Source organism: Silurus aristotelis, assembly GCF_946808225.1.
Source record: "Silurus aristotelis genome assembly, chromosome: 17".
Classification (NCBI taxonomy): Eukaryota; Metazoa; Chordata; class Actinopteri; order Siluriformes; family Siluridae; genus Silurus; species Silurus aristotelis.
In genome coordinates, this window is record NC_139590.1 from 8,652,306 (window position 1) to 8,724,394 (window position 72,089).

The 72,089-nt window shown below is 36.9% G+C and overlaps 1 protein-coding gene across 1 annotated transcript; it reads left to right on the forward strand.

The window, feature by feature from the left end:
- The first annotated feature begins 28,606 nt into the window (after positions 1 to 28,606).
- Positions 28,607 to 56,470, forward strand: LOC310740560 (neurexophilin-1). The gene is made up of 2 exons (XM_083567429.1): positions 28,607 to 29,210; positions 55,374 to 56,470. Exons 1-2 carry the CDS (start codon positions 29,157 to 29,159, stop codon positions 56,166 to 56,168), a joined length of 849 nt encoding a protein of 282 aa, XP_083423555.1. The 5' UTR covers positions 28,607 to 29,156; the 3' UTR covers positions 56,169 to 56,470.
- Positions 56,471 to 72,089: the final 15,619 nt, after the last annotated feature.

Here is a 72,089-nt window from a genome sequence, read left to right on the forward strand (position 1 = left end):
AGGAGGGTTGTAGAAAAGAGAAGGAGAATGGACACAGGGGAATATTGGAGTAATTAAGAGCTATGCAGAGCTAAAGTCATGAGCTAAAGTCATGGGCTAAATGGCTAAATTTTTGGGGCCCTTTTGTATACAGTAGAGAAACTCTAACTTTAAATTCTAATGATTTCCTCTACAAATACCATTGCGAACCATCAGCTTTAAACAATTACCAAATGCATTCCATTACATATTGTGTTTCTGTGTATTATTGCATTGTCAAACCAATGAAACCACTGGAATCTGGATGTGTAATGGTGTCCTAATGGTCCAAAATATCAACAAGTTGCCAATGGTGTTCTAATGGTCCTTAGTGGTGTCCACTAGGCATAATAGAATAGAATCAGAATAATCTTTATTGGCAAATATCATGGGTTGCATGTACAAGGAATTTGTCAATGGTGTGCTGGTGCTATAAAAATATGAAAAACTATGTAAAACTAGGAAAATAAAATGATATATTAATAAATAAAGATAAAGACATTTTCTATATGTTTTGCAGGTATGTAAAGTGAGACAGTGCAAATAATAATCTACAGTAAGTGAGGTAGTGCAATGATAATTTCCTCCCAAATAATTCCAAGGAGCAAGGTTGCAATATAGTAGTCCTTGTTGAATTGTGTTAACGTAACACATATGTTTAATAGAGACCCTGTAGAGATCCACTGGGACTATTAGAGTTTCCATTAAAACCAATACAATTCCTATTACAACCATTAAAACCAATACAAATTCTATTTAGTGTTTTTTTTTTCTTTAGAAGAGGTACCAGGATGAATAAGAAGCCTGTAGCATACATTTTAGTGTAATGTAGACATGCAGCTTGTATTTCATTTCTTAATCATGATAAAGTTATTCTGTTAGTTATCTATGCTGAGTAATGTATTAGACTAAAATCTAGGTTAGACTAAAATCTAGACTAAAATAAGGATCATTACTTATACTTTTTTTTTTTATTAATTAATGCAATTTTACTTCCAGACTTAATAGCATATTTTTAAAGATAAATTATATCATTACATGCAATATATCACAGATAGTGAATTTTTTTTTTAATGACTATAGGATTGCAATACGAGCAGCACCACAGCTCACTTACCACATACGGGGTCAAATGTGATTTATGCACGTCTCGTAGTGGGAGTTTAAAGGCTGTGGTCCACTGACTGTTTGGCATTCTCTAATAGTCATTTTAAATTCTCTTCATTACGTCTTTTTGCCTAATGTTGAAAGCACGACCGCAATTTTTATTTAAGACACGTGCATTAAGGCTCGTTACTATAACGCTTTTGAATGGTCGAATCAGAAGGATTCTGGGGGCATTTTTTTTTCACAAAAGCAGCGCTGACAATAGCGGTTATATATCTGAGATATTATTGATGTTACTATATTAACAAATATGATTGCACGGCTGAATAATAATAATAATGTTATCCGATTCGTAGTAGGATTACAAATGTGTTATTTGTAAAAGAATTTCAAAGATTTGGTCCAGATGTCTGTTGAGCAGCATTTAAGAAAGGAGGATGATGAGGGAATGACTGTTTATAGCTACTATACCATACGTGATTACCTGTTCCATGAGATCATATGTAAGTACGAATGTTTTGGTTGTTTATTAATTTATAACAAATTGACATATTGCTGTAGTTTAAGCAGAATCAAATCTGTTTAGAGTCAAGTCAAGTCAAGTCAAGTTTATTTGTATAGCGCTTTTCACAACAGACATTGTCTCAAAGCAGCTTTACACAAATCAACAGTTAAGGTGAATGGTGTGAATTTGTCCCTGATGAGCAAGCTGTGGCAAGGAAAAACTCCCTTAGATGTTATGAGGAAGAAACCTTGAGAGGAACCAGACTCAAAAGGGGAACCCATCCTTATTTGGGTGACATCAAGAGTTTGATCATAAATCTTTCAACAATACAGAACACTGGAGAGTGAGAACTAACATGAGCACTGGAGTATAAGATTATAAGTGATGTTCTTTCTGCAGTCTTATACAGTCTATATGGTTAGTAGCTCCTAGTTTTATAAGCTCAGCATTTGTGATCATCACAGATCCAGCATCAGCTTCTCCATGCCAGAGCCTTTAAACACTCCAGGAGGTCCAATGTCAAACTCCACACATGTAGCGGTATCCAAATGGCACTGGTAAGTCTCTAGATGGTTCGGGATGTTTGCGAGTTCGGCATCTACTTCTTCAAAGGTCCGTAATCATCACGAGGTGGGAGGTGACTGGAGCTGGCCAAACCTCAGGGTGTCTCGGGATGGGGAGAGAAAGAGAAGCAGTGGAGAGGAATTAGCGTAGCTGCTGTTCATGATATTAACAGCACAAGTTGATAATGTGCATGTGATCAGATGTTATGGAGCACAAGGTTATGATATGTGACGTGTGTTATGTGTAGGCTTTGCTAAAAAGATATGTTTTTAATCTACACTTAAACTGGGTGAGTGTGTCTGAGCCCCGGACACTGTCAGGAAAACTATTCCAGAGTTTAGGAGCTAAATGTGAAAATGCTCCTCCACCTTTAGTGGACTTTGCTATTCTAGGAACTACTAGAAGCCCAGAGTTTTGAGATCTCAGGGAGCGTGGCGGATTGTAGCGTGTTAAAAGACTGGATAGATACATGGGAGCCAAACCATTTAGTGCTTTATAAGTGAGAAGTAATAGTTTGTTAGACCATGCTGTTATTCATGATTTTATCAATGCACTTGCTTTGCTTATGGCTGTGCCACACCTCTCTGACAGGACATATTTTCTAAGCATGGTCTATTATGTTTTAATCCCTACTTAATGTTGGATTTCCAAACTGTGATCTAAACATATTTCTCAGTGTTATGGGATATACTGAAGGTCTACATCAAGAACGCAAAAATTGCCACAATGCAATGTGCACATATACCACACACCTCTGAGCTCTGAGAGATATTGAGATCAGGGCTACATCTGTGCTACATAATCAAACAGGATGCCACCCACATCTTTTAAGTCCTGTGTTTAGAAAATGCTTAAACTTTGTTGGTACAACTGCCTTTAGGTTAATTGATTAAAGCTCTTTGGAGTTGTTAACTTGAATACAGATTTAATGTCTTCACATAAATATAAGGTGACGCATTAGATTAGATGAACAGTTCTACCATCTGGAAGCACGTGATGATGTAATCTGATAGCACAACTCCACAGCATTTGCCAGTGTTAAGGTTGGCTGGAAATCAAATCTCCTGGAGTTTAAATCTTTAAATCTAGCAGGCTTCTCCAATTGGTCAGCTGGTAATGTCTCCAACACTTACTGTGTACAGGTAAAAGTGAAGGCATTACTTGCTTTCCTTTTGGCTTTGATAAAAAGAGAAAAAAAAATGCAGAACAGAAAGCTGGCCTAACTGTACACACCATTAGTAAAACAAGACCAAGAACTAACACATAAGTATAAATAAACTGATGGGTAGAATAAAGATGCGACAAAAGTGGTGCGAAAGGACAGCATAAATGTAGAACTTCAAACAGCTAGAAAATCTGTTATCTTTAACGTGTGAAACCCTAAATCATTTCCTTGACAAGAGAAAAAAAGAGAGAGAAAAGAAAGAAAGCAGTGGGATATATGCCATGAACATATTCCAGTCATTTCTTCAACAAGTCACACTGTAATTAATTCTGATGTTTCTTCAATGTTCCTCTTGGCGAAACCTGACACTGAGTTTTCATTTGTCGCCCTCCACACCACCCACATGCAGGTCAGGCCAATTTCATTCAGCTCATTATTTAAGTCAAATGTTGAAGACGTCCCAAAAGTTCACTCTGGAATTGACCCAAGAGTGAATCTTGGCACAGCCTTTGTTGGAGTCCAGCCTAGGAGTTTAAAAACAAGGAGCAATCAAGAAAATTAGCATAAAATAAGTTTCAAATTAATAATATGCAAGCACATAAAACTTTTAATTTTCTATTTGTATTGACTACAGCTAAGTGTTGTATGTTGTATGTTGCTAGCTTAGTAAAACTAAAAGCAAGTTTGAGTTTTATTAGTGGTGCAAAAACATTTCTTTACACATACGCGTCAAGTTTTCTCCACCTCCTAATAGTGGCACTTTTTAGTTATTTAGTTAGTTAGAACAGGTGTAATTCAATGATCATATGCCCTGTGATGCATTAAGGCATGAAATTAGAGTTTGCTATCACGTTTGTAAAAGCTGCTCCACATTAAAATAGGTTCCATCTAGCATCCTAAAGAGTCAGAAACAAACCCTTGCAAGTTCTATGTTTGTCAATTCTGAGATTCTGAGCAGAACCTATTTAGAAAGCTGGAACCACTTTCCCTCCAAACCGTGCTTGTCTGGTATGTTCTCTTGTTAAACATGGTCGAGAACTTTCATCTTAAAAAATAAAAAAAAAGGATTTTCCTCACAGGTCAGCAAGCATGGAAGATGATGATATTTACTGATTTTAATTTCGAAAGAAACTCTAACAACTTTTAAAGAAAATTGTGTCACTCTTATATATAGTTACTCTTGTGACTATATCTGTATCTGAAAATGTGAAAAACATCAGGCCATATCAGTACATGATTCAAATATCACACGAGATATTGAGACTTGATTTATTGTAATGCAACTAGGTACCATTTGGTACGATTATTTTTATCCCAAAATGTAAACTTCCAATTCTGAACAATTGTGGCAATACCTGCAAAACATTAGCTAGCTTCATATAGCAAGAAGTGTAGCATGTACTGTAATTTACCCATGACCATAACTGGTTTTTCAACACTTGGGGAGAACAGAGGTCATCCATTAAGGGAAAGTAAACCCTGGAGGTGTATATCTAGCCCCTCTGACAAAAAATAATCAAAACAATGAAAACCCTTATTCACATTCACTGTAATCCATTATCCAAAGCAAATCTCTCAAACATTCTAAACCATGCGTTACCATGCGCACACCTGAGACAAATGAAAACTTGATGAACCAAACCGACCTCACAATCCTGCCTGTGAACATGAGCCTGATTTAACCAAGTAGATCTAAAACAAATATGTTATCACCTTATACTCTTAACACATGAGGGTATGACCTCAGGCTCTTCATACAGGGTGACGAAGTTCAGGGCTATTCTTTATGTTCTTGATTAGCCGTGTCTAGCTGGACTGCCGGACGGAGGTTGTGACTGGCAAGCTATGATCCTGGAGACACTAACCAGAGCCAGGCTTTAACTGAAACAGAGCGCCGTAATAACATTTCCCCACATCAGGATGAGATTAACTCATCTAAGCCTGGCTCCTCCATGGAGAATCTCTTACCCTCCTACTCCTAATCAGGCGGTGATATACGATCATTTGCTGACAAGCTGATTTTTAACACTTCGCTAGAATGACTAGGGTTCGCGGGGTTGGGTATGGGTTTTTGTGTATGTGTATATACATTTTGCACTGTTTTTGTGTGGATCTTAATCTTATAACGTATGTATAAAATGTGCATGATGTGTGAGAATTTACAAATCTGAGTGTGAACATGAAAATTTGTTATCACTTGGTCCTAATTTAGTATTAGGTTATTTTTTCCTTATAGGCTGTTGTAAACAGGTTGGAAGATGATCTATAGTTTTTAGTTGAAGAAAACCACATCTATATAACATCACAGGCAGCAAGAAAAAACTGCAGCACCAGGGCCAGGATAATGGAATAAACTATCCAAATTAGCTGCTAGCACTTGAACAACAAAATAAACCTCTCTCTCTCTCTCTCTCTCTCTCTCTCTCTCTCTCTCTCTCTCTCTCTCTCTCTCTCTCTCTCTCTCTCTCTCTCTTTCTCTTGCTCAGTCTCATTCAAACAAATGTCTACCACTTGCTGTCTTCTTCCTCTAAAGCCTTACAGGCCACCCAGCATTTGTAACATCATATCCATCTTCCTCAGCCATGTTTCTCTTTTTCATTTGCTGTAGACTGGTACCCATTTCCAAGTCCAAGACTTTTATTCACTTAATTTCAAGTGCTAAAGAAATAAACAGGCTTCAAGACGGTCGGCGTTGTAAAAAGGCGGGTAAATATACAAACGTTTGGCTGCTGGCTCAAACGTTGGGTGGTTTAAGTTCCGTTCCTGAAGAGGGCTGCATATTTTTAGCTTTGACAAGGAAATCTTGGGTCTTAGATAAGCAAGGCCTAAAGACACACATTTGAATACGTGTGTATGTGGAAAGTGGTTGAATTCATGTTATATCACTTTGCAGTCGTGGTATAATGATGGAATAACTGTGGAAATGATTTTTCTAATTTTTTACATTGGGATTTTAAACATGGATCCTTGGGGCCCCTAATGTGTAGTTACTTACAGAAGAGATGGCACAAAAAATGCCAACCTTTGCCACAAGTTAATGCATTTTAAAATACAATTCAATCACCTGATTTAATTCAATTTTTTTACTCAAAACCTAGGCCTAGGCATTATGCCCATTAGGTTGTTTCAACAATGTAGTTATGCAATTTAAGATCCCTAAATCAAAAATGATCATTTAAATAAAACCAAGTTGTTTCTTTAGTGGTCCTTAAAACAATTGCTGGTCAAAATGTTGGCACAGATTGTGTGTCCAAACAGCAGCTTAAGTATTGTTGCCGACTTTCTCCTTTACTAACATATTTTACAAAGCAGGTGGCAACAAGAAAATAAATAAAGGAAAGCAAATACTGAGTAAAAATAAATGTTGAGAAACATTTAAAAATGAAATAAAACCTAAATAACGATATAGATGTAACAACTGGCTGCCTGTCGGCTTAATAAAATCAGTTTTATTTACAAAATGCTATCTATGTGGTAGCTTAAATTATACAGTAGGCAAGCACATAAAGCCTTTCAGAATGGGTTGGAAAGTAGTGCAAGGGGAAAGTCTTTACTATAATGTGCCTGGAAATAGACATACAATTGTAACAACATAAATATTTTCAGAATTCTTAGAATTTATTTGTCTCAGATTGTCAACCAATGCAAAGCTACTAGTAACATGCAAAGTTCAAATCAATACATTTTTATATGTATAGCACTTTTAACAATAGACATTGTCCCAAAGTAGCTTAAGAGAGATAAAAAGGTTAGAAAGCTGTATATAATAATGTATAAGTTTAGTGCCTATGAGTTTGTCCCTTATAATTGTAAGTTTATATCTAATCGAGCCAGTGGCGACTGTGGAAAGAAAAAACTTTCTGAGATGGTATGAGGAAGAGACCTTGAGATGAACTAGGTGGCACTAAATTGCATTTATTATAGTTCCACCATCACCAAAGTGTTTGTGTTTCACCAAAATGTTTTACTTTTAATATAATAAAGTGCTACTGACACCTCTTAATCGGAATGAAAGTTACATTTGCTATAGCCTTAAAATCTTCACAAGACTCTTGAGAGCAATTCTTCAATGAAGTGTCGCTGCTCCTATTGGAATGATTAACTGGTGAGTGAAATCTACAAAGTCTTTATTTACATGATTTTGTCAAGCATTCACCAGCCAGTCCATAAAACATTCCTATTCAGCTAGTTATTTGAATACAAATGCAAGTGTGTTAGTGTTAGCGGTGCTAATCAAGCAGGCCTGTTATTTGTTTAGTTATATTATTTCAGAAAGTCTGTGGCCTGTGATTGCATATATTTTTTTCCTCCCCTGGCCCCCAACAAGAAATGTTTGGATATTTGTAATATTCTGCATTAATAAATGTTAACTGTAATATTGAGGATGTTGGGAAGAAAATAATCCCAATGTCAATGTCAGCAAAAGGACTGAAAAAGCTGGTCAAAATGGCTGGACCTCCTCAACCACAAAGACAGCGATTGGGTTCACAGTCCAGGTGGATGAACTTAAAGTCAAACCAGAAGATGAGAATCACTCAGTAAGATCGTCCAGCAGTGCTCTATCAGGAACATGAGAAGTGGTGGCCTAATTGTGTAAATAGCATTCTGGTGTTTGAATGATCTCCAGCACATTCACTAATTAGAGACTAATAATGTCATCACACTCAGATTGAGCTGCTAAACATAGTGAGGAATGACACTGTCAGCACCCTGGTGTATCAGTAAGTTTAATCGAGACACCATAAATAATGTGTCGTTAGTTGCTAGTTAGTTGTTCACTTTTGTAATTTATGTTGCTAAAAGTACAAAAATATGTTAATTGAAATAATTGCTGAGGCATGGGTCTATAACAACTGTAATGAATACAGTGAGGTGACACACTTGTTTATCGCTTTAAAATGAATGAGGATTTCTGAAATTGAGCTGAGCAGCCCAGGCCTCTGCTTCCCCTACAGCTGTCACCAATCTGTCACCACAGCGATCAGGCAATCAGCAGAATTTTACAGGGTTTCCTTTAGCTGACCCATGCCACTCATTTCTAGTCAGTCATGAAAGCCTGCTTACTATCAACTAATACAAGTTTGCCGTATTTTAATTATTTTTCCTTTTGTACTATATGCCACACAGTCAGGAATGACAGAGGAATGAGAAAACATCGGCTTTTCTGACATTCTAGAAGAAAATAATAAATATGTGAATAGTTAACAATGTAACTGAAGAACCCAAAGTAGCCCGTAAGGGAAAAATACCAGCGCTTTATAGAGGCAAAACAATGTGTAATCACTGTACATGGTGAAATGGAGAACGTTTGTGCCACATTAACCCTAAAACAAAGAAAGATCAAAAGTAAGCATGAAAACCTTTTGACTCAGCAGTATTTCACTACAAGTATTTCAGCAGACTGAACTAATATTAAAAAAAATTAAAGATCGAACAAAATTCTGGTCATAGTTCAACATATAAAATTTTTCTTAAGCACAAACCATCTAACAGATTCTCTGTTGCATTGCATCAGTAACATCTGTTGAATTTATGCAAATCATTTACCTAAGGACAGCTCATTAGACTCGCACAAGCTACTAAATTACAGACATTAAATCAGAAAGGAGAGATTTAACACACTTTTATAGATTTTTTCATTTCAATTTAATCAATCTGGCCTGTTAGGAGAATTGAAAACATGGCAAGCATGTTTTTTATAAGTTAGGGGACAAAAAACTGAATGTTTAAACAGATGTACATATGTGTTTATTCTCTCTGTATCAAACTCAAAACAGACACGTTTTTACACGCTAATTCAAAAGACATAACATGGCACTACGAGACAAAATACAAAATATATAGGTTTACTCTTCCTATTTATTAATCATTAAATAGTCATTTAGGTTTATGCATTATATTTTGGTCAGTTTATTTTTGTAAGGGCCTTCTGTAAGCAATGTTCTTTACAAAATTTTCTTTACAAAATTTAAAAACGTTTTCTTTTATTTGACGATTCTTTCGTAAAGCTCAAAGGTGAGAAATTGGGAGACAGTGCTTAATCACACTTCAGAATGGCCTTTTACAAAAATCTAACAGAACAAAACAAAGAAAGGTTGTTTAAAACAGAGGATTTTATGCATAATTCCACTGCGATCAAAGTGAATAATGTCGAAACTCAGCCAACAGCCAACTTAGTAAACAGCCAAAACAACATTAGGAATTTAAGACTGTTTTGACAAATCAGTGGAAGAAAATCCAAGATTGTTGTATGAGTGATAGGGATGAACTTTCACACTTTCCTGTTGATTGATGCTGACTTCACATCACCATGTAAAAAGTTTACAATTTTACAAAGTTTACAAATGTCATTTGTTACAAAGATAACCACATAAATGATCAAGTGCAGAATGCATGTAATGTACAGCATGCCTATTTAAGCAAATAACATACATCTTATATAAACCTAAAACCTTTTTTTTGTAATAATTCAGCATATAACCACTTGTGTGATATTTATTATTAATGCATTAATATGCATACAGTTTCACTTGGCTCTATCAAAGGTTTCAATAGTTTGTATCATGGATTCTGTGTGTGCATCTTGTCATATCTACTTCCGTTAATGCTACACTTCAAATATATATAAATAAAAAAACATCTTTATTGTATAAACTTCAAGATATAAACATATTATTTATGTTATATATTGAGACATTAAAGAAATTCTGAAAGAGAGAAAAAAATGAAAGAAAGATGGACAGTCACAGTCAGCACTGCTGTATTCAATTAAGCTGGTTTCGAGTTGTAAGTGTTACTTAAGGGCAAATATTTGTGTTTAAATACTCCGAAGGACATTGAAGGTTAATACCCTGCCCAAAGAGAGGAAAGGAGAGAAGTACACTACCTAAGAGAAAGCATCCATATGTGTAAAAGATGTGTTAAAATGAAAGACAGATTGGCCATTTGCAAAATTAAAAAGGCAGAAGAAAGCAAATAACAGCATACACACACACACACACACACACACACACACACACACACACACACACACACACACACACACACACACACACACACACATAAAGGTAAAGAATATAAAGATTTTACATTATATAGTGTTTGGGATCACCTGTTCTGACTTAGACTCAGGGCATGATTAAGTATACATTGAGATACCTTTGTTTTTGGTGGCAGAACCATCTCTTGTTTTAAATATAGCCTGTAATAGTTCTTTGAAAGGACAAGCCTCTGATTTTACCAAATTATTTCAAACCCCAGTAGTATTTAGAAGCTTTTTAATAATATTTTAACAATTGTGTATTTGACACAAAGTCAAATTATATATATATTTGTTTACTTTGTTAGTGTTAAGCTTCAAATCTGAAACCTTCTGGATCCTCACTGATGAAAAATAATAATAAAAAAAAGGTTTTGTAAGGTTGTAAATTGATCCTTTATGGTTCCCCCAAGGCACAAGATGAAAAAGTTGTTATTTCACTTAAATGCTAATATGCTCCAAAGAGTAACCATTTACAACAATATTTGACATTCATGCTTCCATCTTAGACATCATTTTTCAGTGGTGCTTTGTATAATAACACATTCTTTATATTATATTCATTTTTGTAGTGTTCTACATGGGTTTCCACCTAAGGGCAAGAGCAGTTTCAAAGAAGAAACTGCCCAATTATTTTCCGAAGGACAACCCTACATGCCCTTTTATGTGCTATTTAATGGCAAACAGTATTTAGAACCCTCACTGACATGCAAACCATCTTTTGTCAGATTTTATGGTTTCACCCAAAAACCCTTCTCTTAAGGGTAACGGCTTGGTGGTTATTTTGAAATCTTATGTATCTTAAATTTTTTTAAAGGGGTTCTACTTGGAACTCCATTTGTAGGATTTGACACGGGAACATTTCCTCTTTGAATAGTTTCCCCAGAGAGAGAAATAATTGATAATAGAAAATTGCCCGAAAACCTTTATTTTTAACCAGAACCTTTTTTGTAAAGTAGTTCCACATTAATTTCTTGGTATTTTCAGATTTACATATTTACATGCACACAAATCATAAAATGTTGTATATCATTACAATGTAATGCAAAAAATCTTTCCAGCTGAGGCTTTTCACTTAATGGTTATATTTGAGTGAACCCCACATGCATGGTTTAATATTGGTGTGCAACCTTTCTAAACACAGCATGCTGGGAGAAAGGATGATCAGTTACAGAGAAAAGACAGTGGGTTCTCACACACATCTCCTTTAATCAACTTCAATCTGCCTTTCCCTCATTTCTTTCAACAGCCTATTTAGTCAGACACAGTAAACTGGCTTTTTTCTTTTTTCATTTTTATGAAAACATTTTACGTTACATAACTGCACTCTTTCATGCCTGTCAATGCAGCTGTCTCTCTTTAATGTACACCTGTCTTTCATTCATTTTCTCTCACACACTTCTGTTTGCTTGGCCTCGATACTAGATCAAATAAATTCCCCTCAGGTGCTTGGTCAAGCAATTTTTGTTGCCATAGTCATCAAAACTCAATGTCATCCAGATCAAGTGTGTCAGAGTTGTGTGTGTGTGTGTGTGTGTGTGTGTGTGTGTGTGTGTGTGTGTGTGTGTGTGTGTGTGTGTGTGTGTGTGTGTGTGTGTGTATGTATATATATATATATATATATATATATATATATATATATATATATATATATATATATATATATATATATATATATATATATGTATATATATATATATATATATATATATATATATATATATATATGTATATATATGTATATATATATATATATGTATGTATATATATATATATATATATATATATATATATATATATATATATATATATATATATATGTATATATATATATATATATATATATATATATATATATATATATATATGTATATATATATATATATATATATATATATATATATATATATATATATATATATATAGAAACCGATGATTGAGAACAGAATTTAATGATTGCACTCATCTTCCCTTTTGATGAACAAATGAAAATCCAGTCAAGACCCCCTGCTCTTGAACACCCCTAAATAGTTCCTGGGGTGAAGGAGGTGAAGGAGCAAAGCTGGTTTTGTTTTTCACTCTCTAGCTTTTCCTTGACACCTTGCAATCCAGGCTGGAGTTTAACCTCTGTGAAACATGAATCATGGCTCATTTGGAGCTTTATAAAGATCTTGCTGGTGGTAGATGTCCCAGAGGAATCCCAAATCTCAACCCAAACACCTTCATTCATAGTTAGTCCTATCCCTCCTGAAAAGTTGTAACACATTCTCTTTTATAGCAAATTAAATTCAAACTTTAATTCAGTTTAATTCAGTTTAATCTACTAAGCACTTTTAACAGCCGGCATTGTTACAGCTTTACAGAAATATAAATCTTGATTGGGATTCTAATTGAACAAGCCAGAGACCAAAATGTTAAGGAAAGTGAGAGTTTTAATAGCAAAAAGACCTGTGTTATCATACTTCATACTGAAAAAAATCATTTTACACATTCACAACTGACTATAGCTTATTTATTCACTAGCACAGAAAAAAAATAATAAAAACAATACAATAATTTCATTTTGTTGGATTGAAGTAATGTATACTCCACATAATTAATTAAAAAAATATATAGAAAAAAGCTTTAAAACAAAAATGTTGGTATTTTTAAATGTTGATACACTTATCTAGTGGAACAGCTTACCAGAAGGGTAAATGTTATTACATAACAACAAATGGGGACTAAATTTGGAGTATGATGTTCAAAAAGATGATGATCTCTTAGTCAAGTGTCCACAAACTTTTATGTCTGCATAATGTATGCAACTAAAATAAAATAAACATCATTGAGGTTTAGGCAAATCTTACATTAAATTCAAATACATATATGAATGGATGTTGAGATATTCTGATGTAGCAGCTATAAGAACTTGTCTCCATACTGCACACAGTCCCTCTATAAATGTTGTAATATGCTTTCACTGGTAGAAATTTGAGTTTGGACTTCAAACATCTAAAAATCAGATAACGTGAGGTGTGGACGTACAAAAATGTGGCTTTGATAGAGCAGTTTACACAAAGAAAAGTAAAACTCACATTGATTAAATTAGTATTCAGGCTGGTGTGTTCTTGAAACTCTAACTTGATGCAGATGGATTAAGGCTAACACTCATTGAGACATTTGAGTCATTTTTTTTTTGGTTAATGTAATCCTGATGCCTTAATCTGCTGTTATCTTTTTCCTGTCACTTTATAGGACCACATAATAAAGCATTAATGGCTGGACAGGTAGAAACCCAAACTCAAACCATTACATAGCAGCATGAGACTGTCAGTTACATGTAAGTATGTATATAAAATAGATTCTATAAAAAGTTTATTACTAGATCAGGTAAACATTGTGAGTATATTCCTTTACATATTTTTTTCACCTCGACAAACTTCCTGGCTACACATATGTATAGGTCTGGTTGTATGAATATGTGTTTGTTCATGGTTTTATTTGTAGGTTAGTATTTTTATGAATATACATGAAAAACCTTTTAACCTGTCGTAGCATTTGGCTGGGCCTTGGGGAAGGTAAACTGTTTTTTACACAAACTGCAGTTTATTAATAAAATAAATACAAAAATATTTCCTTGTGGTTACTGAATTTTCCGTTAGGGTTCAGGTGTAGGTATAGCATTAGCTACCAATGTATAGTCCCTTCAAGGATACTTAGACAAATGTGTGTGTGTGTGTGTGTGTGTGTGTGTGTGTGTGTGTGTGTGTGTGTGTGTGTGTGTGTGTGTGTGTGTGTGTGTGTGTATGCTGTTATTTGCTTTCTTCTGCCTTTTTAATTTTGCAAGCACTAAAAGCTTTTTAAATTATGAATTCCATTAGTCTCTCTCTCTCTCTCTCTCTCTCTCTCTCTCTCTCTCTCTCTCTCTCTCTATATATATATATATATATATATATATATATATATATATATATATATATATATTTATATATATATATATATATATATATATATATATATATATATATATATATATCTTACTCTTTCTCTCTTACTCTCTCTCACACACACACACACACACACATGCACGCACGCACGCACACACACACTAGTAACAAGCTGAAACACACAGAGCTAATGTCAGGTGGAGTATAAAGCAATTCTTGGTAATATTATCACATTTACAATGACCAATATGCTCATTCATGGCTGATGTTCAACCAGGTCTTTTGGAATAAATGTTTATAACATGTCTATATTCGATTGGCTCAGTCATGTTTGTGTGTATGTATATATATATATATATATATATATATATATATATATATATATATATATATATATATATATATATATATATATATATATATATACACACACACACACACACAAACATGCCTGAGCCAATAGAGTACAGAGATGTATTAAATATAGATATATAAATATATACTACATTAAAATATAATGGTGAATTTGTTGTATACCTTCAATACATTACTGTTTAATTTGCAACCACGAGGGATATGCATTAGGTTTACATGCTAATCAAGTCCATGTAAAGTTCAGATCAATAGTCAGATGGAGTTCCTGTGATTCTAAACACATCATCCATTATCTTGTATATGAAGTTGGCCAAGGACTTAAATGACCGTCTCTATCTCTCGCTGTCTCCCACACATACACACACACACACACACACACACACACACACACACACAAACTGAGAGCTTCACTCAGTGATTAAACCACAGGAGCCTCCGCAGCCCCCAGAGGATGAGTCACATACAGCAGAAGTGAGTGCGCTGCCTTTCATCACAATGGTTTATTGCCATATTTGACAAAGGCTTCATTAATGAACAAAAAGGCCTCTCTAAACCGCACACCAGTGCGCTGCATTAGCTGGATTTATAGTCCATGCTGTCAGGTGCTTCCTTTCTGACCAAAATCAGCAAAGTGTGCTTGTGTGTTAGAGAAGCTGAGGTCTCTTCTAATAAGGCCAGTCTTTGTTGTCTATAACCTTTCAAGAGAGAGAAAGAAACAGAGAGAGAGAAAGAGGGATGACTTAAAAATTTGTAGTAAAAGCCAGTCGATTTTTAGCTATTTCTATTTGATCACTCAACATTGTCTCTGTTAAACTGACTAATAGAGCACATGGCCAACCACAGACCAAACAGATTTTTTTTTGTCACAAATACAAATTGCACATTGTAAAATAATTCTTGTCTTGTGACAGTCTTAGAAAACATAATGCAACATTCTCAACTTTCACCCATTAAGTGCCACCGCAACCAAAGACAGTTAATGACAATATTCTGTCAGGGTCAGAATGTATTTTATTAAATTAATTTCTCATTTTTATGCAAGGGAGCAATGGCAAAGGATGAATAGAAATAAACCACATAATGGGAAAACACAGTGGCTGTCAGAAGTTTGAAATCACCTTCTATACAAAGCCATGAACTCTTCCTCTTGTTTTAAAATGTTTCCACTAGAAATTACTTTGCTATTACTAATAATAATTTTCCTGTATAATGTAAGCATAGTAATAGTTGTAGTTCAATTATAGTACAATCTGTTGTAGAATGTAACCAGGAGGTTATTGGGAACATCCCAAAAAAAAAAGTACGAGAACTCATCATTTTACATGGCGCTTTTTATAAAAGTGATTTCCTCAGACAGTAAATGTCCAGCTTTGATCAACTGTCTGCGATAACAAATGCCACAATCTGAAGAGTATTTTTAAATACACGTTCTACCTTTTAAATTGCAATGCTACAAATTAGGTCTTTCGAGTGGTGCAACATTGCAAGAAGATTCCAAGATTAAATCCTAAAGACCCCCCTTGTGTCAGGAGTCAAAAATACAGTCAATCAAGGCAACACTAGCAAATCACAGATGTCAGCTCATTTATGCCGACAAGGGTAGATAGCATCGAGAAGTGCAAAACACATTAACAAATCCAAAAACAAATTAACAAATTCAAAAACAAAATAACAAATCCGAAAACAAATTAACAAATTTAAAAACAAATTAACATATCCAAATCAAATTAACAAATCCGAAAACACATTAACAAATCCGAAAACACATTAACAAATCCGAAAACACAACAAGTCACACCAACCGGAAAAGGTAGGTATAGTTTGTGAACGTAAACTTACCGATCATTAGACGAGACACCTGTCAGTCAAGATATACAGGTGAATGACAGGTGTCTCGTCCAATGATCGGTAAGTTTACATTCACAAACTATACCTACCTTTTCCGGTTGGTGTGACTTGTCGTTGTGTTTTCGGATTTGTTGTTTTGTTTTTGGATTTGTTGTTTTGTTTTTGTTATTTTGTTTTCGGATTTGTTAATGTGTTTTGGCCTTTCACCCATCTTATGCTTTATTTTTATAGGCAGTGATTTGATCTCTGCAACTTGCCAGTCTCTGTGCTATGTAGGTATTCCTGTTACTGGCTGTCATAGTGAATTTAATCAGTGAATAATGTAACTAACATTCCACTTTTCACAACAAATCAGAAATTGAATCATCTTTGCACTACTATTTTCACTGATTAGTAGCCACTTATTTGTTCAACTGCATCAATGGACACCCACACACCTATTTAGCCACACTAGTTAAAAATGAATGATTTCTGGTCACCATATGTGTGAACATAGCTTTATATGAAGCACATTTTCAGCCTTTCAGATTCTTGGTTGGTTACTGTTGTGAGAATGGGAAAGAGCTGGCTGCTGGGTGGGAATTGTTAGATGACCAAATTGATAAGCAAGCTAATAGACTTTTTTTAACTTTTAAGACGCATGCAAAAAATAAACATATTCTTTCGTTCAGCATTGCCAGTAGCTTTTGGAAAAATACCGTATGTAGTGGAAAATTTCTCCCATTTGAAAACCTTTTTCAGGCAGCATTGTGACATTAGTAATGACAGTATTCGATCGTTAGCATGATGCGTTGTCTTAAAATTTATTTGTATTTATTTCTGAGGCCAAAAATTTGTGTGTGAGGGCACACTTTTGGTGTTAACTCATTTCCGCAGCACACTCAAGAAGGCACTAATCTAATTATCACCTATTTCAGTAGGGTATCGTTTCAGTTTGACCCTTGTCTCCAAAGGTCATGGTTGCTCCTGTGAGTAAAGAGGGATCTCCCTTTCAGTCTGGCTGTGGGTAAGTGTTAATATCCTATTGTAGTTGTCTGTCATACAACCACAATACCAGGGTATCTTACACTCTTACACTTATACTCATTTTCTGAAAGGCATGACCACATTGTTCTTTGGCCTTTAAAAGAAATAAGCAAAGATATACAGAGAGAGAAAGTGAGTGAGAGAGAGAGAGAGAGAGAGAGAGAGAGAGAGAGAGAGAGAGAGAGAGAGAGAGAGAGAGAGAGAGAGAGAGATTGCAAGGCTATGGCTATTACATTGTCTGCAATAATGCATTAATCCTTAATGTTCTTTTGCAGAAACACTGGAAATGAATGGTATACTTAGGAACCAGCAATGTCTCATTAAATAGGACGTTTGTCTCATTAAGTTGTCCTGTGCAATAAAACTATTGTTGTTTTAAAAATGAAAACGCTTTTAATTATTAATGAGCTCTTAACCGCTCTAAAAGGTCATTCAATTTGACAACATTTAACAGTGAGAGCCTTGATCCCGCGCTCATTTTGAAGCCGCGACGACAAAAGCAGAGCAAATCAGCAGATGAAAGAGGCACCAGCTCTCTTAGCACGGCTGTCAAGAGTTGATGGATAAAAGACATCATTAGAGAAGAGCTCTGACAGATCTGCTTTGTGAAAAGAATATAATGTCTAGAATACCAACAATCTCTTTCTTTTTCTGTCTCATTCTCTGTCCTTTATATACACATACATGCTTATTTTGTGACATTTCAGCACATGTACTATATTACATGCAGCATATGTACAGTATGGTAGAGTCTAAATTTCACCCTGAAAATCAGATGATTTTTTTTTATTGAATTTTGAAAACAAGTACAAGGCGGTGTAATCCTAAAATCTATAAATAAATATATTTCTATGTTTCTATTTAAATGTAATATTGATGTCAATGGATTTAGCATCAGCTGCATTTCTTCAAACACAGCACTGCAAATATACATGGCTATAACACTATGTAGTACAACTCAGCCATCAAATTGATCTGACTACTAATTGCATTTACCTTGACTTAATCATTCTCACAGTATTTAAGCACCTTCACTGTACATCTAGTGTTCCTTTCATAAAGTTGTTACCAAGCCTTGATATTCAGGGCGCTAGCCGGAAAAACCTGGGATTTTTTCCTCCATTTAATATTAAAAACAAACCAAGGCTTTAGAATCCTAAACTCTGAAAAAAGGAAGTAAATTGTCTGGAACTATTTCTATGTTGCTATTTATTGTATATTGTTCTAGGTGTGTTGATCATTTGAACATTGCCTGCACCTGCACTTCTTGTTTCTGGGTTATCAGCACTAAGTCCATAACCACCAACCCGACAAAAAGTTAAATTGCTTTGCATAAGAGGTTTGATTTTCCCTATGCCTAATCTCTTCTATTTAAATGTGTGTTTAGATGGCACTAATATTTTAAGTCTGAAATGGATTATAAGGATTTACCAAATTTGTGGAGTAAATGCTAGTTCGAGTGCACCATGGCATTAAAGCAAAAAATTTGACTTACCAACCACCAATTTAATAATGTATAATGCAAAGGAGAATTGCTTCTTAAAATTAGAAAAGAAAGTAAAATACAATAATTTTTCTTATAATTATTGTATTGTTTAACTACCCATATGTATTTTTTCCCCACACATTTTTTAATCTTTTTTTTACAAAATTTACCTTGTCAAGACATTTTGCCACATCTTTTAAGATGGATTCCAAGATAGATTACTCGTATTTTCTTACAGATTCAGGGCATTTGGCTTTTAATAGTTCACTCATATACCCCCCACACAGTTGGAGTATAAACAAGCAGGTGACGTTGTTGAGCTCTATAAGCTATAATTGACCTGAATTAGCCATCAAATCCAATCAACCATGCTAATTAGTCTAATCTTACTGATTGTGCATTTTGGAGAGAGAGACAGAAAGAGAGGCTGGCTTAATTTCAGCTGGTAAAATGCTGTATATTATTAAATCCTACTACAAAGCACAATGTAAAAATGTGCTCTCCAAACATACAGAAAGATGTAGTATTGTGTGCAAATTGTCATCTATGTGCAATTCTTGTGTGTGCTGCATCCCAAAATGCAACACAGTTAAATCTTTTTTTATATAAAATAAATGTAACAGGAGAAAAAGACAAAAAGGCAACACATATAGCTTTAAAGTAGAGTGGCCACATTGCAAAAAAAAAAAAAACCAAACAAACAAAAAATGTAATTATTTACAGGTCATTATGAATGATAGTAGTGGCACAGTAAATTTGTGTGGCATTATAATAATTAATGTTACTTGTGTTACAATGTAAGTTTTAAAAATTGTATTACCTGGAGCATATTATCTAAGCTTTATAAGACATTATAATAAAATAATGCATTCTTTTTTTTTTTTCTTTTTTTTTTTTGAAAAGTTATCACGACTCATCAAGATTTATAAGTAGAGAATTACTGCTTTATATAAAGTAAACATTTGGTTATTGTGTGCTTCATTTAGTTTATATTTTTAACAAATGTTTCCTGCACATGGTGCATGCAGTAGACAGAGTATCCTCTAGGAATTAGATCTTTTAAATAAAGTTGAATTGCCTGCACAAATGTAACAACAGTTTATTTTCTAAACCAGGGATTAAAAATGTATACAGGAAATGGAAAACAAAAGCAAAAATGTTAATATGTTAGTTTTCTATTTCAAATCAAAACATTCAAATCTAAATGTAATTGTTGTCCGTAATCCAGCACTTTTTGCAAACCTGGCTGCAGGAAGATAGAGTTACAGTTACAGTTGGATATCTGCTAAAGCCTTAGCGAATGGAAAATATGTGTGTGTGTGTGGGGGGGGGGGGTGTTTGAAGGGGGGTGGTGGTTGAGACCACCATAAATCTCATAAATAAATGCTTAAAACAAGTAAGACAATCAAGCTTTTATCAAGCCTGAAATGACTATAAATGGCTTCAGGTTTAATAAGATCATAATAAATAAAATATAAGCTCTAAACCTGAAGCCATTTATAGTAATTGTCTTACTTGTTTTAAAAACGTCCCAACATTTCCAGAATACGGATTGTATATCCAAGTTTTATTTCTATAGTATTGTCCCTGAGAAGATATACTAAACATTTTCCATTCAGTTTCTTTGTACAGTGCTTTTACCAATGGACATTGTAACGAAGAAGCCTTTCAGAGATAAAAAAAATATTTTTTAGAGTATTGAATAATTATTATTTTTTATTTTTTATTAATATATACTCTGAAAATGATTTGAAAATGAAGCACTGTACAAAAAAACTGAATGGAAAATGTTGAAAATAAGTATATATCTCACAAAAGTGAGTACACCCCTCACATTTTAGCAAAAATGTTAATATGTCTTCTCAGGGACAATACTATAGAAATAAAACTTGGATATACAAAGTTATATCAAGGTTTTATTCCTATAGTATTATCCCTTTAGAAGATATACTAAAATAGTTGTGAGGGGTGTACTCACTTTGTGAAAGACTATGTTTCAGCATTTGCAGCATTTGGTTCTTTTATTACCCTTCAACTTTGAGGTAGCTAGCATATGTTAAAGATTTTCTTTTAGGAATCCTAAAGGCTTTATACTGTATTAAGTTTAAATAATCAAGTCTATGTAAAGCTCAGATCAATGGAGTCAGATGGGTCTGAACACATTATCCATTATCCTGCTATTTTTAAAGTAGGATAGCGAAGTAGGGAGCACTTAAAAGAATAAATATTTCCAGCTAATGGCACATTCCCGTATTGATTATGTTGTATTGTGCTCCCTAAATCAATAAATGCCACCAATGAAGCAGACAGCGATACAAGTGTGTAGTGACCTACATCGGGTAGGGCGTGGAGACAGAAGAGGGGAGGGGGGCAGGGGGAAGAGCTGTTGGAGGAAAGAGGGGGGACGAGTGAGCTGGAGGGGGTCATGTTTAATGAAACGAAGAAAATGTGTGTGTAGCAGACAGCATCAATGTCTGGAAGCAATTGGTTTTAGAAAAGGGCAGGAGGAACGAGCGGGGAAGACCTAAAATCCCCCAATCAGCATGAGGTTTAACCTTTGTGTTCCCCTTTTACGGTTGCTCACACTGGGTTTGAAATATTACAATTAAAGTTAACAAGAAAAAAGCACAATAAAAGATCAAAGTTTGTTACAGCATGACTTGTGAAGAAAATGAAGAAAAAATTTGAGGACCAGGAAGTGGAAGCCAAGGAAATTGGGTGAATTCATAAAGAGTGACCCTAAGAGAACTGTAAACTAGAGAGCCATTACAAACAATCCCCAATCCAACTCTTAGTTCATTCATAATTTCCTCTTTCAGTCAAGTAATGATATGTCTTTATTTTTAACAATTTTTGAACTAATTTATTATTAAGGTTTTTCACAGTGAATCAGTGCATTATTGTTGTTCTTCTTGTTACTAGATAAAGTTCTATTTGTCACATGCAGTGTGTTATCCAGTGTATAATTCTTGAAGACACACATTCATTCATTCATTTTCTCCCGCTTATCCGTAATCCGGGTCGCGGGGGCAGCAGTCTAAGCAGGCCCCCGCCTCCGACTGCTGCCCAATCCTCATAGCACCGTCCCTTACGGTCCCTCCTGCAGGTGGTGAGCCCACGGGAAGTGAAGACACACAGAACACACACAATTTATAGTACACTACAGTGCAGGACAATATAGTGTAGGGGAAAGAATACTTCTTACAGAATGTACATTGCATTATGCATGTGCATCTGATATTCTGTATGCTGTGGACATTATTTTTTGTGATATGTATTTTATTGTATAGGAGATTTTTATGACTTTGATTATAATGACGTTTGACTGACTGCAAGTACCGTGCCATAAATGATTTGCTACTACTCTATTGTTAGGTTTATCTCTGAACTAGCTGTGACTCCAAAAGTCTCATCCCACTCGTTCTGGGAATATTAGTCACACAGACACTAGGATATGTATAAAAGATGTCCAAAGTTTAATAACAGAGAGAACGCATGTATAGACCTCTGTGACGATTATAAGACCATTGAGTTACATATCAGTACATGTTAAACAAAAACATTGTTGAAGATCATACTGTTCTTGGTACAAGCGAAAGCATCATATAAAGATATAACAGTCGAACACAATAAAGAATGAATACAAACTAGGTGAATTACGTCTTGTTGAATAAGTGATTTGGAATATTACGTTTCATTCTGAAAGAATAACTTAGAATACCATCAGCCTGAAACTCTGTTGAGAGAAATCATAGCATACTTTATTTTTAACGAAAAGACATCAAAACAGGGATAATAAGTGCAAGGTAAAGTTTTTAGGGAAGAGATACTGAAGGTCATCAACTGTCGTTTGAAGAAGGCAGTGACTGTTCAGCCATCTAGGGGAAGTTCATTCCACCAGTCTTAATGTATACCTATCTCTTACACTGATAGATAGTGGGACCAGTCAAACTGCATTGTCAGTGAGAATACAGTGAGAAAACCACAGGAATAATTTCTATACTACATTAAACTGTACTACACTACAGTATACTTTACTAGGGAGGTTGTATTCCAATAGTTAATGCACTGGAGTCCAAATCTCAGCACTTTGTGGAAGTTGCTCTGGATAAGGGCATCTGCCAAATTCCATAACTGTAAATGAAAATGTACACTATACTACTGGTCAGGAGCAAATAATTAGAGACATAAATTAGTTATTTTCTCCCACTGATGACACAATAGTCTGGTTGGCTTCTCTATACTACTGTGTTCTTACAATTTATCAGTGGCATAATAATGTGTGTGTGTTATGAGGGAAGAAATCATGACAACCGTTCCACTGAGGAAAGGTTCAGCTGTCATCTGTCACTTTAGGTTTGACAAAGGACACTGCATTCATAGAAAAACACATCCTCCATACACACAAAAGCTCCAGTGGGAATCATTCTAGTGATGGTCAGCAGCAAGAAAACCTGTGTTTTCTCCCACATAATTGCAGGACAGATTTTTGAGGAAATAAATACCATCAGAATTATTTACTGAAGCCACAATAGCTGTCTGAAATTCAAAACATATTGTGGAAGGGAAATTAATAGCAATATAAAACACGTTTGTGGTGTTGAGATCAATTCAAACTAGTCAAGCGACCTCACTAGGTTTAAGTGATCTACAGTAGATCGATAGAATCACAGATTATACAAGTCTCTAGAACTCTCTAGTATTAATGAACACCATTCTTTCAAAACATGCTCTTAGTTATTGTTCTGGAGAATGATGGAGTGCTCAGTTGGATTGAGTTCTGGTAATTGTAATTACCATAACGTGATTTTTATCAAATTCATCCACCTTATATGATTTAGAGTCTTTGCAACCTGTGGATAAGGGAGGAGTTACCCTGGAAGTGGTGTGATAGTGTGAGTCTAGCTTTTTTTTTTTTTAAGTGTGACATTAGTTCCCCCTAGTGGTCATATCACGTTTTCACTTCGTGTGCAGTGCATGCTATTTTAAGTAGAGGATTTGCCTGCCTTGGCTACAGTTTCATATTTCACTGTAACTCACCTGAAAATAAAGTTTTTTTTTTTTTATTAGATGATTGACTGAGGGGAAAAAAACTGTCTAGTATACCTTACTGGATCTTTGATTTGTACCTCTGTAGGAATCATTGAACGTTTAGTAGAAATCAACATGGAAAAGTTTGCTATTTGGGAAAAAATAAATCAATCAATCAATAACATTTCTGAAAAATCAAACTATTGGCCCATGAGGACGATTTATTTTTACATCGAATTACTGCAAATGTAACTAAAATAACACCGAACTACCAGTATATATTAATGGAATTTGGCAGACACCCTTATCCAATTACAGTTTGGGGGTTAATTGAGGTTTAAGAGCCTTGATCAAGGGCCCAGAAGTAGCAGGTTGTTGCTGCTGGGATTTGAAATCATGACCTTTAATCAGAAATCCAACATCTTATCTACTGCAGTTCCACTTCCTCAGTAGACATAACATAGGTTGAGCTTTTTAGACCAGCATGGCCAGATGCAACACAGAAAATGACTCTAATATGATCACTATTTTGAAATTGTATTAATTAATTTAGTAATAAAGGAAACTGAAATTTAAATGACCAGTTGCAAAAATGTTCTACCAATTTGACCTGTTTGATTTAGTATTTTGGCAACTGGTCGCCAGTCAAAACCAGTATATACAGTGCAGTCCAAAGGTCTGAGACTACACTACAAACCTGGATTTTTTAATTGAAAATAGGAATTTCTAAATAGAATATTTAAAACAACAGGAAATAACATGCTCACCATCCTGTATATGTACTATTTAAGATTCTGCACTATTTCATGTCACTATTCTAATGTTATGTTTGACCATGTTAACTGCTTTGTACTAAAGCTCATCTTGTCCTTCTACTAAAGTGGATGGTGAGACAACACTTGGGTGGATTTGATCTGAAATGAATCATAGGGTTTTGCCCAAACCTGTAGAGTCCATGCCAGCTGAAGTGCACACTGTCATTGAAGCAAAAACAGGACATACCACATACTCAGAGAGCAACTCAAAATAATTATATCACTATGGTATTTTATTTTTAACTCATGTTGTTGTTTCAATAATATAGTTTGTAATGAAATTAGAAAAATAGTGTAAATGATGAGGGGAGGGTACATTAGAGAGAAATCCTTTCTTCATGTTTTCCAGCAATGTAAGAAAGCTGGTGTCAGAGTCAGCCATGATAAATCGCCCCTGGAGCACGGAGGGTTAATGCTTGCTCAAGGGCCCATGACTGGCATCTTGGCAATACTGGGGCTTGAACCCTTAATGTTCCAATCAGTAATCCAGAGCCTTAACCAATGAACTACTACTTCCCAACCTTAATGTTTTCAGAGGTGTTTTCAGATTTTTAGCCCCTTCATGTATGTACGCTGTTAATGTATTTCCTCTTAGAACAAAGAGTGATACTATTCTATACGTTTTTTTTATTTTGTTATTTTTTTATTTTTTTTTTATGAAATATGTCACTTTCAGAATTTGCATCCCAAATACCCCATGTATGCACTAGATGGCGCCAGAGCATTATGACTCGGTCTCATTCTTGTAAATTGTTCCTTAAATAAACCTCACAAATGAAGATACAAGAAGAATTGCTGTTTATGTCTAGATTTTTTTTTTTATATTAAATAATATTAATAATAATAATATTAAATCTGAAAAAAATTATAATAAAATAATATGAAAAGCATTAAATTATTATTTTATTATTTGCCACAAGTCTAGTCTCTTTTAGTACACTAGAACTTTTTCGTTTAGAATTTTTTCTCTCACTTCTCTTCTCTTAGCCTAATAAATGAAGGCTCATTTGAAAGATGAAAACTCATAGGTTTGTGTGTGTGCACGTGTGCATGTGTGTGTGTGTGTGTGTGTGTGAGAGAGAGAGAGGAGAGAGAGAGAGAGAGAGAGAGAGAGAGAGAGAGAGAGAGAGAGATAGAGAGAGATATTCCCACTGCCTTCATTATAGTGATGAAAGCTAAATGCTGATGAAAGCACATTGTCTGACCTAGTCCTCCTGGTGGCTACATAAAACGTGCATACACACACACACACACACACACACACACACACACACACACACACACACACACACACACACACACACACAGACTCTCTTTAGCTTTCTATCTGATGACTACCATCTTATTTTCGACCCATCGAAGGCATTGTGTTTTAACTGTGTATAGCCAGGTGAACACACACAGAGAGAGAGAGAGAGAGAGAGAGAGAGAGAGAGAGAGAGAGAGAGAGAGAGAGAGAGAGAGAGAGAGCATGGGGGGGTAGACAAAATAGTCTGTTCTCAATTAAGAAAAAGAAATTAGCATTGAAATAAATCAATTTTTTTTTCTTTGCCAGGATTCCCCTGTGTGCTCGTATGCCACGGTGCACACGTAAACAAATGAGTGTGGTGCATAACAAATGCACAGTAATCAGCCTGTGTGCCTCTGCTTCGCTCAGATATTAACAATGTGATATTTAAATTACTCTCCCAGCATGTGACTCAAGTGATATGAGGCACGGGCCTACACTTACTTTCCAAATCAATATACTCCAACTAATAGATTCTCAGGGGGAGCTCTGTAGCGCTATACTAATTAACCGTTTTACAGACACACGTACAACATACAGGTGGGTCACAGTGTAAATCTTTACAAGTGCACAATTACTCACTGTAGCTGCTCTGTTCCTATGCACAGGTCATCAACTCTTCTCTACCATGTCCATCATTGGAATAAGGAGGCCATTTTTTATGATTAGAGATGATGTCGATAGAGGATTATTCCCAGTATTAGTAACGGTGTTATTAGTTTTAATATTTGTAGGTGTATGTTTAAAAAATTGTATTAATAAAAAGAGTGTTTTTTCTGTTAATTACTTCCCCTCTGTCCATTACAAATTTCTGCTTGGTTAACTGTTTCTCAACCCAGACGTAATACTGAGGTGTTTACAAACTCCAGGAAACACCTGATATGCTACCATGATACAACACCTAAATAAGATCGTGTCAGTGCTAACCCTGTGGATCTGTGCAGTGATGAATGGTGTGAAATTGTACGTGAAAATGCCACATACTCTATTATTTTCTCGCTTAACGAACTGTTGCATAAACACAATATCGTACTTGTAATTGAGTGGTTACCCTGAATGTCAGCCTGGCTGAGGCTCGAGGTTGCAATGTGTTACAGCCAAATCTTGCTAATGTGATATTGCTTTAATAGCTTCCGTATTAAAAGTGAAGGAATCGTTGGAAGCTGTCGAAATGACAAGCGATCGATTGCAGTACACCACTGCGTGCAGGATTTTTATAGTGTTTTTGAATGTTAACACAAAAATATATGACATTAGCCATGTATGTGTATTACAGCAAATCTGTTTAATCCTCAGCTGCTTAGTTGCATCTTGGTCAAATTCCAAATGTCGCTGGATCAGCCCAATGCACAAATAGTGAAAATATCTTAAAAGCTCCTTAAAACATTCCCCAATGCACTCAATGTGTTCATATCCCAAACCGTTGTGTTCCCTAGAGTAATGAAATCTTTCCAACGCTATTAGTTACGCTCTATACTGTACCATTACTGATTTGGACCATCATGTGTCTGATGAAATGAAGGTAAAATGCATTTGATTGGAGTGAAGTCAGATCCATTTTGGTGTAAACTGTATTTGATGGTGAGCGTCAGGGTTGTCATGTGATGTAAAATTGGGCAACCATAGTCTTATAGAGAACACAAAATGCCTGTAATGCACTTGTGTGGGATCATAAAAAAAAAAAGATGAAGGATTAGAATAATTCACAGTATTAAATACAGAACTAGTGTTTGTACAAAGAGAGCGTGCACAATTTCCCGGACTCTAACAAAGAAGCATATTGTTTATACTTCAGCTTCAGCTTCAACTTTATTGTCCCTTTAGGGGAAACCATGTTTTTTTTTTGTTTGTTTTTTGCAGCAAAGCGTAATGCCATAACCAACATTTTTATTATTAATAAAAACAAATACTAAGGCATACCAATACTTACAATACAAACCTAAAATTGCAGGTTACATAAGATACATACATATACGATTTTTATAAAAATCTATCTTTCATCAGAGCAAGAAGAATGCAGTAGCACAATGTCACGAAGGAATCTGTCATTCTTTAAGCCCTAACTCTTGGTACTCTACAGCGATGGCCTGAGGGAAACATCTGACACTTAGTACATAAGGGATGATCCAAAGTACAAAGAATGGCAACTGGTCAAGAGATACGTGTGTGTGCGTGCGTGTGTGTGTGCGTGCGTGCGTGCGTGTGTGTGTGTGTGTGTGTGTGTGTGTGTTTGTTTGTGTGTTTGTTTTAAGAACAGGAATATCTGACAATTTTGACGTTATGGGGTCATTCGGCTTGTCCTTATAAGGCTTTGCAAAAACGAGAAAAAAAAGAGAAAAGGGATTGTGTTTGGTTTTAGAGATTAAGAATGGGATTAGATTTAGGTGTAGACTCTGTATTAATTAGGTGTGTGTGTGTGTGTGTGTGTGTGTGTGTGTGTGTGTGAGTGTGTGGTTGAGACACGGGTTTGAGAAGGGGAGGAGGAGGATGAGGAGGAAGAGGGGGGGAGATAGGGTTTAAAACGACGCCGCTTCACGTAAGATCGTTTACTGCCAGAGTGCGCGCGCCGTGCGCGAGGAGTTTCCGTGCGCCACGCTCGACGTCTGGATCCCATACCGTGATGCTGAGAGCGTGGAAGAGGAAGACGCCCCTCAACCTCCCTTAATTCGTCACCTCGGAGCGGAGTAAAACTGTAGGCTCTTGTCCGCGTTTTACGGAGATGCTGATGATGTTAAGGTGTCAACCTCGGCCACACTTCGGTTGCCGCCGTGCGCCCTGGTGGCGTCGCTGAGCAGCTTGGAGTCGCCTTGCCGGCGCTGGTCGCACCGGGAAAGTTGAGTGCTCTAGAGTGTCGCGTGTCGGGACATGGGAACACGCCTGGGTAGTGCGGGATACGCTGGTGAAGGATCGGCGTCCTGAGTGCCAGAGCTGGAGAAGCAAGGACGCGTCGCACCGGCACCATGCGCACCGAGCACAGTTTCGTGTTGCTGCTCCTCAACGGGACGGCGTGCCTGGTGAGCGGGGACAGGGAAAGGGGGACACGTGCGTACAACAATAAGGGGTGCGGGAATAAGTGTACACGTATAAATAAATAGATATGTATATATGGTCTTCTGCAGAAATGCGCCCGTAAACAATTTGTTTGTTTTGGGTTTTTTGGGGGGGTTTGCGCGAACGCGCGTCTGGATAAATTTCTTTTTCTTGCGGGATTTCCCTTAATCTTAAAATCCTGAAATTATAATCCAGCAAAATAGCTCTTTAATAATACTATGCACTCCGAGATCTGACGGAACAAATGAACCTGGAATAAACTTAGGGAATTCGCTTTAGAAATCTCACTTCCATGCAAACCCAGTGGCGCAAAAAAAAAAAAAAAAAAAAGGTTTACTTTCAACTCATTAGACAATCCACTTTCACCCTGCAGGAGGGGAAAAAAGCAAACCAGTGCAAGTGACCCTAGATTTTAAATCGCATTAAGGACAATAGAAATCCGTTTCAGTTTAATGGCGACATGCAGGCAGATTGAGCACGCGCCCCGCTCTGTCCTGCTGTCGCGCGACCGAAAATTAATAAAGTTGACAAATCTCACTGAGTTTAATTACAAAACACCTTAGTGCGTCATTAACGGAGGAGTTTAATGCGCTCGGGGGAAAACCGGAGCACGGTCAATTTTTCTTCTTCTTCTTCTTCTTTTTTTTTTTGTGCGCGCGTTAAGATAAGCTTATGATCAGCCAGGCAATATCGTCAAAGACACTAATAATGTAATTAGCCTAATTATGACACGGCTTCTGGTCATTAATTTGCCATTCAAATAATTTATTCAAATTAGAGGAAGAGACGCGCGCGCGCGCGAGAGAGAGAGAGAGAGAGACAGTGTTCCGCGCCCCCGCGCGCCTCAGCATGGGGCACGGGGTAATTTCTTTCTCGCGCGAGACAGTGATAAATTATGGTGTAATTAATGATTTTTTTTTCATTGTCCTATAGCGAGGCGATTGACAGACACGATGAATATGTTAATAAATCACCATCAATTTTGTATGGAGTTAAGCAAGCAAAGAAGGAAGGAAGGAAGGAAGGAAGGAAGGAAGGAAGGAAGGAAGAAATGGGTTCAGGAGCACATTTCAGGGTTTTAATTATCCCCAAACCTATAGATGCAATAACATCAGAATAGAGCATTTCATCGATCCCAGTACATGCTCAAAAATAAGTATCACACTGTACCTTCGCTTGTTGTTCAGGTTTTTTAAGTGCACATGTTTTGTACTTTTAATATTCATCTTTAAGGCATTAAAAAAAATTCAAGGACCACTTATGTACTTTTTTAGCTATTAAAAAGACTATTGCACTTTCCCAGGCAAAGGATTCCTTAAATACTAAAAGTAGCAACAATTGGAAAGTACCACCAAAGCAACAGAAAAAAAAAATTTTTGATTAGCTTTAATTCAGAGAATGAAGTGTAGTCAAGACTGAATGCATAATTAAGCACCAGATAATTCAGTTTTTATTGTTACTCAGTTTAAAGCTTTCTAGACTCTTAGAAATAAGCAAACCAGAAATAAATCTATTTTTATTTTTTTATTTTTTGTTAAGAATTAACCTTCTGCATTTCATATGTATTCTTCACCTTGGATGGTGCATATGATGTCTCTGTAGTAGTAAAGGTACATCAATGGTCCTTTAGGTCCAGCTTGGTTTTGAAGAGGTACCACTGTATATTGATGTTTCCTGGTGAAAACCACACCATGAAACTGCAAAAGAAGAATTTAATTGAATCAGATAAACAAGCAACTAGAAAAAAGTACAGTCTGGTAGATTTTATTATTATTTTTGTTTTTTTCAGAAAGTTTGGTCATCAAAAACAATAAAAAAAAAAAGTGCTTTTCCCTAATAGTCTCCTTGTTTAAATCGGTTTTCTATAAAGGCCACCAGGCAGCTGATTGCAAATTGCAGGCAATTACTGTGTTAAATCTGTCTATAGTGGTGTTGCTGCAATGTTGCCAGTGCAGCATCTCTCTCATTACCACCTTATTAAATTAATCCAGTTACAAGATGCAGCGTTACTGGAGTCAGGCACTGACCTGCCTCAGAGTATTGGGTGAAAATAAACTTACCGTGCTACTCAAATTCGACAAGTCTGTCCAAGGCATGTAGGTGTGTGGGTGTGATGGAAAACCGAGAGAGAGAGAGAGAGAGAGAGAGAGAGAGAGAGAGAGAGAGAGAGAGAGAGAGAAACTAAATGAGATCTTCTCTTGCAACATAAAGCCAGGTCAGCAGGACATATTTGAGTGTAACACATTTCTGTATAGCACTTTTAGTTCAACACGTTCTCAGAAATAATAGCACCAAACGGCACACTTCCTTGTTGTAAGAGTGATGCATCTTTATCGGTACCTTTACTATGCATCCTTTACATGGGAAGGTGCCTGCTGTCTACATACATTTTACAGTGCAATTATGTACATTAAAATCTAAATGTAGTTCCCTCACATCCAATGTACAAATCCACTGGGTATCACTGTCAACCAAAGACTAATTATTTGTATGAACAAGGATACTTGGCTAATTAAACTGATTCAGATTTAAAAGACAGTACCTTTCACCGTACAAGTGAAGCAGCCAGAAAAAGTACCATTAATACCTTTATTTCTGAGAGTGCATTCAAAGGGAGGATGTTTGATTCTAGGTATTCATGTGCTACAAAGTCTAATGTAGTTCATGCAAAGAATGGATAGACATGCGTATTTTCTTTCTCACACATCACATCTGCTTTTCATGACAGCTCTATATGTGGACACACTGGTGAATTGACCAACACTTGCACAGACCAATATATATATATACATTTTTAGCATTTGAAGTAATCAAGGAAACCCAGCAGAGCTGATGTCAATGTGATTGTCATAATCTCAGCTGCACTATATTGCCACCTACAGCAACTAGGCTGTGACTCAGCTATTCTTCGAGATCCCAGGTCAGGCTTGTCCTATCTGTCCAGCTCAGCCCATCTTTAAGCCTAGATTCTTTACCCTATTTTTGAAGTACTTGTCTTACGTGTTGAAAAAACGAACTTATTCGCAGGTATGCATATGGATTTGCCCTCACACATGAATTTATTCACTCTAATTGCTGGATGCAGGAAATAAATTTTTTTTTTTAGAAAAACAGTCTTCAAACACACTTTTTGTTTTGAGTATTATAAAATTATAAAGTATTATAAATTGCATTGATGTAAAAAAGAGCTGTAAAAACGTGACAGTACAAGGTGATCTAAGATGTTGCGGTAGAAGCACATCCTGACATTTTGTTATAATGCCGTTTTAGTTCAGAGAACTGCCCTGGTCTATAAAAAATATTTGCTGATCTGTTGGTGTAGGTGGATAATAGAAAGTGACCAAAAAAAAAAATTTGTGCTGTGTGATTTTAAGAAGCCCAAACTAACAAGTCGAAGATAGAGAAAAAAATTAATAAATAAGATTTTATATTATGAAAAGTTTAAAATCAACAAGCGGTGATTGAATTTGTTGAATTAATTTAAAAACCATGAGCAACAAGTCCTTGAAACACCCACTGTCCAACATTCCGATCCACAGCTGTTCATCTGTCCCCATGAGCTTCTAGCCACGCCCTGATGATGTCAGCAAATGCCTCAGTTATACGTAAAGACATGGAGATGTTAAAAAGAAAAACAATAACAACTCTGTCTGTCCAGATGGTGGCAGATGTTTGCTCTTCATATTAACCAGACCCGGCTCGAGCGCCATGAAAAATGGCTTGTCTAAGCGACATGCTATAAAATGTATTCCTTATCCAAAAGCCGCTTTGACACAAACAAATCAGTCCTGCTTACTCAGTTGCCATCTGACACTTCTGTAATTTTATGAGAGTAAAATGACCCACAAGTCATTAAAATAAGTACATAATCTGCAGGGTTTGAACCAAAGCATCCAATCATTGTCCTCGGTTTCTAATCTGCAGCTGGTTATGTCAAAGCCTGACAAGCCCCTATGAGTTTCCAACAATACCCTGATCACATCAGCACATGCATCTGTTACTTAAAGGAGCCACCATTTCAGGTGTTCTGGTTCTGTCCCTGAGATAAAGAGAGAGAGAGAGAGAGAGAGAGAGTAACTCAGGAGGAGAGAGAAAAAGAGAGATCGACATTAGACAGGCATCGACATTGCCTGCTTAGAGTGTTAAGTGGTGTTGATTTATGCACATACACGGTCCCACTGACCTCAGAGCTCCTCGCTCTGGACCTGCTCACTCCCCACCCAGGAGGCAAAGAGCTCACAAGCAGGATTTCCCTTCGGCATCTGTGCAGGGAGACGCATACCCGATGTCTTCCAGACAAACCGGCAAAAAGAGCAACGACGTTTGTTCACATTCCCACTCTCCATATAAAGTATACAGAGAGCAGACGCATTCTTACCATACATACAAGCGGAAGAAAAAAAATATCTACGTACCTGCCGAGAAGAGGGGTCCAGATATTCCCCGGAGATGCTGTCAATCAAGTCACCACTGAATTGCATTCAGTCTTTGTAATAAAGCTTTGGACTTCATTGATGTCCTCGCATAGAGGCCTGGTGAAAAAATTTACTAATAGCACTCTAGGTGATGGGTTTAATAAATAACATCAGACAATCAGGACTGAATCGGTGGATCGATGGCAACTGGGTAAAGAAGGCAGATTTGTTTGTGTCTGAGGGGCATTTGGATGTGAAATAGTTGTCAAGGATGTCGCTCAGACATTTTTCACGCCAGCATTACTAGGCCTGAGATATTTGATGAGCAGACATCTGCCAATATCTGGGCAAACTGCGATGTTTTTTTTTTTTATCTTTTGATTTTTACAAATTACTCCAATATCATTCAGACACAATAGAGATAAAATGACATCATCGGGACTTAGCCAGAGGCTCAAGGTGACTTTTCTGCTTCAAGACTAAACTATAAACATCTTGATACATATACAGGACTGACATGTAATACTCTGAGAAGGCAGATGCAGGTGCAGAGCAACGGGGGAACATAAACCTGATTAATAAATAAATAAAAATATAATATCTGATGAAAATGTTGTATACTTTTAATTCACATCTAGCTTAATGTAAAATCAATTAATTCCGGTAAATGTAAAGTGTGGTATGATAAATCAAGCTTTGCCTATCGGTTTTAATTAGGTTTGCATCTTGGCATTACATTTTGGCAGTATAGTTGTTTGTATACAAACAATTATTATTATAATTTTTTTTTTTTTAAACCTTAAAATTATTTTAATTATGTTTGTACGTTGCACCAATTTTGTTTTAATTGCCTCTGAAGCCTAATGATTATGGGAGATAATTAGGTGAATACTGAGGAGTTGGCAACACTTTTATACATATACACAGACTTTGACATGACAAGCTATGTATCAAAAATGGTGAACAAAGGATGGGGTGTTCAGCCTCAAACGCTACGTGTTTTATCCGGATTTTGATGACTAATCTGTAATTTATGATCTTTACATGAAGGCTATAAATTCCCTCTATTATCACTGCTTGTTTATTTCACCCTTTCATTTATTTTCAGGCTGGATCTTTTTTTTTTTTATTTCACTGACACTAGTATTGACCGTGCTTAATGGGGTGTCTATTTTATTCTGGCCTCACTTTCTATTTTTTTCATGACCATCCAGATTTACTTTATTCGCTTTTCTTCACCACACTGAATAGTAGTGGTGAATGAACGCTGATAACTCTCATGCTCTCAAAGAATCTCTGAAACTGTGCAGTTCCGGGGCTTTCTGCCAGTCACTCTTTTTCTCTTTCTGTCTCATAGTGTTCTCTATGAAAAATCCTAACAAGCACAAGCAGGACTGGGTAAACAAGAACTCAGAGGGTGTATACAGTACTATTCATGAGCTTGGCTCATGAGCTTGAATGAGAGGTTGTAGGTGTAAAATGTGGAGGAGGCATGTGAGCAATTGATTTTTTTTTTTAGTACAATTATAACCATGAAGTAAATAAAATAATTAGGAAATTTAGACTAGTGATCACTTTAGGTCCCTGGTGGTCTAGTGGTTAGGATGCGGCGCTTTCACCGTTGTGGCCCAGGTTCGATCCCCGGTCAGGGAACCAACCCCAGCAACTTTCAGTGCCGGTCCCAAGCCCGGATAAATGGGAAAATGGGGAGGGTTGCATTAGGAAGGGCATCCAGCGTAAAAACATGTGCCAAATCAAACATGCGGATGATCCGCTGTGGCGTCCCCTAATGGGAGAAGCCAAAAGAAATTTAGACTAGTGATTACTTCATTGTCTGTTTCTGTAACTCATGGTGCTATTTAGGAATCTTAGAACACATGCTAAGAACACTGAACTTTCCAAGGACAGCCAATATACACTGAAGTTTGTTTATTTGTAATACATATGATTAATTTTTGCAAAGATTACGGTTAGGGTTCGGAGTTTTAGGGTTGAGGTTAGGAAGTGTAACTTTTTCTACAATTTCCTGCCTTTAAGTGTGTGCAAAATACATTATCACCATTTCTGAAAATAATGAACAATGCGGTGGTGTATATTTCCAATAACAGCATGCTTTGAAGTGTTTTATTCCTCTTAAATGCACAGTAATTTGCCAATGTGTACTATCTATTACTTATTTATGAACAGCATCTCATGCCTTTTAAAAGCATTTAATTTTATGGAACATCTGCAAGGCAAGTTAGCTCCTGTTATCGTTTGTATTATTGCAGCTATAAACAGTCATTGATGTGAGGAGGCCTGGGGTGCAGGCAGCATTCCAATTCATTCCAGAAGGTGTTCAGTAGGATTGAGGTTAGAGCTCTATAACAGGCCACTCAAGACCTGTGTTAACCATATCTTCATGGAGCTACCTTTGTGCACAGTGGCATTGTCATGCTGGAACAGGTTTGGGTCTCCTAGTTCAAGCCTGCATTGAAAGACATCCTATACAATTGTGTGCTTTCATATTTGGGGAAACAGTTTGGAGAAGCACCACATATGGTTGAAAAAGTCAGGTTTTTCCAATGCTTTTGTCTATGTAATGTATCTTTTATCATACAAATCTTTATAAACGAGTTGTTACCAGAGGAACAGAATAGTGGAATTATTAATATAACCTGTCAGTGCTGTAGACCTGTAGACCTTTGCTAGTCCATAGACCTTCTGACCAATCAGCGTCTCGAATTCAAATGAGCTGTGCTATATAATTATTTGAAAACAGTTATCCGATCACTCTTTAAAGATTTACTGTCTTCTTGAATGACAAATGAGAAGCGAGTTCACTGAAGATGTTTTTTGATGGGGTGAAAAGTAGAGCATTCAGTCTTCATCAGTGAGGCAGTAAGGACAGGAGGGCAATGGATTATTGGACATTAGTGACCTCCTTGAAGTTGATGTTAATTATTCATTAGGAGTCATAAGGCCTGATTTGTTTTGTGAAAATGCCTCAGTCCTCCTGTTTTGTCAAACGCCTCAGTTGGGAATAATTCATTTTAAGAGCATAACACCCTCAGCATGACATTTCGCAGCATGTACACAATAAGCGCTCTCAATACCAAGGTCCACAAATCCAGTCTAAAAAAGGATGAGTAATATTGTATGAAAGGATGAAATTAAGTAGAGTAGAGTGAATGTATAGTGGTGTGGTAAACACCATCAACTGACCTACTAATCATCAAAATAAGTACATAATCTGTGTGCTGTCCTCCACTGTCCTCCGATTCTGATTCACAGCTGGTCATGCCAAAGCCGGACAATCTCCCTTAGACATTGGATACACCTTGATGATGTAAGAACATGCCTCAGTTAGTCAAAAGACCCTTTATCCTATATGGTCTAACTCTGTCCCTAAGAGAGAATGACTTCATTTGGCATCACTTTGCCTACTTAGAGTGATAAATAGCAAGATTAATGTCCTTGCAGCATGATATAGGACAGTGAGGTGGAAACAAACAGACTGACCGCGGACATCTATCAATAAATAGTCCAGTAAAGTATTGTTTTATATATATTATATATATATATATATATATATATATATATATATATATATATATATATATTATATATATATATATATATATATATATATATATATATATATATATATATATATATATATATATATATATATATATAAAATATATATATATATATATATATCATTAATACAATTGAGATGTTGATGGTTCAGGGCCTTGCTCAAGAGCCTAAAAGTGACATTGTGCCAGTACTGGGATTAGAGCTCACAACCTTCACATCACAGTATGATTACCACTGAGCTACTGCCCTACACTGGTGAGGGTTAAAGTTACAGTTAGTTCTCTGTAAAAAATAAATAAATAATATATATATATATATATATATATATATATATATATATATATATATATATATATATATATATATAATTTATTTATTTTTTACAGAGAACTAACTGTAACTTTAACCCTCACCAGTGTAGGGCAGTAGCTCAGTGGTAATCATACTGTGATGTGAACCATCAACATCCCAATTGTATTAATGAGATTAAAACAAAATGCAGGTCTGGATAAGGGCGCCAAGTGCTGTAAATATGCATGTCATCCCCTTTGTAGTGAAATTTAAAGAAATTAATTTGTTCATATGAATTCCTTATGAAATCAGGTAGAATAATGTACCGACTGCCATAAAACTAAGCTTCGGATTGATTTAAAGTTAAAAACAATGAGTGGCTTGACCTCAGACCTCAGAAGGCATCAGTACATGTTAGCTACTCTAGGACCTGTAATGTCACTGTCCTAGTTAGTCCTAGTGTCAGTGGTTGTAATGACACCTGCCCTGATCAACCAAGTTAGTTGGACTGAAATACAGTAAAAAAAATTAAATACATACCATACCATACCATCTTCTCCCGCTTATCCGAGGCCGGGTGGCGGGGGCAGCAGTCTAAGCAGAGATGCCCAGACTTCCCTCTCCCTAGACACTTCTTCCAGCTCTTCCGGGGGGACACCGAGGCGTTCCCAGGGCAGCCGGGAGACATAGTCTCTACAGCGTGTCCTAGGTCTTCCCCGGGGTCTCCTCCCAGTGGGACGCGCCCGGAACACCTTCCCAGGAAGGCGTCCAGGAGGCATCCGAAACAGATGCCCGAGCCACCTCAGCTGACCCCTCTTGATGTGGAGGAGCAGCGGCTTTACTATGAGCTCCTTCCGAGTGACCGAGCTTCTCACCCTATCTCTAAGGGATCGCCCAGCCACCCTGCGGAGAAAGCACATTTCGGCCGCCTGTATCCGGGATCTTGTCCTTTCGGTCATGACCCAGAGCTCATGACCATAGGTGAGAGTAGGAACGTAGATTGACCGGTAAATCGAGAGTTTCGCCTTGAGGCTCAGCTATTTCTTCACCACGACAGACCGGTACATCGACCACATTACTGCAGAAGCTGCACCGATCCGTCTGTCAATCTCCCGTTCCACTCTTCCCTCACTCGTGAACAAAACCCCAAGATACTTAAACTCCTCCACTTGCGGCAGGAACTCTCCATCAACCCGAAGTGGGCAAGCCACCCTTTTCCGACTGAGGACCATTGCCTCGGATTTGGAGGTGCTGATTCTCATCCCAGCCGTTTCACACTCGGCTGCAAACCATCCCAGTGCGTGCTGAAGGTCCTGGTCTGATAAAGCCAACATAACAACATCATCTGCAAAGAGCAGAGACGAAATCGTGTTGACACCAAACCGGACACCCTCCGGCCCCTGGCTGCGCCTAGAAATTCTGTCCATAAAAATTATGAACAGAACCGGTGACAAAGGGCAGCCCTGCCGGAGTCCAACATGCACCGGGAACAAGTCTGACTTACTGCCGGCAATGCGAACCAAGCTCCTGTTTCGGTCGTACAGGGACCGGACAGCCCTTAGTAAAGGGCCCCGGATCCCATACTCCCGGAGCACCCACCCTGAGAAGTGTGATCCCCTATAGTTGGAACACACCCTCCGGTCCCCCTTCTTAAAAAGAGGGACCACCACCCCGGTCAGGCACTGTCCCCGACCGCCACGCGATGCTGCAGAGGCGTGTCAGCCAAGACAGCCCCACAACATCCAGAGACTTGAGGTACTCAGGGCAGATCTCATCCACCTCCGGTGCCTTGCCACCGAGGAGTTTCTTTACTACCTCGGTGACTTCAGCTTGGGTGATGGACGAGTCCACCTCTGAGCCCTCAGCCTCTGCTTCCTCAATGGAAGACGTGATGGCGGGATTGAGGAGATCCTCGAAGTATTCCTTCCACCGTCCAACGACATCCCCAGTTGAGGTCAACAGCTCCTCACCTCCACTGTAAACAGCATTGGTAGGGCACTGCTTTCCTCTCCTGAGGCGCCGGACGGCTTGCCAGAATCTCTTCGAGGCCAGCCGATAGTCCTTCTCCATGGCCTCACCGAACTCCTCCCAGGCCCGGGTTTTTGCCTCCACAACCACCCGGGCTGCAGTTACCGGGCTGCAGAGTCCCACAAGCCAACCAGGCCCAATAGGACTCCTTCTTCAGCTTGACGGCATCCCTTACTTCCGGTTGCCACCACCGGGTTCGCGGAATGCCGCCTTGACAGGCACCGGAGACCTTACGGCCACAGCTCCGAGCGGCCGCTTCGACAATGGAGGTGGAGAACATGGTCCACTCGGACTCAATATCTCCGGCCTCCCTCGGGATCCGGTCAAAGCTCCGCCGGAGGTGGGAGTTGAATATCTCTCTGCCAGGAGACTCGGCCAAACGTTCCCAGCAGACCCTCACAGTACGCTTGGGTCTGCCGAGTCTGTCCAGCTTCCTCCCCCGCCATCGGATCCAACTCACCACCAGGTGGTGATCAGTTGACAGCTCCGCCCCTCTCTTTACCCGAGTGTCCAAGACATACGGCCGCAGGTCAGATGAAACGACCAGAAAGTCGATTATCGACCTACGGCCTAGGGTGTCCTGGTGAAAATTAAATACAAAAAAAGTAAATATTTATTTCAGGAATATACATACTTTTTCGGGAGAAGCCGAAAGAAGAATTAAAAGACATACTTTTCCAGTTTTCATTTAGTTTGATGTATTGTATACATCACAACAGCTGTATTTCCTTTCTCTGAAGTGATCTAAAACTAAACCGATTTTGCATCTTTTTTTTTTTGTTGAGATATTAAAGGATTTAAATTTATGATCAGACAGACAAAGTGAGAGAGAGTGTGTGTAGGTGTGTGTGAGAGAGAGAGAGAGAGAGAGAGAGAGAGAGAGAGAGAGAGAGAGAAAGAGAGAGAGAGAGAGAGAGAGAGAGAGAGAGAGAGAGAGAGAGAGAGAGAGAGAGAGAGAGAGAGAGAGAGAGAAGGGGGGGGGGGATCCAGTGGCCAGCACTTAGGTTTATGAGTGATAGCTGGGGCCTTTAATTAAAAATTTATGCCATATTAGAGTTGGAGATTTCAATCGAGCAGCTGGAGGAAACAGAGGTGCCCAGTGCACAATGAGCTCTTATTAAGAAACGGTGAGAAGGGCACAGAGTGAAGGGTAGGGGCAGATGAGATGAGGATGAGGTGAGACAGAGAGGAAGTGAAAGACTGTAAGAGAAAATATATACTCGATGGCTCATTGCTTTTCGCTCCTTCAATTACACAGAGTGATTTAGAAAATGAAAATTTAATCTCATATGTATTGTAATCAGAGGTAATATTCAAACTTAATTTGACACACAGGTTAAATTCAGTGCTTCACCAGTGGGATGTGTAAGTGTGTGTGTGTTTGCAGATAGTTTGATTAAAGCTCTACTTGTCAAACACAATTTTCTATATTGTGTTTATTATTAAAAAAATGAACATATTGTATAAGGAACAAAATATCCCTTATATAATATGTTCTAGAACAATAATTGAGCTTGTGTTGTGATAGCACCTCACAGTGAATCATTTTGTGATAAGTATTTTTTTCCACCTATACCCCAGCAATCTTATTTCTTTATAATAAAAAAATATATGCCATATATTATGTACATGTGATATATTTAGAATAGCGTTTATTGTTTGGGAATATCCATCAAAAATCCAGTCTTAATTTCTGGTTATTGCTTGTGTTATAACATCTCCAGTCTCATGATTCTTCTCCTTCTTGAAGTTAGTAAAGCACCCAAAAATGGCAGCATCTCTTGCTACTGGTAAACTATGGAGTGCTGACTCTTCTTTCCTTAATTGAAAGATAAAAAAAAAAAAAAAACATTTTCTTTAGGTATGGCAGTTGAATGCTTCAACAATTATACAAAGTTGAAAAATACATTCATGTGGAACAACCACCATAAAAAATGTAGAAACTTTAATGAGTTCATTGATATAAACCTGTGATATGCCAGAACTGTTATAAGGACTGTAGGTAAAAAAAAAAAAAAAAACTAATCAACACCTTCTGACCAATCAGGAATTCATCTGTGTGGTCTACTATGTTGACTTTAGAGGTTTCTGGATAGATGGGTTAATTTCTTTGCTTCAAAATAGGGCCAGGGACAGTCACTGTCTTTTACATAGAATCAATAAGGGTTCCTCCAAATAGACAAACTGAAGATCAATGTATGTAATCAGCAAAGTAAAAATAAGTAAACCTGAAGTAATATTTAAGCACATCTAATTGATTATTGCCTTAATAATTTACAAATTGTATATATGATATTTCATTTAAATTCTCTGGTGTAAATTCTGCTTAAATTACACCAGTACCTGACTTTACTAATTAAAAGGGAGGATTGGAACAAATGGGGACTTAATGAGGAATGGGATGTTCAAAAAGCACATACAAATCTTAGAGTTTTCTGAATTAACAGATAAAATTATTGAAAAAAAAGGATGAGTTGCTGGTGATCCACCATATTAGCACTGCATAGCACAGAAGGCCTGTGTCTTTAAGGAGTTAAAAGTTAAGAAGTTTAAGAAGCATGAACTTGGCTCAGTTAGTGTCACGACAAAATTTAGAAATAGTGTATATGTACCTTTTCCCCCCACTGGCAATGGAGAAGATGGTTTAGAAGATGCCAGAACCGAAACACACACACACACACACACACACACACACACACACACACACACACACACACACACATACACATACAAGAACACACACTTACAAACACTCGTTATAGAATTCTCCTGTCTTCCAAGGTCATGAGGTTGATGTTTTAAAGGTTACTTGCAGAAGAGGCAACTCGGAATCTAATTGGAACCTTATTTAAAACTATATGGAAATGTACACTTCAACCAGGGACATGTTTGTCACCATGCTAAGTTAAGTTTTCTAACAACAACAAAAAAATATGCAAATTAAGCTATTAAAAGAAGACATTTATGTGTAAATTATAAAGCACTTAGAAGGCTTGCTGTTCAACATTGTACTTTGAAGGTTTTAGCAATGTCTTGGCATTTTCAGGAATTCTTCCACTTGAAGTTTACACGAAAAAAAAGTTCAACTGAAAATTGCAGATTTGTACATCACAAGTAGTGCACATCTGAAGTGTGTAACACTGCTTTACACTTTAGGAAGTCTCAGAAGTCAGCATTAGTCAAAGTTTTCAGAGAGATTTTGAGCTGGCACTTAAACCTCAGGGAAACTTTAGAAATGCCAAGAGTGTCCTTTTTTAGATCCATGCCAAAAGACAATGTTGTGGCTTCATCGTCAAGCAGCAAATACTCGCTTTTGTCTCTTTAAATGCCCTCAGTAGAGTGCTGTATCCGTGCTTATAAAGAGCTCAGGTAGAAATGTTGTGCTCGTCTTCTTTAATTGGCCAATCTCAAACTGTGTACCTGTCTCTTTAAAGGGCTGTTTATTGCCTTGGGAGCTGACAAGGCTGCATTGGTCATCTACACTTTCCAACCCCTTTGTCCCTCTCCTCATTTTTCTCATTCTCTCCTCATATTCTCTCTCTGTCTATTTTCCACCATCTCTCTCTCTCTCTCTCTCTCTCTCTCTCTCTCTCTCTCTCTCTCTCTCTCTCTCTCTCTCTCTCTCTCTCTCTCTCTCTCTCACTGTCCCTGTGCTCTAAGCATAGTCTCATCTTCCTCGCCTGGAGATGCACCTATAGACACTAACGCTCAATGAGTCAAAATTACCATGACAATATCACTGCCCACAGAGCAGGAGCCCATCTCTCTATATACGACTTCTTTCTTTATTGACTCATATTGATGAACAACATCACACACTCCAGCAAACACTTCACCAACACTGTACACACACACTTATGCATGCACCAGGCCAAGAAGTCACCTTTCTCAATTTATTCTTCATCTGCCTTCATGCCAGTTAATCAGCTTCGGTTTTGCATATTCAAATCTGTGATGTATCACTGAGTAATGAAATCGCATTTGTTAAATGTACATGCTTTGAGCCAACTCTTGGAATTGCTTCCTGGAGCATTATTGTGATTGTGCATTCATGTGTAAGTTATTGAATACAGTATTACACTGCAATGTGTTAGGTACAGACAGCCTTTGAATGAAAGTGAAGGGTTTATTAAATGAAGCAGACGAAAATAAAAGGGCAAACTAAATTCAAAATCGATAGACAGACAAATTATCAAACAGACTTAACTAGGCAAGGCTGGAACTGAATAAGTGAAACAGACACGGTCAATACGAGAAGAGTGTGTACACAAACAAAAGGCTCGATAATGTCACTAGTGGTACGATAGAAGAAACACTTCGACAACATTCAGTGAACAAATGGTTATTTCTATTGAGAGTTATTCGAGAACAGGTGACTGCCCTGGGAACCCTGGGGAAGTGTAACTGGGTTTATAGTTCGGTGTTGGGTTGAGCATACTGGGAAATGGATTGTGTAACTATGATAGTATGGTGCACTCTAGCTGTAATACAGTGCTACTATTTGTAGCTCCAAAGATTCATATATGCATCTTTTTATGAATTCAACTCTGAATATGGTGTGGCCTAAACCAAGCATTTCTTTTTATTTAGATTGTGGAAACATTGAAAACCCGTAGAAGTAGAAAAGCCAGCAATTTTACCTCACTGAAAGTTTATTATTGGTCTCAACTAAATATTTTTCATCCCACTAACATTTTTTTTATTTTTGTTTGGACCTGTCTAGTGAATTTAGTTGGTTCCATTTCTCAAAATATAAACAAAAGAGTAGCCTTGTATAAACCAAATTGACACTGCTATGGACAATAGTTATTATTTTTATCCCCCATGCTTTAAGAAAGCAAAAAAAAGAAAAGTCTAAGTCTAAAAAAGATGTGTTTCATAGGATTCAAGTCTTCATAGTTTATATCCAGATGCCATGTTAAAATCAGAATAACCAATTGTATGTAATGTTCATTTAAAACAATTCCTATGTACAGTATTTAGTTACATCCCAATTGCAGATATATTATTTGCCCTGTGATGTAAAACCTAACTCAGCTTGCTCTTTTATAGATTAATTTCATTCCTTTTTATTTATTTATTTATTTATTTATTTATTTATTTATTTATTTATTTATTTATTTAGCTCAGATCCACATCCACATTTTTTCCTTCAACTTTCGGTCTTCTCCTCCTCTTCTCATCTATCTGCCATCTGCTGCCTGTAGCAGGGTTCTTTTTGTGGGTCTTTTTTATTTATCATCTTGGTAACCAGCCATCAAGGACACTTAGAAACATGGAGGCTCTGCCACTGATGATGATGAGAAAGACAGAGACACATCATGGGTTCATTTAGGATGTCATTCACATCATTTTTTTGGAATAGTATTTACATTTCTACATTTCAAAATTGACACATAAACTAATCATTATTAATCATTAATCACATCATTAACATATCTAATGTAAGAATAGATGTAGACAAGTCATCCATCTATCTTTCTCATTATCCATCCATCCATCCATCCATCCATCCATCCATTGATGCATTCATCACTGAACCATTACTTTACATCCATTCATTCACATGTCTATATCCAAACATTAACCTATTTATATATTAATCATCAATAAATTGATCCATGTACCATTCATCCACCCATTCATCCATCCATTTACTCATGTCTGTCTATTTCTACATATATTACTGACCCATCTATGTACTATTCACTATTCTACACATTCATCCCTCTATTTGCACCCTGCCTGCACTCTTTTCTTCACTTATCTAACACACTCTCCATTACTTTGCACTGTTGACCCTAAACATCATAGTCCATAGGGACTCCTGCCTGACCTCGTCTGTCAACCGGTCCATCACCACTGCAAACAGGAAAGGGCTTAGAGCCGATACTTGATGCAATCCAACCTCCACCGTAAACCAGTCTGTCTTTCCAACTGCACACTTCACTGCTGTTACACTGTCCTCATACATGTCCTGTACCACCCTCACATACTTCTCTGACACACCTGACTTCCTCATACAATACCACATTTGTCCATTCATCAATTCATGAATTTTATACTGTATCAGTTTATCCTTCTATTCCATTTGTCCATCTGCCAATCAATCAGTGGATCCAAATCTACATAGTTGCACTAATACAAATCGAAGATTTGCATATTTCTAGAAATTATATTATATTTGACATTCAGTGCAATTTCAAGTAAGTAATGTATGCAAAATTAGCTTGTAACAAATAAAATTAGTAATTGCTTGCTTTGGTATTGGGAGCTTTCCACCAATTCCCATCCACTTATCCATCAATATATCTTTTCTGGAAAGAAACCATAATATATATAATTCAGAAGATCAATTTATTTCAGGTTTATGAACACCTGAATTAATTATGAATGAAGGTTTATAAACCTTCAATATCTTTTTACACTGTTTAGAATTCATCTTTATTGTAACCCCTGGATGTGTTGAGCTCCTTTTTCTTTTACTTCCTACCCCCAAAGCTAAAACAGAGCATGCAGAAAAGTGTGCGGACACAATGAAGCTTTTTTTTCTTTATTTGAAATAATAATGTATTCTGTGCTCTATATCTAAACCACAATACAATATCAGAATCATTGTCATCCCTATAGAAAGCCTAAACGGTAGTAAAATAGAAAAACCACTTTAGGCACTTCACCTTTCCACTGCAGCATCCTCCATCGAACGCTGCTGTCTCACCGATGGTGATAAGGATTACAAGTGCTGCAAAGTCTAGACAGCTGCAATACTCTCAGTCCCACATGGTGTTCCTCAGCCCTGGGGCTGCATTCTGCCCTAATCTCCACAGATTATGCTGCTCAGCCAGCCGATGCGGAGATCACATCATCTTACCCACTGGGATCATCCTATGATGCACACTTTCCTTTCTGAGACATGTGGATGATGATAATCACGATGATGATGATGATGATGATGATGATGATGATGATGATGATGATGATGAGTATGACCACAAGCTAAACATGACCTTTAGAGCTAACAGCTAAATCGATTATTGAGATGATTTACGATGACAAAGAAATGAAAAAAGAGCATTCCTGAGTTCAGCATAGACATTAAGCTTCTTACTATCATTAAGGTGATGTCATTGAAAGTGTGCACACAGAATTTTGGCTCTAGGCATTGGGTAAATGTCAAAAGGGAGATTTTTATCTTAAATTTTGCTTATGTTACATGAAAAGGAAAGGTTCTTTTAACACTTGTGAATATTTAAGAGGATCTATGGCAGCACATCTGGAAGAGTGGCAACCAACATTAATGGCAATCGGAATACTTTCTTTCTTGAAGTGAAAACTGAATTTGTAGGTATCCACAGTTCCAGGGTCCCAGATTTTATTTTGGTTTTGCATATTCTAATAATGTACTAAAGGTTTACTTGTTTCTTAAAAACCAAGCCTACAAATCCACATTTACATTTATGTCATTTAGCAGACTCCCTTATCCAGAGCGACTTACATCTGAGCAGTTAAGGATTAAGGGCCTTGATCAAGGGCCCAGCATTTTAAACTCTATGACTCTAAATTAGACTATGTGTGAATCAATGTGTGACGATGTGCCCAGTGTTCCCAGGTTAACACAGTTATGGAAAGTGATTCGTGTGTCACTAATAATGTGAGTTTGCAGTTTAGAATTTTTCAGTGGAGCATATGTATTTGTCCAATTCAAAACATCTAATCTTTAAATGTCAACTTTTTTGGTAGGATAGAGGTTTTTAGACTGGTTTGGTTGACATGTGCAGAGTTTTGCATTTCCTGATGATCTTTAAAAATAGTGTAAGGTGTGACTCAAGGGCGTACTCATACCCTGCCCTTTTATTGTCCTGCTGTTATACACCTGATTCAACATACAACAAATTACCCATTTAACAGCCAGCATGAGCATATTTAAGTAAGAACATTGAAATGTAGAGGTCAAATGTACTGCAGGACAAGGTTTGGAAGCACTGCTCACAATATAATGCTGTAAGTGAACATAAGATTTTGCTAAAAATGGCATGTTTTGACATGAAACATTGTTTTCACTCTACAACATACATAGACTAAATGATGAAAATATAAATATACAAGCAAGCTAGAAGACTATTTCTTATTTCTTGCTGCTGTAGGTTTTCTGAAAAGATCATAATACGATGCAAATGTAAAAAACAACTAAATGTCTTTAGTTTAAGAAAGTAGGTATAAAAATAACCACTGTTTATCTGGTCTTATAATATTTATTTCTTATTTAACAGCATTTGGTTTTAAACAATGCAGCAACATTAAACAACATACATTCCTTAACACTAACAAGTGTGTTTGTCTGAATGTTATAACGTTATAATGATGTATAATTCAATGCTTATGTTACAAAAAAGCCCTTTATGTGTACAAAATATATATTTATTTAAGTTCTAGCTACTTTTTTATAGAAAACTAAGTTGAATTTGCTTCCAGAATTTTGCTCGAATTTTGCTTTTTGCATCTCCAGCTAGGCGACGTCAAAGAAATTTTTAACACCACAAATGTTTTTGGCTCACGTTTTGTGCGCAGAGTTTCCTCTTCCCACTCCTGCAGTTTGTTATGGATTTGAACACCAAGCAGAAGCTAGCTAATGCGTTCCTCTCCATATGCTGCCACGGTGGCAGATGTGTTGATTAATGGCATCAGTGATTCTATTGATTACAGCCCCCTCAACATTGTTTATTAAAAATAGACAAATATATTTTTCTGATATAATCTAATATTTTATTGCATTACAGCAGACATAATTTATTATGTATCATATTGCGATAATTTGATTTTAGTGTGTGTGTGTGTGTGTGTGTGTGTGTGTGTGTGTGTGTGTGTGTGTGTGTGTGTGTGTGTGTGTGAGAGAGCGCGAGAGAGAGACAGAGACAGAGACAGAGACAGAGACAGAGACAGAGAGACTACAGGGACTTTCAATGATGTACATAAAACATTTTTAAAGTCAAGAGGGCATATCATTTTATTTTGGATTTCTCAATTTGGATCACCTCCAGTCGTACAAATATTGAACTTTGTGATGTTTAAATGCTGTGGAGAATACTGTTGTGTTGCACCTACCAGTATTCAGCTTTGAGAACAGCCATAACCGTAATCAGGCAAAGCTTCTATTTTTAAGATTGGTGTTATGGGAAATTAACTTAATTATGCACATAAAACTTTAAGCATCTTTTGGAGGTCTTCAGCAGAGGGGAATAAATGGAAACTTGTAGTGTGTTATGTTTAATGTTAGGTGTCAGGTTTTCCCCTGATCTTTCAAAACTAGTCTAGTCTTTAACATAAATTGGAGGCTTCTTGCTGGCTTGATGCAAGTTGTTTGGGTTTTTTTTTTTTTGGGTGAGAGGTGAAGTTTGTGGTATAGCTTTCAGTTTAAACACACATGTATTCCTCTATTCTCAGCATACATATTTTCAGTATGCTATAAAGGATATGACAATAAATATATACTAAACCAGCAGAACTTTTATGCCTTGTTTCTGTTGTTTAGTTGGGCATATTTGAGGTGTTAATTTCCTCAATAATTTCCTCATTAGATTCCATAATCATATGTGTTCCATACAAATTGTTGTAGTCTGTAAACACAGTGTTATTTCGTAGTTTAATTAGATTCTTGCTTAAATCAAATCTCAGCACAAGACTTTCATTATTGTTCTCAGGCAAACAGATTTGTCTTTGTAATATTTAGTTTAATTATTACAGCCACAATTGGCAAGAAAATAGTTGAAAAAGCACATATAAATTGTGTGTGTGTGTGTGTGTGTGTGTGTGTGTGTGTGTGTGTGTGTGTGTGTGTGTGTGTGTGTGTGTGTGTGTGTGTGTGTGTGTGTGTGTGTGTCTTCTGCATAATTGGATAGAATCACTGTAGTTGTCATGAGAGAGAAATCAACATCCCATTCACCTTCAAACATGGACAGTTTTGCTCTTTTGACTTCTGGCCATGAATGACTGGCATAGGAACCCATGTAAACCATCAGGTCAACACAAGGGCAATATATTAATTAATCCAATTTAAATGATAAATGTATGGCAGTCAATTTCAGTCAACAGCTAAGAGATATCCATTAGCCTACTGCATACTATAAAAGTAGGCTTTGTTTGACGTTTATCCGAGAAGATTTTGCCTAAAATCCGTATTTTCAACCTTCTTGATCACTAAATTAGTTTTAGACTTTTGGCAGGCACTCTAAAACAAATTAAGAGTGAGGGAAAAGAGTATAGGGTATCCAAGTTTGGTAATTTCCTCAGTTTCAGATTGCTAACTATATCCAATATTTCACACTGCACATAATTAGGCCTCTCTACCACAATATACTAACTGCAGTTTGCCTCCGCTGCAAATGACATCAGTGGGCTCTCTAAGCTCTTTAGGTTTCATAATAGGCTGTTTATGTCTCTTGCTCCCCTGCTGAGACTGACTCCTAGTGTACTAGAAGTGTCAAATCACATCATGTGTCATCTCTATCTTTTACCCAATGCTGGTAAAGTTGATGCTTTTAACAAAATAAGTATGTGGGTGTTGTTTCAGGCCTTTTCAGGCCTCAAGTGTTAGCTTGAGAAAAGAAAAGATGTCTGACAGAGTGTTGGGATGGGATGTAGCAACCTGAGGAGTGGGAGAAAGAGAGAGAAAGAGAGAGATGGGGATGGATGAAGTGATAGTGGCAGGGCAGGTGCAGAGGGGAATAGCGCAGTTTGTTCTCATCAACCCACCACCCCAGATTTGACTCCACGCCAACCTTGTCTCTTTGAAAAGAGTTCGAAAATAAATGAGAGACATGAAGGAGAGGCCTGAATAGATTAAAATCAATACATCTACCTTGCCTCTTATTTTTATTCATTATTAATCCAGGGCCCGCAAAGGTCTCACATGGGGGATATCAAGAAGATCAGATATGCTGGCAGGCTTTTGTAGTACCGGCTGTTTTGGTTGAGCGAGGGAAGGTGGAGTGTGCCACATATTCCCTAGACAGATTAAGCCTGGCTCACACTGTACAGTGTAGGCAGTCTATTAGTGCATGTGCCGAGTCAAACTGTAAGAAGAGCCCCTGGGACAGGCTGTATACCACATGGAACTAGTCAAAGCTTTTTAGTGTACGAGTCATTGCCTGGCAGCTATAATTACACACTGGACAGATCTGCCAACTTTTACAATGCAACAGCAATAATTCAATTATGCATCTAGTGTGTTAAAAAGAAAAAAAAATCTATTTTTTTCTTTCAAAAAACATTGTGGCCCAGATAAAGTTAGATTACTTTTTATATTTATTCAAGAATCTTTCTTATTCTAATACAGAAATAAGAGGATATATATACAGCATACAGGGATAACAGGATTCAGAGATTTTTCTCACTGTTTTCTTTAGTGCAGTAGATATATACTTGTGATTTTGTAGATTTTCTTATAGATGCATTCAATTGTAAAAATAGATAGAAATATTTTACATGTGCTCTTGGATTATGTGAATTATGCATAAATATACTTTTTTTTTATTTCCTTTCAGTCAGAAAAGGAAAAGTTGTAATATTAGAAATATATTTAATACCAACTCTTAAGCACCATGAGGCTCATTGTTCTTCAATAGTATCATAAAGGTGGACAGATGAGAATCAAAATACAGACAAAGGGGTAAACCTGAAGTAGGCTATGGTCAGGGCAAAACAGCAATACAGGCAGAGAAAAGGCTTAGAGTGAGATTTGACACATTATTGAGTTTGACTGGTGATCATGTGACAACATGGCAGGCTGAAAATCATTATTTCCAGCTAATTCTAGAAAAGGAATTCTAGTCTGGAATGTCTGAAACAACAGACACAGAAATGACAAAGAAAATGAAAAACAATTTCAAGCCAGTGTTATGAGAATGTTTTCTCTAAATTAGATCACTACTTACACATAACTGTAGACTATTAGATTAATCATGACACAATTTTCTGTTAATCTAAGTTTGATCAAGTGAACAATTTTTTATTATATAAAGCAGTTTTTCATTTCTTCGTCATCGGTCAGTTAAGTGTTAATAATGAGGCTCTAAGAAATCTAGCTATCTATCTGATCTGTCTCTCTATAGTTGTTAATTTTATTTTAGAATGTCATTTTTAAGTTTTTAATGAACAAAAAAAAGTGCCTACAGCACCTACACCATTTGTTTAAAAATTCAGGATTTTTATTTTTTTATTATTATTCTCATTATTTTATTATTAATATTGCATTTGCATTAAGTAACATAAAATACCAATCTGACAATTCAACTAAGCTTACAGCTTTATTATTATTAGCTTTAAGTTATAACATAATAATCATTACAACAACTTGGATAGTAGTTGAATTAAAAAAAAAAAAAACATGAAAAGAAATGTATAAAGTATATATTTAATTGTATAAATAATGAAACATACGTATAAAAATTACCATATTTGTTTTAGAATATATAAATAAATTAAAAGTAATCAATTAAATCCAAATCTCTAAAGTGATTTTTTTTTAAATACCACGGTTTAAATGAGAACAAGGATTTAAAAAAGCGCTCTCTAATACCCAAAGCCAAAGCACACTGCAGCAGGGTAAAACAAGGGCACTGAAATCAATACTATACTCTTTTAGACACGACACTCTGCTCGGCCCAACTGTCAACACATAAACAAGAGAGGGACTGCATTAGCTTTCACCCAGCTGGATAAAACCCAAGCCACAAAACCACCGATTAGGTCCTTCCACTCAGAGATTGATTTACTGAGCAAAGGAACTATGCAGGGTAATTCAATTTCAAATTCATAACTCTAATTAACCGTGCCACCACTCTGAGAGCTACTTTATGAAACCGAAGATTAGTGGATTTGAAATCCATCTAATATTAAAGAATTATTCAAGCGATAAAGGCTTTAGGTATTATGCACATGCAGGCCGAGCTATTAATCCAACAGTTTTGCTGTACAGACATTCTATCTTTTTTCGTAGTTTTCTGTGAAAATCTAAGCTGAAACAGAGACTACAGAGGAGTCTGTGGTGGATCAACAGAACGAGTAACCGGCAGAAAAAGAGTGTGTAAGCCAGAATTACAGTGAGTGCTGCACACTAATCCCGGGCCAAACAAAATGGACTGAAGTCTGTCTTATCAAGATCAGAGATAGATACAAAAAGGTGGAATGAAGCAGGGAAGGCATGAGTAAGCCTGATTAAGCTGGAATAAGCCTGAATAAAGAAGGTGTGGAGTGCAGGAGTGGGCACAGGGATCAGAGCTGAGGCACTGTGCCATGCATTATGAAGGAGACAGATGCTTAAATGCAGGGGATATGACTGCTCTGCCAGAGAGAGGAACTCAGACACTCAGCCATCCAGAACACACTGCGATACACTGACTGAATATGCAAAGCCATATATCCTGATGGCTAGATCAGACATGGAAGGAAGAGCATGTATGCACAAGCACAGACACTCAGGCAGAGTATCAGTAAAGGATTGGTATATATATATATATATATATATATATATATATATATATATATATATATATATATATATATATATATATATATATATATATATATATATATAAAAACCACCAACTGTGCTTCTTCCGTATCTCTTTCTATAGTCCTTATTTCGAAATATGAGCACACATAGAGTCGAGTTATTAAAGTCAGGTGTTAAATTGGGATGTAGGACATGTGGGAGCGCTCTAGTTCCTTTATAGGTAACAGTGCTGTCCAATTTATATAGAAAGAGTTTTCAACACTCGTACCATGAAAATGCAAATAAAATTTTATATGTATGTGTGTGTACATTTTTAGCGTATCGTTTAAATTATATATCTTCTCGTACTTCTTCTGTCAGCAATAAACAATTTTAATAATATGAGTGAAGGATTATATTTGAATCCAAATCAGTGTGAAATACCATTAAATCATTATTATTTTTACTGTTTCATGCTTTGCAATTTCCGTTCAGTCAAATTCTAGTATTTGAACGTACACATTATTTTGTATAACCTGTGTAAAGTTGTTTTGAGACAATGTCTGTTGAAAAAATGACTATAATTCTTTTTTTTATTGAATCGAATAGCTCAGATCATATTCATATTCACTTTTTTCAATTCTTACATCAATGCTGGGATTTAAACCCACAGCCTTCTGACCAGCAACTCAAAACCTTAATCACAGCCATCATTTAGTTCAAAGTTAATTCATTTAAATATCGAATCCACTAGTTATACCTACCAAATAAAGAGCTCTTACATGTAGCTGATTTATGACACCTATTTTATTTGGTTCTGAAAGGAGAAAGAAAAAGTCCATATAATAGAAAAGGAAAATAAATCCAGTTCCTGAAAATGTCTAAAGTGGGAATGCATTTTAGGAAATGGATGAAATAAAAACATTTGATAATATTAATTTAATGAACAAAAATAGATCAATAAAATGCATAAAATTGTTTATCCTAATTCGAGCAAATTATCAGGTTGGTGTTGTCTGTCGAACTACATTGGGGATCTCACAGACATTACTTACAAAGTCCTACCCAAACATTGCACTGGAACAGATAAAACATGAACAATACATCAAACAGATGTGGCTGACTACTGATGCACTACAAGTACAGTGGCATGAAAAGGCACACAGACACACTCATACACACACACACACATGCACACACAAACAAAAACAAACTTAAAAAGCACCCACACACTCCATCATCTGATCTGAAGGACAGGAGCTTTTCAGCTGTGCTCTTGAAGGTGGATGATGTGTGCAGGAGTTTTTGTGTTCAAACAGATCATTATCATGTAATAATTATCCATTACACCCACTCACCCTCTTCCTGTTTGCCACTTCACTGAGCCATGTATATACTCAGAGGACCGTAATGTCATTTCCAACCTCAACCCTTAAAATTTCTCTGAAACATACACTCTCTGAAGGTCCGCCTGCTTCAAAACTTATTTTCTACCTCTTCCTTTACTAATTTTCTTGTAAGAAATTTCTGGACACATACAGGTGTAGGTTGCAAAGTTGTTGTTTTTTTAGTGTAAACCAGTAATAATCATCTACATTTTTCAAAAGTACCATAAAGAAATATTGTTATACACCGGACCGGATAGAACGATGCTTGGCTCTGTGTATTTTTTGTGAAAAGACATCTAATTTCAAAAGGGAGGGATGAGTCTGTTAGGAGACTCTTTTGTTTGGAACTGCAATTCATTTCAAGGGTAGAAGTCTTTTTTTTTTTTTTTTAAATGACAGCCTTTAGAATAGCTCCAAGAAGTTATTACAATGTCATGTTATACAGAAGTTAAAAATATAGATGGTAAGCAAATGTATAGTAAAATGGGAGAAGAAAAAAAAAGACTTAATATTATTGTCATCATTCTTTTAGTTTATCAGTCCCTGCCAGCCTTGCATTTTGTACCATTCAATGTGATTTTTTTCTCATTAAAATATTAAAAATATTAACTACACATTTACAAAATTATTTCCATTTTTTAAGAAGATAAATTCCCATCTCTCATACTGCATTAAGAAAAATTGGAATCTCTCTCTCTCTCTTTGGTGTGCTAATGCTATGCTATGCACAAGCTATCAGCAGAAGGGGGACTGTAGCCTTCACATGCAATATCATGTATTATAGTGAGACATGGACACTGGAAGTTGTTTAAATAAGTTAAAGTGGAGTAGACTTATAAACTATTTTGCTGCTCTGCCAGTATTTGAGGCATCTGTGGTTGATTTACAGCTAATTTGTGTCTCTTTGTCTTATTTTTTCCTCTGTTTCTGTAGTTGGTTTTGGCGCAGGAAGACCGCTACTCATCCTCTTCGCTGAGTTCTAAATCCTCCTCGCATGCAGAACCCTCAAAGACTGTTAGTGTTCTGGGTGGTCAGGGCCCTGTCTCCCCCCTCAGCCGATGGGTGCTGCATAGTCGCAGTCGAGCAGCCAATGCTTCAGCTCTAGAGCTACCCTACCGCTCACCTGTGCCCTTCTCCAAGCAAGAATTTTGGGAGATGCTGGGCAGTGACCTCCTCAAGTCTGACACCAGCTCTGATGACGACTCCTCAGCGAGCTCTCGTGTCAAGCGCCGTCCCATCGTCAAAACAGGCAAATTCAAGAAGATGTTTGGCTGGGGCGATTTCTACTCTAACATCAAGACAGTGCGTCTCAACCTGCTCATAACTGGCAAGATAGTTGACCACGGTAATGGGACATTCAGTGTCTACTTTCGGCACAATTCCACAGGCCAGGGCAACATCTCAGTCAGCCTGGTACCACCTGTGAAGGCAGTGGAATTTGACCTGGAGCGCCAGAGTGTGGTTTACCCGAAGGACTCCAAGATCTTTAACTGCCGTGTGGACTACGAGAAGGTGGACCGCAGCAAGCGCACCTCACTGTGCAACTATGACCCATCCAAAACCTGCTTCCAGGAACAGACCCAGAGCCATGTGTCCTGGATCTGCTCCAAGCCCTTCAAGGTCATCTGCATCTACATCTCGTTCTACAGCACAGACTACCGGCTAGTGCAGAAGGTCTGTCCAGACTACAACTACCACAATGAGATGCCCTACCTTCCCTCTGGGTAGAAGGGAATTGGAAAAGGGGCAGAAAGACAGGGATGGGCCACAACCAAGAGGGAGGGGCGAAGAGACAGGAACATAAATGAATGATGAGGTTGGAAGTTTTGACGTGGGAGGCATGGGTATATTTTACATTTGTGATAAAGCTGTCTTCAGAGTATATATGGAACCTTTTAGGGAATTGTACCTGTTTGGAAAAGACCCCTTTGCAAACAGAGCATTTTTCCATGGATTGTGTTTTGATCATCTGTAATATTCCTAAGGTGAATGTAAGGCATTTTGCTCCTGTGATAAATGTCTTAAAGAAACTCTATACAAAAAAAATACCTGACAAATGTGACTGCAAAGCTCAACATATGCAAATCAAGCTCTCTTTTGCAGATATGTGGGTAAGAGAGCACACTAACATGAGGCTTTGGTGACAGGCAACCCCCACCGGTGTGCTTTTTACGCATCATCGGGCCTACATCAGGGCAAGGTGACATACATATCCGTGAAATCATGAAACAAAGAAAAATTACTATATTGATTTCAATACGCCTACTATGCAGATGCTAGTGGTGATGTTCAGATTCCTGAGGAGAAAAGAAGTCTATGTTTTCAGTGTATAATTCAGGTTGAACTCTCCAAAACAGCCAACAACAACAACTTAGACACACATGACCTCTGGGTATCCTCAACTGCAAGCCTTCTCAAAATGAAAAGAGGAGTGAGAGAAAGAAATGATTAAGACAGCGGAGTATGCAAAAACACGGCAAAGACAATTGAAAAAGAGAAGGCAAAAGGGAGAGAGGGCGCGTTTTAATTAAAATTGAAGCATACAGAGGGAGGGAGGGAGGGAGAGAGAGAGAGAGAGAGAGAGAGAGAGAGAGAGAGAGAGAGAGAGAGATGTTAAGTATGAATTGCAGCATTTGCGCTATTGTTCTAGCTATATGAAATGGGGGGTGAAAGATTACATTTTGTTGCTGACAGGACTCCTGATTCCTCAGCATGATAAGTTACCCACTGAATGCAAGATTGCTCTATCTTTTTCCGCTAGAGTCAGCCTGTAATCTGTGATTAAAAAGCAGCGGAATATTATGGCTATAATTATGCATTATTTAAGACTTATTTAAAGACATGGTTTAATGGATTGGATAGATTCAGTTATTCATCTGGTCTGGGAAATCTTTTGACAAGACAGAATACTGCATTTGACAAATCAGCTGTCAGCTTGACCTTCAAGTTGGGATCATTTCTGCTAAGGTTATGCTGCATGAAACAGATAAACTTTGATAGTGGGTGCAGAGGTCAGAAAGCAAAGTAATATAAAAAATAAAGAAAGTAGCAGAAAAAGTAGGATAGTAAAAAACAACTATGTTGACATTAAATGCCTTGGTGCTGGTCAGGAAGTTGATGAACAGAGAGGAAAATGCTCAGGAAGCAAACATGAAATAAATTCTATAAAACAAGTATGAGTTGAATGATGACACTCAGTGCAGTAACAATAGCACAAAGTGGCACATAAGAGCATCATAATGTTTGATTGAAGTAATGAAAGGAAGAGAAGAATAAAGAAAATGAGAGAAGGCAACGGTAAATGTCTTTTTATGAGTTCATAACTTAAAGCATGTCTTGCCTGAAGAGAAAGCCAGCATTGTGTATCCCCATCAGGTCTACATATTAACCCTGATATAAAGGCAGGAGCATCCGAAACGCTACAACTATTTATGCTTACTTATGAAGCTCCGTAAACATTCCATTTATCTCCTCCTGCTCTATTTCCATCCTACATAGGCTCATTAGGGACCATTCATAGAGCCATTTTTTTATTTTTATGTTCTGTCTGAGTGTTTAGAAAAACTGAATCATACAATGCCAGTTTTACTACAATATACAGGGGCAAGTTATTAATTGTTATACTGCTTATATTTAAATCCTTATTTGGATAGCTCTATAGTCCTTGGTTCTATATCAAAAGCAAAGATACATATGATGAAATATACACAACAGGCCAAGTGGTAGGTCTGTCCTGGCCTGCTTCTGAACTTCTTTACATGCTTATTCTTTCAGTCTAATTACACTCTAATCTCTAAAATCCAGTCTACATCTCCACTGTAATTTCTCCCAGTTTAAATTCATTTTAATCTCCTCTAGTTTAATTACACTTTAATCTCCACTTTAATCTCCTCCAAATTAAGTATACTCTCATTTTCAAAATAATCCCCTCCAGTTTATATTAATGCTAATTTATTTGGTTTACTACACTCTAATCTCCTCCAGTTTATTGTCATGCAAATCTTCTCCAGTGTAGCTATACTCTAATCCCCATTTCACTGACACCCAAATCTCTGCCACATAACCTAGGCAAAATTGTCCTTCAGATGAAGGACCTGCAGTTTAATTATACATTTGCCTCATCTATCTTTTCTACACATTCAAATCCTTAAGGTCAATCACACGTTAATCTCCTACAGTTTAATCACACACTAATCTCCTACAGTGTATTTACACTCTAATCTCCAGTTCAACAACACCCCATTCTCCTCTAGTTTAATTACATGCTAATGTCCTTCAGTATAACTACACTCTACTCTTCACCAGTTTAATTACATGCTAATGTCCTACAATTTGATTACAGGCTTATCTCCTCCATCTGAATTTTAGGCTAATCTCCTACAGACTGACTATATTGTATATCCAACAACACCCGAATGTCCTCCTGTTTAACTACATGCTAATGCTCTCCAGTACAACTACAACTAGTCTCATCTAGATTAAGTACATCTAATCCCCTCCAGTACAACTACATGCTAATCTTTACCAGTTTATCTGCATTGTAATTTCCAGTGTAATGATACAGTCTGAGGTACCACAATTCCGAATAAAGTTGGGAAAATGGTAAAATGTAAATAAATTAAAAAATTGCAATGATTTGCAAATCTAAAATTAAAACACATTTCATTCACAGTATAACTTAGAAAACATATCTAATGTTTAAACAGAGGAAATATAAAAATTTTTAAGGAAAATATAAGGTAATTTGAAACTTGATGGCTACAACACGTCCCAAAAAATTTGTCCCGTTAAGGTCATGTTTATCACTGTGTAGCACCACCGCTTCTTTCAACAACACTCCATATGGTTCAGGGAAGTGAGGAAACCAGTTGCTGAATTTTAGGAGAGGAATATTGTCCCATTTATGTTCTGTGGCTTCTAGCTGCTGAACAGTCCTGGGCCGCCTTTGTCAGATTTTTCATTTCATGATGTACCAAAAGTTTTCGAATGGTGAAAGGTCTGAACTGCAGGCCAGTTTAGCACCCAGACCCTTTTTCTATGAAGCGATGCTTTTGTAATAGATGTATGCAGTTTAGCATTGTCTTGCTGAAATATGCAAGTCCTTCTATGAAAAAAGATGCAGTTGGATGGAAGCACATGTTGCTCTGAAACCTGTGTATACCATTCAGCATTGAAGGTGCCTTTTTTAAGTGTTAAACTGCCTGTTTATGTAAAACTATTACATAAACACTATTGCACCCCCATACTATCAGAAATGCAGGCTTTTAAACTGAGAGCTGATGATAAACTGGTAGGTCCCTCTCCTCTTTAATCCGAAGGATGTGGCATTCATTGTTTCCAAAAAGAATAGCAAATTTGTCTGACCACAGAAAAGATTTTCACTTTGACTAAGTCAATTTTAATTTCTGGATCATGTTCACAAATGGCTTCTTCTTTGCATGATAAAGCTTTTACCTGCATTTGTGGATGTGGAGCAAACTGCACAGAGATTGTCCCTTTTACCAGCCCATGTTGCCCTGCCTCAAATTTTGAGATGTGTTACAGCCGTCACATTCAAACTGACCTTATTTATTTTTCTTAAAAATGGTACATTTCGTTAGTTTAAACATTTGATATGTTTTCTATGTTCTTTTCTGAATAAAATATGGGTCTATGATATCTGCAAATTATTCTTTTTATTTATATTTTACGTTTTCCAACTTGTAAAATGGGACATGCTCAATCATTCTTGGTTTCCTTTACACCCCACACATCTTCAGATTGAGTTTAATGTTGTTTTATATATACATATGGAAACTTAAAGCATACATTTGATAAAATGAGACTCTCTCACTCTTTTTCTTTTACCATCAAATGCTATTATTTCACTTTTCTTCACTAGTAGCTGGATCTATATCTGTTGCATGGTCCACACATCTGGATTACAAGTCACCCCAAATGCCCAACCTTACATTATTGGTTTGTTTTCCTCCACTGTCAAACAAGCTTCTCATCATTCTACTAAAGGATTCCTTAACTCTTGAAGTGTTGCTAAGTCACTAATTGCTATAGATGAAAATGAAAAACTAATCGTTAAGGAAATTATTGAGATGCAGGAGCAAAAGAAAGGTACTTGAATAGCCAGAGAGCTCTGTGTGGGACTCTATCTCCAGCAACTAAGCTGAACCAGCTTAATTATTTTCATAATGTAGCATCTGTTCTACGCTCAGTCTGTTCTCCGCAAAATAGATTTTGTCATCGAGCGAGCTGTCGTTCGTGGACAACAATTCAGCAATAGGCCCTCAATCGGAGAGTGAGAGGAAAGGATGAACTTGTGCTGTCACACTCTGGTGGGTGTTGCCAACAAAAGGAGAAAAGTTCAAGTGCTGGAATGTGCCAGTTGTCATAGCAACCGGCCCCTGTGAAGTGCGGACGGAGCCTCGGACACTTATCTCTGAACTGAGTTACCACTCAATACAAACTGAAACTGAGCTCACTTATGGCAGATGGTACTGTTGAAACTATATAAAATATATCATTATACAAATATATATATATATATATATATATATATATATATATATATATATATATATATATATATATATATATATATATATATATATATATATATCCTCACAAAGCCAGCAGTGGGACTGGATATATTGTATGGGACACTCAAGTAGACTCTCTAGCTCATTTAAGGTTTGTTTATTTCTCTATTTTTTACATTGTTTCTTTTCCATGTGCATCATGTTGATGTAGTGTATGGATGATAATGGTGGCATTTATTGTGGTTTTCTGACCTCTGGAAAAAAAAAAAATCAATAAACTATAAAGGTGTGCTGAATTTCCCTTCTGAATTCCATGGGCTCAAGCAATTTATCAGGTGTCCAGGCTTTTGTGCACAAAAGGCCAGTGTGGCTCTGGGTTTTCATTCTAACCGAGAAACGTGTGAATACAAATCAATTGAGTAAACAAGTAAAATCAGGTTAGCAGATAAGGTTGGACAGTACTGAGTTAAATCTCTATGTCTCAGCACTGTTTTGACAAAGAAATGATGAAATGAGATGCATGTCAACAATGAGTGTGTCGGAAATGTAACAGATGCTGCCTACTCAGGCAGTATTCTTAAAACAGGAAGGCTTCCACCCATGTCTAAATCTACTGTTTGCGGATTTTTTGAGGGCAGCATATACTGTCCTACGTATCCAAAACCAACATGGTGTCATACTTGCAAAGTTGTATCAACTCATTCGCATTAATTCATATGAAAATAAATGAAGGTTAGGAATAGAAACTCAAAAAGCAAAATCTATCTTAATTGGGCCAATTCTTTTTATATCAGAGAGGCCAGCTCAGTACAACACCAGCACAGTAGGATTTTGGTGTTACAGAAAAGTATTTTCAATTGATTACCAATATTGGTACAGTAGTACAGTGTGTAACTTCACTCCCTCACAACTTAGAGTTCCTGGTTCAATTCTTGGGGAAATCTCTATGTGGAGATTTTTTGTTTTGGCTTGTTCTTTTTTATTTATTTTTTTGGGGTTTAGTTTTTTTGATGTTTTAAATGTTTTCCAGTTTCATCCAGGTTCTCCAGTTTCTTCACATTTCCTAAAAACATGTAGGTAGGTAAGGTGCCCCAAGGTGTGAATGAGTGTGTAACTGGGTGTGTACATGTGTGTTTGCGTGATGTCCTACAATAGACTGGGACTTTATCTGGGGTGTATTCCCACCTAGTGCTCCTGGGACAAGTGGATACTTTCAGAGGCCTGAATTAATTATTAAAAAAAGTTTGTTTTTTCTGATTAGAAAAAAAATATCTATTTGATATAATGTATATGGATATAATATGTGATATATGTTTTTTTCTAGCTATGATGTAAATATTTCATTCCATCAAGCCTGCATAACCCACTTACAGTTTGCTTATAAATGTGGTGAGCAGTTATTTGTAATTGTTTTAACATTTACATTTCTATACCTGATTTTACTGTACATATAATTTTATATCATGATGTCATATTGCCCCCTTCATTTGCTATTTTCAAAACTATATATAAAAATAGCTATAAAAAAAGAAAAAATGAAAACAGGCAGCGAAGCATGAAGGTATCAACTCTTTTATCTGCCTTTGGTTTCAGTTAGATATGCGGTGGAAGTCTTCATTATTACTATATTTGCATACTCCAATTGAATGCCCATGGCAACACAGAGATCGGACAAAAGGTGCAGGTAATAATCCATAGGGAGAAGCATGCAAGTGAGAGAATGAGAGAAATTGGGTTAGAGAGAGATTAATGGCACAATATTTTACGCAATCTCTGTACCAACTCAGGCAAATTTCATTTGCTCCTTTTTTTATTCTATAATTATATTTTTACCTTTTTTCCCCTTATATTATTCTCTCTTATTTCTCATTCTTGGTTTTTAGAATTTTCTTCACAGCTATTTATAAAAAGATAAAATTTTTGTATTCATTTTAAGGCCTAATTGACATTAAATCTGCCTGGCACTGTAATTAAATCCCTGACTACCGATAACAAACAGATCAGTTCAGTAAAAGTCAGCACACTACAGAGTTTTAAGTAAGATCGATTCCAGTCTTGTTATTTAAAACTCTACCTCTCTGCTCCATCTCACTTACACCCTCACCTCTCTTTCTCTCTCTTTTCTTTTATCCATCACTTCTCTCATTGCCTCCTTCCCTAATGGCAGTCACCCCCTTTATTCCCCCTGTAAGGGTGCAGGTTGCCTCAGGATAACCTTGGTAGGAATGATAAAAGGAAGGGAAAAAAGTCAACAGGAGTGAACTTAGATCTAATTTGGAAGGTTGATTCCCACTCCACACGACATAATGTAATTTAAAAGAGCTGGGTGCCGCCGAAGCCAAATAACCAGCAAGAGATCATGAACAAAAACATAGCGTAAAAAAAAATAAAATAAAATAAAACGCAGGGTAAACAAAATAAAAAAGAAAAGAAGAAACAATTGATCTAGAAAAGTGAATCATGGGAGTTAGACAAAATGATTTGGCTTTAAAGGCTGAAAAGATTTCTATTCTACATATATCTTGATCAGGGAGATTTTTTTTATTTAAGTGTAATATATAATCACCATTATTCCACCGTACACTGATATCATGTGACTATTAGATGGAAAAGGGCCTAAAGTCCTCAAGTCCTAAAGACTTGGGTGGTTGTAAATTCTAGCTCTTTTTTTATGATTCTGCTTAGAATCTTAGAATCATTATTCATTTTCATTTAATTAATATTCAGTTTTTAAAGACTAGTTTTCTGAAATTAGCATATTTTTTAAAAGCGCTTAATTAAGTAGACACTCTAGATATTTTAGAATACTGGCCTACATACTGATTTGTAGGTACATTTCTTGACAGTTCATATATTTTAAACCAAAAGAAACCACAACTCGAGAACAGCCTCCTAGAAATAGCAGTTTCCAGGAAGATAATTAGATCAAATTGTTGAGCCCACAATATAATTGTGTTTAATAGGCATATGCAGTGGTTGAATTAAGCCCAACTTAACAGCAGAGACCTTTCTGTATAAACCTGGTTACAACTATTTCTATGAGATTGTAACAAATTTTTCCCTTTCACAAGTCTTGGCGAAAACCCGAGATGCTCATTGCTCATTATGTATCTACAGTTCTCTCCATCTCTATATTGGAGGCAGATTGGTTTGTCATTACGGTATTTATATTAATACATGCATATATATTTATACACATATATACATATACGTGTGTGTGTGTGTGTGTGTGTGTGTGTGTGTGTGTGTGTGTGTGTGTGTGTGTGTGTGTGTGTGTGTGTGGGCAATGGACATTAAAGGAAATCAGCTTACAGAACTGTACAACAAAAAAATCTAATATAAGTAAATGATGTGTATTAATCCTCGATGAGTAACCCTGGGGCAACAATGGCAAGGAAAAACTCCCTTAGATGATATAAGAAAAAACCTTGGGAGGAACCAGACTCAAAAGGGGAAACCATCCTCATTTTGGTCATATTGAGTGTGATTATAAATAAAAAAAAAATAATAAAAAATACAAAACACTGGAGAGCGAGAACTACCATGAGCACAGGAGTGTGTGATTATGGTCAATGTCTTTTCTACCCTTTTATACAGTCAGTTGACATTGTGGAACCAGAAGCTACTAGACAACTCACAAAATAACGTAACACCAGAGATCATTATAGATCCAATACCAACTCCTTCATGCCAGAGCATTTAAATGTTCGAAGACGTCCAATGTACAAACACTACATATGGTGATACACAGCTAGAGCTGGCTTAACCTCCGGATGCCTCGGGATGTGTGGAGAAAGAGAAGAATTGGAGAGGAATTACCGGAGCTGTTGTTCATAATATTAACAAGCACAAGTTGATAATCTGTGTTTGATCAAATGTCCTGGAGCACAAGGTGATGTGAGCACAATGATATGTGATGTGTTGTGTGTTATGTGTAGGCCTTGCTAAAAATATATGTCTTTAATCTATGCTTAAACTGAAAGAGTGTGTCTGAGCCTGAACACTGTCAAGAAGGCTATTCCAAAGTTTAGAAGCTAAAGGTGAAAATGCTCTACCATTTTTTGTGGAGTTTGCTATTCTAGGAACCACTAATGTCCAGAATTTAAAGATCTCAAAGAGCATGATGGATTGTAGCATGTTAGAAGACTGGATAGATACATGTGCGCTCAATCATTTAGGGCTTTGTAAGTAAGTAGCAGTAGTTTGTAGTAAATTTAAAACTTAACAGGTAGCCAGTATAGGGATGATAAAATTGGGGTTATATGATCATATTTTCTCGACCTTGTGAGAACTCTGGCTGCTGCATTCTGGACTAAATGTATTATGTTTATTAATGATGCAGGACATCCACCTAGTAATGCATTACAATAGACCAGTCTGAAGGTCATGAATGCATAGACTAGCTTCTCTGCATACGATATAGATAACATATTTCTTAGCTTAGCAATATTTCTAATAAATTAAGTACACCCCTCACTAACCTACACTACCTTCCGCTTGAGGCCCCACAGGTGCTCAATAGGGTTCAGGTCTGGAGACATACTTGTCCACTCCATCACCTTCAGTTTCCCCCGCAAGGCAGTTGACATCTTGGTGGTGTATTTGGGGTCATTATCATGTTGGAAAACTGCCGTTTGGCTCAGTTTCTGAAGAGGGCATTATGTTCTGCTTTTCCCCTTAATGAACCGCAGCTCCCCAGGACCTGCAGCACTCATGCAGCACCAGACCATGATGCTACCACCACTATGCTTGACTGTAGGCAAGACACAATTTTCTATGTACTTCCCACACATGCTGGACACCATCTAAGCCAAACAAGTTTAACTTTGTCTCATCAGACCACAGGACATAGTTCCAGTAATTAATGCTCTTGGACAGGTTGTCTTCTGCAAACTGTTTGCAGGCTTTCTTGTGAGCCAGCTTCAGAAAAGGCTTCCTTCTGGGACAACATCCTGCAGTGTGTGGCATATGATTTGAGCACTGATAAGTGGACCTTATTTAAATCACAAATCACTCCTGCCACTGTTCTCCACCCACTCCACCCTGCCTGCACTCTTTTCTTCACTTCTCTAACACACTCTCCATTACTTTGCACTGTTGACCCCAGGTACTTAAACTCATCCACCTTCGCCACCTCTTCTCCCTGCAACCGCAACTGCATCACTCCACTACCCTCCCTCTTGTTCACACACATGTACTCTATTTTGCTTTTTTACTCTTACTTACTTTAATTCCCTTCACCACTCCAGGCTTTTCTCAACCTGCTCCATACTCACCACAAATAACAATATCATCACTGTTGACCTCGTCCGTCAACCAGTCCATCACTACTGCAAACAGGAAAGAGCTCAGAGCTGATCCATGATGCAATCCCACCTCTATCTTCAACCAGTCTGTCATTCCAAATGCACACTTCCCTGCTGTCACACTGTCCTCATACATGTCCTGCACCACCCTCACATACTTCTCTGACACACTTGACTTCCTCAACCAATACCACAACTTCTCTTTTGGCACCCTGTCATACGCTTTCTCCAAATCCACAAACACACAATGCAACTGCTTTTGACCTTCTCTATACTTCTTCATCAACATTCTCAAAGCAAATATTATGTCTGTTGTGCTCTTCCTTGCCATGAAACCATACTGTTTCTCACAGATGGTCAAACACTTCTCTCAGTCTGGCTTCCACTACTCTTTCCCAAAACTTCATGGTGTGACTTATCAACTTTATTTTCCTGCAGTTACTGCAAGGTTTGCACATCTCTCTTATTCTTAAAAATTCGTACCTGCACAATTCTTCTCCAATCTTCAGGCATCTTTTTACCTTCCAGAATCTTGTTTAACAATCTAGGTAAAAAGTCCACTCCCATATCTCCTAAACATCTCTATGTTTCTACTGGTATGTCATCTGGTCCAAATGCCTTTCCACTCTTAATGCTCTTAATAGCTCCAGCACATCCTTCCCAGCTCGGTCCCTCTGCCTGGCCAATTTCTCCTTCTTTAGTATCCAACCTCACATACAGCACCCTCATAAGTCTTTTCCTTAGCTTATCCCACATCCCTATTCACCTGCTTCTGCATCTCCTTGTACTCCTGCCTACTTTTCTCATCTCTCTGTTGATCCCAATTCTGTTTCGCCAACCTCTTTCTCCATGTGCTTTCCTGCACTTCCTCATTCCACCACCTCTTTCCAGATGTCACACCAAGTACCATCCTCACGGTCTCCCTTATCACTTCTGCAGTATTTGCCCAATCATTCAGCACCTCTTCACCACCACCGAGCTCCTGTCTGACCTCTTCCCTGAACCTCACACTACAGTCTTCCTCCTTCAATTTCCACCATCTGATTCTTTTTTTAGTCCCTACTCTCCTCCTCTTATTCTTCACCTACAAAGCCATCCTACAGACCACCATCTGATGCAGTCTAGTTAGACTGTCCCCTGCCAACACCTTACAGTCTCCAATCTCTTTAAGGTTACATCTCCTGCATAGAATATAGTCCACATGTGTGCACCTTCCTCCACTTTTATGCTTTTTTTTTTTCTTAAAATATGTATATATATATATTTACCACCCTTCTTTGTAGAAAGCAACAATTCTAATTCTCAAATCCTCAGAGAGTTCTTTGCCATTGTTGCCTTTGCAGTGGATGTTGAACATCAAGTGGTCAGTATGAGAGAATTGTATTCAAAGCACCAAATTTTAACTGCTAATACAAGCTGCACAAATTGTCATGTCAAGCGGACAAAAACGTGAACATGATGAATAGGACATGTGGCATTCCATGGTTAAACGACATACAGCTGTGATTACTTGGGTGTAGGGTGTAGTCACTTTTGTTGTCAGCTATTTTGACAATAATGGCTGTATGTTGAGTAATTTTCAAATTACAGTAAATCTGTACTGCTATACAAGCACATTGACTATGTATAGAGGTGGTGTGGAAGCCCAGGTTTCTTTGACAGTGACCTTCAGCTTATTTGCCTGTTTCTTATTAAAGTTTTTGTTGTGAATTGATGGGTTTTTGTTAAATGTGAAGAAATAAACACTTGAAATATATCAGTCTGTGTGTGATAAATCTATATACAAGTTTAACTTTTTGAATATAATATTACTAAAATAAACACATTTTTTAATAATATTCAAATTTATTGAGATGCACACACACACACACACACACACACACACACACACACACACACACACATTTCTAATTCTAATTATGTTATAGATGTAATGATTTTTTTTACACCTCATTCTATTAAAGAATGGAAAATGAGTAAAAGCTGAGAATTTTTTCATTATAAAGATTCGTTTGCAGAAATCCAATTAATCAAAAAGTGAAAAAAAATAGTGCTTTTTTACTTTCACATCCCTTATATACCTAATCAACAGCAAAATTGTCTGCCTTCTTGATTAATTTTTTCTTTGTCCTTTGTTATTTCATTTCTCATCTCCACCATAACCTCTCATCATGATCTTCCCATGGAAAAAACATTCAAATTAGTCTATGATATTCAGACCACAAGAGGGCCATGCTAAAACCACTTATACACTATCGGGATTATAAAGGGAATTTTTTTTTACACTACTCAGCCTTGTATAATATCTTGCTAATTGTAACATTTGGTCCAAGGGCAAGATATCAGCTTCCGATATGGCTAAAACAAAACAAAATTAACAAACAGGTTTAAAAACTTACCAATTCCCTCTTTTATTATCCTGTACTGTTTAATATAATGAATCAATTCAATGAAGAAAATCATGTCATTTCATGCTGGTGTATTTTTATTCTGTTCTGCTTTTCAGCATTTTTTGTTTGTCATGCTGCACCTTTATCTGCTTTAAATGTAACTGTTTATTTCTAACCTGAAACACTAGGGCTAATCTTTTACTTCCACATAAAAAAGAGCACTTTATTTAACATTAGGTCTGAGTTTTAATAAGGGATGCTGCTGGTTTACAAGACTTTGACTAGCCAATTTGAAAAATTGTTACCCAAATAAAAATGTCTGTGCTTTTCTCAGCACATTTTCCTCCTAGATGTACCAAACAAAATACCTTTAAACATTGTTCTTTGGGAATTCCGGCACTGTAAAAAAAAAATGCTGTGCCAGCAAAGTTCTTGCAAATGTGGAATCTACTGCACTGGAGTCCGGATTCTCTGTTCTGCCTGTAAGCTAGTAGGTAAATTAACTGCTAATAAAACACCACTCAATAACACTGATGTGACAAGTCTACAAGATAACAAAGTCACCTGCCTAAAAGTCTGATAAAATACTTCTATCTTTTACCTGGAAGTTGAATTGCTGATAATTTTGTCTACGTTCACTCTCTACTTTCTGCAATAGGGATGGATATAACACACATCATGAAATTGGCAATATGTCACCTTTAAAATGACACCTGCTTGTGACTCATATATGAATAAACTGTCCTGACCTAAAAAAAAAAAAACTCACAGTAGAACCATGCTAATGACCAACCCAGGTTCAGGAGCACCTACTGTAATTTCACACTTTACTGTACTTCCCTGCTCTAACACACCTACTTCAAATCAGGAAGTTTGTTTGAGAATTAAAATCCATTTACCTTTACATTTGCTGACTTGACTGACACTTTTATCTAAAACAGTTTACAAATGAGGCAGGATACAATTGAGACAGTGGCAGAGCCAGAGCCTGGTGATGCTGGGATTTGTATTCAGGACCTTAGCCCAAAGCCTTAACCACTCAGCCAAGTATGTTGGGAACAGGAGAAACAAATTTTTAAATGTCCAAGACAGGGTACTCCAGGACAGGCTGTATTTAAGTGTAAAGAGAACGGACATAGAAATAGTAGTATAGCAGACAGTAAACTTATCACTCTCACCAATGGTTTCTGCTATAAAGTATATACTGCATTACATTATACAGTATGTAATGGTTGCTGATACCATGGTCTGTCTGATTCTGATTGTCTGGAAGGTCTGCAGTGAAACTGCTGAATCACGCTTCTAAATGAATGCGCCGTCTTATAAACAGTTTTACTGATAGCAACAGCGCATCCTGAGTGAGACAGCTGTTGTAAACATTTCCTAATTACATTCTGAGTTAAATGGATTTGTGTGTCATTTACTTATATGGTGAATATGGCAATTTTGATAAATGGGCCAATGCACAAGCTGAATTTGAGGAACTGTAGACTACAATGTTAAAATGAGAGATATAATGAAATACAGCACAATGAGTTAACTCCAACAGCTTTATTATTAGAATAAACGTGTCACAGACCCAGGTACAGGTAGTCCTTGACTTACGACCACGATTGGTTCCGACAGACGATTTGGTCGTAAGTAGAGTAGGCTATATGTACAGTACTGTGAGATGATGTTATAAAAATCTTTAAGTAGTATTTTATCATAATTTTCTTTCATTATTGTTAAAATGTACATATCATAATTTTCTTTGTTCATTTTATGCCATTTGTATCATCTTTACACCATTTTGTTTCTTACTGTCGTACGCCGCGGCTAGCGATCGTGGTCATAAAGGTCATAAGTCAAGGACTGCATGTAATTGCCATACACGTAATCTGCTTGCACTTTCTCTGTGGATGTTTTAGATGATTATTTTAGATCTAACAACCCATAGATCGAATAACTAATGAAAATGAACCACTATTTATCTGTTTAGTCAGGTTTTGCAATGCAAACCTCACCGACTGTTTTAACTTATCAATGCTTGCAAGTGAAGACTGGTATAATTGGGATAGTCGAAGGCTAGGTGTGTCATGTAATTTTAATGTACTAGGGTTAGGGTTAGGGTTAGGGTTAGGGTTTAAACATGAAATCTATCTATCTATCTATCTATCTATCTATCTATCTATCTATCTATCTATCTATCTATCTATCTATCTATCTATCTATCTATCTATCTATCTATCTATCTAATTCATTTATGTTATTCTAATTTAACACATTATCAAAACATTTCCTACCAAACATTTTGGGCTTTGATGAATTCTGGTTTGATGTTGATCTGATTCCAGACATCACAGCGAAGGTCGCTACTACAGTTTCCTCTCTATTGAGAAATAACAAGCACATTTATTAAATGTCAAGCTCAGAAAGGGAAATATTTGAGTGTTAAGGAAGGCTCATTATTTAGTACAGCCAAGTTAATGATCTTTGATTATTTTTTTTTTACATCTTTGTTATTATTTTTAGTGCTATCATCAAAAGTATGGAGTTTGTCCAACTGTGCTCAGCTGCTTGTTTTCCAACCTTAACGTTTTAATCCCTTTTCATTAAAACTTCCATCAGCCCAAGTGGCAATTGGCAGGGATGATTTTGATACTAAAACAACACAAACCATTTTAGAAGTGTACTCCTGCATTGGTTTTATATTGCAAACAATACTGTTCATGCTCTTGGGATTAACTGACTGATGCTTGAATAAAAGTCTTTTGTAACTGCAACATCACTGTCCCTACACCTTCAAGTAAACTCTTCAACTTTTTTGTTTTATCTATAACATGATGTTATACTTTACATCATCCTAGATTTTTAAGCTCTATTCAGACTGAATTAGTTTTAAATTAGGAGGTGGCTAATTTAAGCTATTGATTGTAAGCTATTGATTGTAAATACAACCAAAGTAATACCTAACCATATATGCAAAGTACAGTTACTCTGGTATTTTTTTACCTCTTGGCAATTCTATGCAAATCTACAGTGTGTTAATTGATGCAAAATTGAACAAACCAAGGTGTCTTTATGACATCTGTATGTTGGACTTCATGATTGTTTATGTATATCAAGAAAGGCTTCACTCTAGGTACAATGCATTCAAATGTTTTCTCTGACCCGAGTCTACTATATGGCCAAAAGTTTGTATCTATATGACCATCACACCTATATGAGGTTCTTCCCCTTCACAATTGTATAGAATGTCTATGTATGCTGTCTTCCTTCATTAGAAATAAGTGGCCCAAACCAGTATGACAATGCTTTTGTGCATAAGCGAGCTCTGAGAAGATATGCTTTGCCAAATTTAATGTTTGGACCCTCAGTGTCCTTCACAGTGCCCTGACCAACCCCACTGTCCACCTCTTAGATGAACTGGAACACTGA

Coding starts and splice junctions, on each gene's coding strand:
- LOC310740560 (XM_083567429.1), top strand. CDS start 29,157: ATGCGCACCGAGCACAGTTTCGTGTTGCTGCTCCTCAACGGGACGGCG. Junction 29,211..55,373: donor TCAACGGGACGGCGTGCCTG/GTGAGCGGGGAC, acceptor CTGTTTCTGTAG/TTGGTTTTGGCGCAGGAAGA.